Consider the following 72089-nt stretch of genomic DNA (forward strand, 5'->3'; position numbering starts at 1 on the left):
TTTTTTTTAAGATTTAGTTTGTTATTTAGTGGAAATGTAGAATTACAGAGAAGGAAAGACACATACACACACACACATATATATGTATATATATGTACATATATATATATATATATTTGGGGGGGAGGGAGAGAGAGAGAGAGAGAGAGAGAGATATCTTCTATCTGCTGGTTCACTACCTAAATGGCTGCACTTGCCATGGCTGGGCCAGGCTGAAGCCAAGTGTCTAGAGCTTATTCCAGGTCTCCCATGTGGGTGCAGGTGTCCAAGCACTTGGGCCATCTTTCACTGTTTTTCCTAGTGCATTAGCAGGGAGCTGGATCAGAAGTGGATTAGTTGAGTCTTAAACCAGCACATGTATAAGATTCCAATGTCATAGGCGGCAGCTGTACCCTTTATGACTGGCCCCTACTTATCACTGTTGACAGTAGGTCCCAGGTGATCCTTCTGCTGTTGGTCTAAGCATGACACTTTGAGAACCACTGGGGTATAATATTAGTTGACAATGAGCTTGAGAGGCAAGTCCATTTGTATAGTTTGGGAGGAGATATTTTGTTATGTCCAACACTTTAACACAGGGCTAAGGATAAGTTTGGGTGTGGACAGGAAGTGATCTGTTTCTAGCTATCTCTTCCTGGCTTCCATGTTCTCCTTTTCGTGGGAGGCCTGGAAAATTGCAGAAAAGAGTAAATGACAATGTGTATTTGCACAGTAAGATTTTGGTATTGAGAAATATACTGTAGGGACCTTCAGTTTAACTTGCACTCATGGTTAGATTGGTCCTAACCCGTATATATTGCTGAATATGTAACCACATAATGACAATCCACATTTTACTTCTCCTTTGTAAATCTGTAGTAAGAAATTGGCTTACTCAGACTAAATGTGTAGGGGTATGTGGCTTGGAGTTTTAATTTCACTGCAAGCAATTTAGTTCTGTGGGGCCACATTTCACTTCATAACTGAGGAGCTGAATAAATGAGTTGTTTTTTTTTCCATTAAATTAAACAAGCAAACAAAAATACCCCTGAGCTAAAAGAAATTGGATGCCTGCTATCCTTTAGTGCTATGAACCCAATAAAAATCCCACTTGCCATTGCATGTACCCAGCCACCAAGGTACACATCAACCATTAAACATCTCTCTGCTGGGGGCAGTGTGTATATCTGAGTGATCAGAAGGGCATTGCAAGTGAAACCTAGTCAGCTGCTTTTACAGAGCCATAACTCTCCTGGGAAAGTGAGAAATTCGTCTTCAAAAAAATTCACCTTCAAAAACAGAACCAACAAAAAAGAAACAGGTGAACCAGTTGAATAATAAAGATTATTAACTATGGAAGAGAGAGTTGGGGTCATCTGGCTCTTTATTTTGCAGAGAAAAGCATCAGAGAGACTGAGTCACCTGCCAGAGTCATTGAGCTTGAACTTATAGGGGCAAACTCAGAACTGGAATTCAGATCTTCTGGCTCCAAGGCCACTGAAAATTTCATGCTGCCCAATACTTAATTATTAAACTCTTATACCTTTTTAAAAAGATTTATTTTATTTATTTGAAAGGTGAAGTTATAGAGAGAGGTAGACACACACACACACACACACAGATCTTCCATCCAGTGGTTCACTCTCCAAATGGCCACATTGCCTGGGGCTGGACCAGTTGGAAGCCAGAAGTCTGGAACTCCTTTGAGACTTCCACATAGGTGGTAGAGGCTCAAGTACTTGAGTCATCACCAGTTGCCTCCCAGACACACTAGCAGGAAGCTGATTGGAAGTGGAGCAGCTGGGACTCAAATGCTCACACGTGATGCTGGCATTGCAGATGGCAACTTAAGCCACTGTTCCACACACTGGCCCCACTTATACCTAGTTTATGTTCAATGTCCTTGGAAAGACAGAAAATAGATTATATGTCTCTAAAGCCTCATCTCATCTGTAGGCAAAGCATATCCCAGCTGTGTTTATCAGGGAAACCCAGGGTGATATGGTTTTAACTCCTTAGATAGGATTTGGGAATCAATTTTAAGCCTGCCTCAGGAAATCAGGAAATGTTGGTACTGAAATTGTTTTTGCACCACATATTTTAGCCTTTCTTTCAAGGACTTTTAATGTCCAAGTTCAGGATACAGCATCACTTCCATGACTCTATCTAGACTGGATGCAATGATGAGCAACTCAGACTACCGCAAATTAAAGAGGATTATGAAAGGAATATAACAATTGGGGGCCGGAGCTGTGGTGTAGTGGGTAAAGCTGCCGCCTGCTGTGCTGGCATCCATATGGGCCCTTGTTCGAGTCCTGGCTGCTCCACCTCCAATCTAGCTCTCTGCTACAGCCTGGGAAAGATGGCCCAAGTCCTTCGGCCCCTGCACCCATGTGGGAGACCCGAAAAAATCTCCTGGCTCCTGGCTTTGGATCGATGCAGCCCCGATGGTTGCAGCCCACTAAGGAGTGAACCAGTGGATGGAAGACCTCTCTCTTTCTCTGTCTCTCTCTCCTTTTCCTTCTCTCTCTGTGTAACTCTGACTTTCAAGTAAATAAATAAATCTTTAAAAATATATGTTTAAAAGGGGCCATCAAAGAAGGAGGTACCTTTCTCTGAAGGGAGGAGAGAACTTCCACTTTGACTATGACCCTGTTGGAATAAGATCAAAGTCAGCGAACCCTAAAGGCTTCCATAGCCTCGGCAACCCATGACTAGAGCCTAGGGAGATTACTGACGCCATAAACAAGAGTGTCAAATTGTTAAATCAACAACAGGAGTCACTGTGTACTTACATTTCATGTGGGATCTGTCCTTAATGTGTTGTCCAATGTGAAGTAATGCTATAACTAGTACTGAAACAGTATTTTTACACTTTGTGTTTCTGTGTGGGTGCAAACTGATGAAATCTTTACTTAGTATATATTGAATCGATCTTCTGTATATAAAGATAATTGAAAATGAAAAAAAACTTGGTGTTAAATTGGAAATTGCATAGAAAATTAATCAATTCTTAAAAAAAATCATGTAGGATCTCTGTCCTTAACATGCTGTACATTGTGATTTAATGCTATAACTAGTACTCCAACAGTATTTTTCACTTGGTGTTGCTATGTGAGGGCAAACTGTTGAAATCTTTACTTAATATATACTAAACTGATCTTCTGTATATAAAGAGAATTGAAAATGAATCTTGATGTGAATGGAAGGGGAGAGGGAGTGGAAAAGGGGAGGGTTGCGGGTGGGAGGGAAGTTATGGGGGGGGGGAAGCCATTGTAATCCATAAGCTGTACTTTGGAAATTTATATTCATTAAATAAAAGTTTTTAAAAAATGTTTAAAAAAGGAATATAACAATTGATACCACATATACAAGTTCAAGGACTGATGTGCTATGTTTAAGAAGTATTGGAATTAAAGGATTCTAAGAGGGTCCTATAGTTAGTAATCAATGAATATTTGTGGGGTACCTGCTGTTGACCAGGTACTTGGGACACAGGAACAAAAAGCTCAAAGTGGGGGCCGGTGCTGTTGTGTAAGGGGTTAGAGCCCAGGCCTTCAGTGCCAGCATCCCATATGAGCACTGGTTCAAGTCCTGGCTGTTCTACTTCCAATTCAGATCCCTACTAATGTGCCTGGGAAAGCAGTGGGGGATGTCCCAAGTTCTTGGGCTCCTGCACCCATGTGGGAGACCTGGAAGAAGCTTCTGGCTCCTGGCTTCAGACTGGCTCAGCTCTGGCTATTGCAGCCATTTAGGGCATGAACTAGTAGATGGAAGACCTCTCTGTCTACTTCTCTCTGTATCTTTGTCTTTCAAATAAATAAAATAAATCTTAAAACAAACAAGCAAAATATTCAAAGTCATTGTCCCAAGAAATTGACATTGCGATGGTATAATTCATATAATAAACTTGTAAATGGAATAATAGAATAATTTCAATACTAAGGAATTCTATATAGAAGATACAATAGGGACATGTGATGATAGATGGTTCTACTTTGCAGTCATCAGAAAGATATTTCTAAAGAGGTGGCATTTAAATTATGAGAGAAAGGAAGGTATACGAAGATATGGTAAACACATTTTAAGCCTGAAGTAACAGTGCAATGGTCCTGAAACAAACAAAATGAACCTACAATGAAATATGTGAGTGGTCAAAGTGATGCTGGTGTAGTTCTGAGGTAAGGACTGAGGAGAATAAAGGGAGATGATATGAAAGGAGTTAACATAGAAGAGGCCAGGCAGGGTCTTCTGGAGCTTGGGGAGAATTTGTGTTTTAAAGTGGTCTCCGTGGAAATTGCAGCTACATGTACAATGGGGTATGGTTTAAAGGGTGCTGAGGAAATTCAATGAGAGATGTTGATGGGGTGGTGGTGAAGAAGTGGGGAGAGATGATCAGATACAGAATTAATTTTGAAGGTAGAGTTCCTGTGACTTGCTGATGTATCAGATATGGAATGTGAGGAAAGGAGAGGAATTGAGAATTCATAAGATTTTGACCTGAGCACTGAGTGGATAATGGTGCTATTCCTTGAAAAGAAGCAGAAGTGTGCAGTGGAGAATCACAAATCCCCTTTGGCCATGTTAAGGGCGAAATAATTATTAAATAGTCACAGGAAGATTTTGATCAGGTAGTTGAACATTTCAACGTGTAGTTCAGGGACAAATTAAGATTTGTGATGTACAATTGAGTTGTCAGAATGTGTTTACAACGTTTAAAGCCAACAGATTGGAGGAAAATATCTGGGAAGAGGATACAGATAGGCATCAGAAGAGAGCCAAAGCCAAGTCCTGAAGGTATTATAGTGTTGCCATGTCTAGTAGAAAATAAAGGGTCAGAAGAGGAGACAAGAAAGGGACTGCAGAAGGTAGGAAGAAACCTCACGTTGGAAAGCCATGAAAACAATTGTTTCAAGAAGAAATATTAACTCTATGAAATGCTGCTGATAAGTCAAGCAAGCTTAGGGCATTTGTTGTCATTTGTGACTTTAGTAAGAGCTGTTTTGGTGAGGCAATGGGGACAGAAGTTCTTTGATTTACAGAGGAAATTGAAGGCAAGGAAATGAACACAGTGTTGATTGACAGTCTCTCTAAAGAGCTGCAGGAGAGCAGAGGTGATTGGTGGACACTGAAGGAAGAGGAAGACTGACTTGAAGGAACGGCAACACTAAAGCATGTTTGAGTGCCAGTGCAAACGACCCAGAAAGGAGAGAGAAGTAGAGAAATTGTGGGGAAGGCATGGGGAGGTCAAATTCATAACCCAGGTGAATGAGTTTTCTGTAGATGGGGCAGGGACAATTCTTGCTTAGTAATGAGAAGAAAGACAAGGTATAGAAATAAATCCAGTTAGGATAATAGGCTGCTGGAGGAAAAGTGAAATCATTCTTATTTGATTGCATTGATTTCCTCTAGGAAGTCCAAGGTGTGGTATTTGCTTCTTTCTGCTCATCTCTTCATTTTCCCATTTTGCAATTACTGACATAGTGTTTAGCTGTCCTAGAATTTAGTTTGCAAATGACTTGGGCTTGCTAAGGGACCTAGTTTGTCCTCAAATCTATGTGACTTTACAACTCCATGAGCAACATGGTCTGACAATATATATATTTGTCTTAGTTAGATTCCTGAGAGGGAGACTCTTAACTGTTTCAGCTTGGTCTATTGACTGTGGGCCACTGTGTACTCCTAATCACGTTAGCTAGAGTTGAGGGTCTTGGTTACTTATTACAAATATGCAGTTTAGTTCTAGACTATTCTGACTTATTTATTTATTTATAAAAAGATTTATTTATTTGAAAGACAGAGAGGGAGGGAGGGAGGTAGGGAGAGAGAGAGCGAGAGAGAGAGAGATAGAGAGAGAATTTTCCATTTGCTTGTTCACTCCCCAAATGGCCACAATGGCTGGAGCTGGGCCACCCAAAAGCCAAGAGCAAGAGCCTCATCTGGGAATACCATGTCGGTGCAGGGACCTAAACACTTGCACCATCCTCAGCTGCTTTCTCAGGTATGTTAGCAGAGGGCTGGATCAGGCATAGCAAGCAGTGGCTTAATATGCGATGCCATAATGCTGGCCCTGATTCTGTTTTATTTTTCAGATTTATTTATTTATTTGAAGGGCATGGTGACAGGGAGGGAGGGAGAGACAAAGAGGCCTTTCACCCATTGATTCACTCCCCAAATTGTTTCAAAGACTGGGACTGGGCCAAGCAGAAACCAGAAGCCCAGAACTCTATCTGGATTTCCTACACAGGTGATAGGAGCCCACATATTCAGGCCATCCTCTGTTGCCTGCCCAGGCCCATTAGTAGGGAGCTGGATTGGGAGCAGAAAAGCTGGGACTCAAATCTGGCCTTTGGTGGGATGATGGCATTACAGAGGCTTAACCTGCAGCTCTACAATACTAGATGCAATCCTAGGCTATTTTAAAGAAGCCAACATGGATTGGTAATGTATTAATTTCCCATGGCTTTTTGGTTTTTAGTTTTATTTATTTATTTGTTTTTATTTGGAAGGCAGAATAACACACACACACACACACAGAGAGAGAGAGAGAGAGAGAGAGAGAGATATCTGTCAGATCACTCTCCAAATGCTTACAATAGCCTAGGCTAGACCAGGCCAAAGCTTGGACCCAGGAACTCTGTCCAAGTCTTCCATGTAGTGGCAGAGACCTAAGTACTTGAGCCATCACCTGCTGCCTCCTATGGTGAGCATTACCAAAATTCTTGATGGGAAGCAGAGCAAGTACTCTGATATAGGATGCAGGTGTACCAAGTGGCATCTTAACTGCTGTACCACAACCAGCCCCTGTGGCTTCTACAGGAAGTTTAAAACAATAAAAGTTTATTTTGTCATAGTTCTGGAGGCCAGAGGTTCAAAATCAAGATGTCAGAGGGCCATGGTCTCTCATGAAGCTCTTTGGGAATTTTTATTCCTTGCCTCTTCCTGCTTTGAGTGGCTGATAGCATGCCCTGGCATTCCATGGCTTGTGGCTGCACCACTCCAATCTCTGCTTCTATCTTCACATCACCCTTTCTTCCATGTGGGTTTTTCCAAAACCACCTTTGATTCTTTCCTGAGTATATGTGTTTGCATTTAGGTTTCACCTAGGAAACTTGGAGAGGTCCTCAAATTTTTAACTGATGCACACCTCTTACCACACAGTAATAGTCACTCTTTTTCCATATAATAAGGTAGTAATCATAGGCTCTAGGGATTAGGATATAGCTGGGCCATTCAGCTCACTGTTATTTTAAGATTTTATTTACTTATTTAGTTTTTAAAAGATTTATTTTGTTTATTTGAAAGAGTTACACAGAGAGAGAAGGAGAAGAAAACAGAGAGAGAGAGAGAGAAAGAGAGAGAGAGAGAGAGAGAAAGAGGTCTTCCATCTGTTGGTTCACTCCCCAGTTGGACGCAACGGCCGAAGCTGCACTGATCTGAAGCCAGGAGCCAGGAGCTTCTTCTGGGTCTCCCATGTGGGTGCAGGAGCCCAAGCACTTGGGCCATATTCTGCTGCTCTCCCAGGCCACAGCAGAGAGCTGGATTGGAAGTGGAGCAGCCAGGACCCGAACTGGTGCCCATATGGGATGCCGGCATTGCAGGCAGTGGCTTTACCTGCTACGCCACAGTGCTGGTCCCTGATTTTATTTATTTATTTGAGAGGCAGAGCTACAGACAGAGAGATGGATAGACAGACAGAAAGGTCTTCCATCTGCTGGTTCACTCTCCAAATGGCTGCAGTGGCTGTAATTGAGCCAATCTGAATCCAGAAACCAGAAGCTTCCTGCGGGTCCCCCACATGGGTGCAGGGGCCCAAGCACTTGGACCATCTTCCACTGCTTTCTCAGGCCATTAGCAGAGAGCTGGAGTGGAAGAGGAGCAGCCAGGACACAAACCGGTACCCATACAGGATGCTGGCTCCTCATGATGGGGTGGCTTAGCCTACTATGCCACAGCGCCAGCCCCTCAGCCCAATATTGACAGGTGGTTGAAAACATGAAAATATTTTTCAGAACTTTTCCTTTTTAATACATTTTTCTAAAGGATAAGAGTTGGGAAAAAGAGATATAAGTAATGGATTCAAGATTTTGGTTGACTCTGTTTTCTTATAACTATCTCATCCTGAGATGTACTGACTGGGAGTCTCACTGAGAAATAGTATGAATTTGCTCCATTTCTATTGTGTGATGAAAGAATGCATTTGGCCATGCATATTGATCACCTATACATACAGAATGGAAGCAACAGATAATTGTAGGAGATAAATTGACTACGTGTTTTTCCTTCTAATCTAGGCTTTGTGAAGTGCAGTGCAACTATTAAAGAAGCAGTGTGTTTTTACTTTATTGTTCTTTCTTGTCCATCAAAGAAGTTATAAAAATAGAAAGTAGCTTCTGGGCTTAGGAAAGGATGAGAAAAAAAATGTGCGTAGCTTTATGAAGGCTGTTGGAGTTCTTCTCTCTGCTGCATTGTGTGTTCTTTGTGTGCTCCCTAGCTTGTGGAAGCAGTTACACTTCTGTCCTTTACTCAACCTTTCTTGAGTATTTTTGTCAGTGCTTTTTCCTCCAGTTATTGAGCTCCCAAGTCCCATCTACTAAGTTAGCAGAGAGGAATAATTCTCCGGGTTCTGTTAATAGCTTTCTCTTCTGGGAGGACTAAAAACCCCAGAGTTACTTCGTTTGAGAATCACTGTCTTCATGCTTACATCTAGTCAAGTCCGCCTCATTTGACTTTAGGTGAATCAGGGGCCTTGTTTATTCTGTAGTTTGTGGAGTGTTTGACAATACCCACAGTAACTAGGCCTGCTTCACTTTCCTCTCTTCTCATCCAAGGGGACATAAGTGGGCTGCGGAAATTGTCTGAGGGAGGGCCCGAGCTTTCTGGAGGAAGAATACAGGGGGTTCCTGTTGAGCCTGTAAGCTTATAGAGTTCATTGTTCATTTCTGCCTCCGGATTGGCCTCTACACCTGCCTTCCCATGCAGGTGTACATGGGCACACCCAGTGCTGTCCTCCTCTCTGTCTAGAGCCAGACAAAGATCTTGCAGTGAAGCCTCTGGGGATGGATTAAAGAGAGGTATCTACTTTCCAGTTTCAAGTAGAGAGAATCAATTTGAATATAGCTACAGACAATTGCATTCTCAAAAGCACCCTGAGAGAACATATGGTTTCAGCAGTTAGGTAAATTCCTAAATAATATAGGTCTCAATTCCAGACTTGAATGGGTCCCTTGTGAAAACTCAGGCTGGGTGGTGCCCTAGGTATAGCCAAACATTCTTTGCTTTAAGTTGTCTAGCAGAGTATTTTGTAACATGAGTCTCACTGCCTAACAGCTCCGTTTAGGGAACCATTTCTTATTTAAGAGCAATAATCAAATTATTCTTTGGCTTTTTCCTTTCAAACCAAGCTCTTTAATATTTCATCTTTAGGCCCGCTTTCTATTTCTTTAATAATTTCCCATAATTCTTTTCTAACACTCTGCCTTGTCTCTATATTCTTGTAACTGTTTGGTAACTGAAACTACCTGAAGTGTTCCTGTGGAATTCTTGACTGTGTTGCAGTATAGGAATACAGAGCTCTGTTTTAGAGGAGATGTCACTACTCTCATTTTTTTGCTCAAAGTGAATATTGTGAAGAAATTGTTGACTTGTGATGATTAATTTTGTGTCAAATCGATGAGGTTATGGGTGCCCAAATATTTGGTTAAATATTCTGTGTCTGGGAAGGTGTTCCTGGATGAGATTAACATTTGAATTGGTAAATTGAGTAAATTGGCCTCCCCAATGTGGTAGGGCCTCATTCACTCTGTTGAAGGCCTGAGCAGAATAAAATGCTGGGTAAGAAAGTTTGTCTAAGGACTAGGGCTTCAGTCTTGTCCTGCCTTTAGATGTGGACTTGGACGTGGACTGTGCATTTTTCCTGGCTCTCCAGGGTCCCCAGATTTGCCAACTGTAGATCCTTGTCTTCTTAGACTCCATTAATGTGTGAACAGAGAGGTTCAAGATGGCGCAATAGGGAGAGAGCTCACTGATATTCCAGGAAAAGATAGTTTAATAAAAGTGGAGATAGTGTAATATCAGGGAAGAGTTAGGGAAAAAATGGCAGAGGAAACTCTTCTTGAATTAGAGGGACACGGTGGACCTATGTGGAGGGCATGGGCACCCACAGCTCAGGAGCCCAGCTGCCAAAAGTCTCCTCCGTGCCAGCACTGGAAAGAGAGGTGAGGTGAAACCGCAAGTAGCCCGAGACACTGGTAGAAAAGTGGCAGGAAGAGCCTAGAGGGAATGAGGCTTGGAACCCCGTGGGGGAAAGTACACCAGCCTAGAGAGAGAAAAAATAAATAAATAAAAGGGACCGGTATGGACACGATTCTCTCTCTCCACTCACCTTACAAAGGTGAGCAAGACAAAGAGCAGGCGCCATTTTGGGCATACGTAACAGCTGCACCAGCTCGGGGCTCCACCTGCCCTCACCCAAGTGAAAATGTGTGTTTTAATTCCATTTATCTATGAAGCTCCTGAAATGTCCCTTTAAGCATACATACTTGGAAAATCCGAACTAAGATAGTATACTTATCTTAGGAAAATAAGCCTGGGACATCTATTTGTTGCCAAAAACATAAACTATCCAAGACTTCTTGAGTCATACTGATAGGACACAGGAGTGAACTTTAAGAGGCTCTTACTAGCAAAAGATAGGCTTTTTTTTTTTTTGCCAGGCAGAGTTAGACAGTGAGAGAGAGAGGCAGAGAGAGAGTTATAGACCGTGAGAGACAGAGAGAAAGATCTCCCTTCCGTTGGTTCACTCCCCAGACAGCTGCAATGGTCAGAGTTGTGCCAATCCGAAGCCAGGAGTCAGGTGCTTCTTCCTGGTCTCCCATGTGGGTGCAGGGGCCCAAGGACTTGGGCCATATTCTGCTGCTCTCCCAGGCCACAGCAGAGAGCTGGACTGGAAGAGGAACAACCGGGACTAGCACCTGGCACTAGAACCTAGGGTGCTGATGCTGCAGGTAGAGGATTAGCCAAGAGAGCCATAGCACCAGCCAAAAGATAGGCATTTTTGAAACTCATAAAATTGCTGTTATAGATTACATAACAAAAATATAGGAAGTCATAATTATAAATCAAAAAAGACAAGGTAAAGTTGAGAGTTGTGGCACAGTGTGTTAAGCTGCTGGTTACTTTGGAACCCTCTTCCCATTTTGGGGTGCTAGTTTGAGTCCCAGCCACTCTGCTTCTGATCAAGCTCTCTGCTAATGTCCCTTGGAAACAGCAGGCAAAGACTCAAGTAGTTGAGTCCCTGCCTCCCGTGGATTGGGTTATTCGCTCTGGCTTTGGCCTGACCCAAATCTGGCTGTTGTAGCCATTTAGGGAGTGAACCAGTGGATGGAAGATCTCCTTTGTGTCTCCCCTTTTCTTTCTGTCACTCTGCCCTCCAAATAAATAAATTTTGAAACAGGAAAAGCACAACTTGTTGGCATTCTTTGTAGAACACCAGAGCACAAACTCATCTTCAGATCAGCCATAATTAAGGGGAAAGAACCATTAATGTGTCCCATCACTCCTATGTAGACTGCATTTCATGATAACCATAAAGGTGCAAATGAGTTTTCTCACAATCCTACATCTCAAGTCATGAACCATTAGACACACACCTGGAGCTCAGCAAGTCAGGTGTATTACTTGTTACATTGAAGGAAAAATGTATACCACGGAGAACGGTAGGACCAAGAGGATTTAGGCTCTGGCTAGATGACCTTGGAGAAGATTCAAGCAAGAGGGCTTTGCTCTGGGCTAGATGCTGTCAGGAATGGAGGATAATTCTGTAACTGGATATTTTAGTTTTTGTCTCATTATAAGTTTTTTATCATAAGATAATTTTACAAATATCTTGGATTTTAAATAATTCAAGTAATGGACCAAGTTTCTTTTAACCAAGGTAATAGTAAACCAAAAACTAGATGAGCTGGCTGGATTTTCCTTCTTTACCTCTTGTCTGAGGGTGGAGCTTGATCTTCATTAACTCAGAGCTGCAGCGCCAGAGATCCTGCTGGTGGGTGTGGTTGAATATCAAAGTCCGTTTGTCCTCTCAGGCATTCTTGCTAATGTTGTCCATAGCTGCCATCCTAGCATGTTCACTGGTGGTGGACTCTTTAAGACAGCAGCAGATGATGTTGGCTAGATTGCACTCTGTACAATTTTGTAGCACATCAGCATCAATGTCATCATAGACATGTTTTAGGCACTTATAATTTCATTAAGGGAAAAGTTTTTTTTTTTTTTTCCTATCTTAAAGGAGATAACAGACCTGAACTGGTTACAGATGATAAAACTTCATCAAACTCATATCCAGGATTTAATTATTAAAGGGTAGTGACTGACACATCTTCAAAAGAAGGGGACCCTCCGCCCACTTGTTTGAACGTCACCAGACTCTTGTCAGATGAGTCCTATGAAGTATGTCCTGATCTTGTCATCAGTTCCAATGAGCATGACTTCTTTTCCAGCTGCTGTGCACACCACCTCACTCTTCACCTGTTTTGCAACCAAGGAAAGACTAGCACCACAAAGTCCTCAATCTGAGAATACATGAAAAAGAGTTTCTTCTTGTCTTCTTGTACGTCAATATCAGCTTTTTCGTGCACAAGCAAAGATTCTATTGCATTTACTTGAGCTGACTAGAGCTCCCTCTCAGTTCAGTCGTATTTTGTTGTTGCTATCATTTTCATATCTCTGGTAATTTTCTAGATGTTTTCAAATGACTTAGTCATCTGGTAATATCTTTCAAAATTGCTTTATTTTGAAGTTGGAGCCACTGTGGCTGCAAGGCCCAGCTGACAACCCAGCTACCTTTGCCTGGAAGAAAATGTTGGTATTAGTGTTGCTGAAGGTCAAGCTGACCTAAACGAATCTGCTTAAAGCTGATACCGGCAGGCATTGCTTAACAAGTGGGTTAAGTTCTGAGAGATGTCACAAGGCAACTTCATCACTGTGCAAACATGAGAGTATGCTTGTACACACTTAGATGGTGTAGGGTTCTACATACCTATGCTATATGGTACACATACATGGTATATAGCCTCTGGTTCTAAGTCCATGCTGAGTAAAGCCACATGAAAGTAAATCAAGTACACAAGAAAATGATATTAAGGCGCCGGTTAAACAGGAGATACACAAGACTGTTGCCACTATAATATGGCATAGTGTTATTTTTAAAATTTTTATTAAAGAGAACAGATTTCATGAATTTCATAGGTACAATTCTAAAAAGATAACCATATTTCCTTCCCTTCCTCTCCCACTCAGTCTCTCCTGATTTGTTCCTTCTTTTTTTTTCTTTAATTGTTGCAGTAACATACTTTTAATTTACTTTATAATAACAAGCTTAGTGCACCATTAACCAAAATGTTCAAGTAAAAAACAGGCCACTATCTCATAGGAATATGGACAAGGGCTAAAAACAATAATCAAATCATAAGATGCCAGTTTCATTCTTATGCTTTTTTTGGTAATGTGTTTTACAGTAAACTTATTTTTATAAGTAGAAGGAGTCATCTATAATGCTAAAAGAACAGTATAGTAAATACATAAACCAGTACTATTCATTATCATTATCAAGTGTTATGTGCTCTATAGAATTGTGCTATACTTTTCTACAATTGGCAGTGTAGTAGGTCCATTTACTCTACCATCACCACCAATACATGAGCAATGGATGCATTGTACTGTTATGACAGTTATAATTTTATTACAGCTATGAGGTCACTAGATGACAGAAATCTTTCAGTTCCATTATAATCTATGGCACCACCATTGTACCTGTGGTCCATCTTTGACTGAAATGTCCTTGTACCAATCATGCTTATGTATACGAGTGGGTATTTAGTAAATCTTTAGATCAAGGTTACATCTGATTTTATTACAGAGGCAGCAGTCACTCACATTACTTAGGAGAGGAGGTTGTTTGATATTTTTGTGGCATTCCCAGTGATCTTGTTTCTGCTTGTGGTTAAATAACACTATGAAGGGGACTTATTTTTCTCAATTCTTCAGCGTCTCATGATGACTTGATGTTCTATGAGGTTGCTCACGTCCAAGAAGAGAGCACAGAGGCCTCAGAGTCAGCCAGCTCCAGCACTGAGGGGCTAATTTCTGTTTCTCAGAAATGACAAGTGAAAGTTTTTTTCTTTTATCCAGCAAAAGGATAACAGAAAGTAAAAGTGGAAGTAATGAGATTTGGTAAATTCTTTTTCCAATCCCTAGAGAAATAATAGATCTAGGCAATCTAGATGTTAAAATCATTACATGAAATGTTAATGGGATACTTTATTATGGATGGTTAGGATGACATCACTTGAAGTACTGATCTATCTTAACACCACTAAAACTCATGCAAAGGTTATGTGCCTCTTGATGTGACTCATAGTACATGTTTGACATAGTCTTGCTAAAAGATTTGAATCCGAATCCAGTAAATTCTCTAATCACATTACCAGTTTACAGGAACTACGGGGGAAGAGCATCATCCTTAAATAACACCATGGGGGTAGAATCTGAAATATAGTACCTGCAACACTGGCATCCCATATGGGTGCCAGTTCAAGTCCTGGATGCTCCACTTACAATCTAGCTCACTGCTAATGCACCTGGGGAAAGCAGTGGAAGGTGGCCCAAGGGCTTGGGCTCCTGTATCCACATGGGAGACCCGGAACAAGATCCTGGTTCCTTGCTGTGGTCTGGCTCAGTCCTGGCCATTGTGGCCATTGGGGAGTGAACCAGCAGGTGGAAGATATCCCTCTCTCTGTCTCTCTTTGTGTAACTCTGCCTTTCAAATAAATAGAGTAAAAGAAATAATCTAGTATCTTTAGAAAATAAATTACATTAAAAATGGAGTGGTGGTTTAAAAAGGACTCACAAAACATGCAAAATACAATGTGTAAATTTTGATTCACAACATGCCATGCTGGATGATTTTTATGAGAAAATTGAGTAGGGATTGGGGGATAGGTGATATAAAGAAATAATTATAAATTGTGTTGGTTATGAAAATAGTGTGATGATGATTTGAAAATGTGATTATCTGTTAGAGAAAACTTCTAAAACATTGAGAAGGATATGATGTTTGATATTTATTCTGGACAGAAAAATTTGGAAAGGTGAGAGATGAAAGAAAAATGACAAAATGTTGCAAATTCTTCACGTTGGTTGATAAACTAGTGGAAACCTATCATTCTTTCTTCTGAGAAGCTCTGCAACAAACAGCTTTTTTTTTTTTTAAAGTAAAGATTACTTTCTCCCACATCACACAGCTGTATGTTCTGTCTCCTCAGAAGAGCATGGTAGCACACTCTATAGAACGAGTGGGGAAGACAGTACCTGTCTCACTGTCCAAAGTCTCAGGTAGAAATAGGTCTGTTTCCTGAAGATCTATTTGGTAATTCTCATATGCTGTTTATGCTCAAGCCCTTCTATTTTATAAGTATGTGGTCTCTCTGGAATGAGCCTCCCTGAAATGACAAAAGTCTTCTCCAGTTAAAATTTAAAACTTTACCTATTTTCTGCCTCATTCGTTTCCTCAAGGTTATGTTTCCATCAAAACTAAAAAGGCACTTTATTGAAGGAATGGAATACTTAATAATATGGACTATAATTCATTCCTATATGGTGGCTGCCATATTCAGCATTTCAAGGATGAGTTGACAGGCAATTGGATGACCACAGTATTACTTTGGAAATTTCTATGGAATGAAACATTTCAAGGCATTTTCCACCCAGGAGCAAATCTTCAATAGATGTTCAAATATTTAGAATCTCCTTTGAGCTGGGATAATAGTCACTGCCTAAAGTGGATGAAAACTAAGGGCCAATTCATGCAAGTATTATAAAGCCCTCTTGTGCTGCCTATTTTTAGCCTCAGTTTTGCTCCCAGAGATGGAGGTGAACTACTTTATTGTCTAGCTCTCTCTACTAAATGTGCCTCTGACATTCTCTTTATACTTACTCAGCAGATTGGCATTTTTGGTTTCTAATCTCTTTCAAGATTAAAGATTCTTAATAATTGAAGGATACTTTCTCAATGAAATTCCATGCATGTGTGCATATTCAGAGGATGTGGGAGCAAAATCCTGGGTTACACGGCGTAGGTTGAATAGAATCATTGACAGTTCTTAGTGGCTCTTTGATAGATTGTCTCTTTTGCAAATTTGTCAGAGTTTTTGTAAAATGGGCTGAGTTTTTCTGTGAACCTCAAATTTTATGACAGTTTTATATGGTTGTCAATCAAAATTTTGTCTAAGAAATGTCATGTTACCATTTGAAGGTAACCCATGGCACCTCTTTAGATTGGCTTCATTCAAAAAGTGTCAGGGGTGACAGGAAATGAGAATCATTTATCCTGCATGAAGACAGGGTCAACAGCACTGCCGCTGAAAGCTTAAAGCTCACAAATCTTTTCTGTTACTTTGGGGAGGCTCACTTTGCCTCCCAGCTTTTCCATGTGTGAGACAAGCCCGTGTTTAAGGGACACTGAGAGAAATAATCCACAAGGCTATTTGCTCTTCCAAACAACTCAGGTAGGGGTAGGGAGAGGAGATGGAGAGGTTCCTGGAGGCTGTAGGAAGAGAATGGCCAGTCTGTCTGGAGGAAAGGAGTGAGGAAGGGTTTCTCAGAAGAGTGATGTTCAAGTTGAGTCTTTCAAGAGGGGATGCACATGCTTGAGACAGGGGGATATGAACAGCACTGGGGCTACTGAGCACAGTTGTACCTTTTGGGAACTCATTCAGTCCACTGGGGAGTAGGGTATGTGTGGACTCTGGAGGGAAAGAGGAGGTGATGGTGATGGTGGGAGAGGCAGAACCAGAACTGATGGAGGTGTAAGCAAGGGTAAGACTGTGGAGGGCTAGGTGTGTCTCATTAAGAAAAAATGTTTTGTAGATGATGGGGGAACCTTTTGGATGTTGACCCCATGTCTGCCATAGACTTTCACCAAAAACCCAAGCACCTGTGTGCAGTAAAAAGGCTGAGGTTTTCGGCCAGCGCCGTGGCTTAACAGGCTAATCCTCCGCCTTGCAGCGCCGACACACCGGGTTCTAGTCCCGGTTGGGGCACCGGATTCTATCCCAGTTGACCCTCTTCCAGGTCAGCTCTCTGCTATGACCCGGGAAGGCAGTGGAGGATGGCCCAAGTGCTTGGGCCCTGCACCTGCAAGGGCGACCAGGAGAAGCACCTGGCTCCTGGCTTCGGATCAACAAGATTCGCTATCTGCAGTGGCCATTGGAGGGTGAACCAATGGCAAAAAGGAAGACTTTTCTCTCTGTCTCTCTCACTATCCACTCTGCCTGTCAAAAAAAAAAAAAAAAAAAAAAAGGTTGAGGTTTTCTTTGGAGTGTCCCTAGTTTGCAAAATAGAATGTGAACTCTATGTATATTTGTATCAGTGTCCCTTAGGAGAGTTATATGTAGCTCAAATGTTTATCAATGTATTCCCAAAAGTTTAAGCTTTTGAGAATTTTGCATATTTTATTTTATAGGGCTAAGGGCATGAGCAGGGCAACAATGTCACAGAAGTTTATCAAAAGATGGATTTACAGCAGATATGTAGGCTTCCTTTCTCTCCTTGTAAAAGTTTATTATTTATTTGAAATACAGAGTGGGGGAGATAGAGAGAGAGAGAGAGAGAGATCTTCCAGTTACTGTTTCTTTTCCCAAATGCCTGTAACAATCAAGGCTGAGTCACGAACTCCTTCTGGGCCTCCTGGGTGGGTGGCAGGGTCCCAAGCACTTGAGCTACCACCTGGTGCCTCCAGGGTGCACCTTAGCAGGAGGCTGGAACCAGGAGCAGAAGCAGGACTTCGTCCCAGGCACTGTGATGTGGGACGTGGGATGTGGGATGTGGGCATCCTCAGCTGCTGCTTTAATCTTTGCACCACACTGCCTGCCCCACATATGGAAGCTGTCCAGATGCTTCTGTATGCGTGCCCCCAGAATAACTGTGCTTGGATATGTGTGAGAACCCTTATAGCAATCTCCTGACCACCTTCTGTCTTCACGTTTCAATGAAACTTCACTAGATTTTTAACCATCTACGTTTGCTCTCTATTGCTTACTCCTGTTCATGATTTAAAAGGGGACCTACATTGATTACTATTTACATTAATTTTTATTGAACTCTTTCCTTAGTAGAGCCTACCCTTTGATTATAGTATATATCAAAAATATGTTATCTCTAAAAATAAAAAAAAATAATTTAAGCTCCTGATCTCTTTTATTTGTTTAGAAAAGTGCCTAGAGTTCAGGCATTACGTATCTGTGAATTTAACAGTTCCAATTTATTCTTTGATGAACTCCAAAGCAAACAATTAACTCATTGGCCTTGAGAGAAGACCATGTTGATTCCAGTTTATATTGTCACAGGAAGTTTTGCTTGGAGGTTAAAAGAGGAGCCTGTCATTGTAATCCACAGCTCCCTCAGTCAATCAAGCAAATTGTCATCTTCTTGAAGGGCGTAGGTGCAATAAAGATCCAACTGGAGAAAAATCAGGCAGGTAAATTTCTGATTAAGAGCTACTGGGAAGCCGTTGCATTTTGCTTTGGTTAAAGGGATCTGTTTTGCTCCATGTAACCAGGCTCTTACACGTAGGTACCTTGAGATACTCTGTCCTTGAAGCCAGTGAGCTCTGGACCTGTGCCTGCTTGGTGAAATCCTTCCACACAGAGTCCTTGTAGCTGAGTATCCAGCTGTCTGTGGTTGCTTTTGGTTTGGTTTTGAGGTCCAGGAATTTGGATGTGGTCCAGGGGGGAAGACTCATCTCTGTTCTCAGGGCTCTGATTTGGGGCTGTGGCTTGGGTGACGCAATGGCTGGAGATGGGAACAGTCAGAGACTGATAAGGTGTCTTCCTCTTTGTGGGATCTCTGGCTGCTCCATGTGGCTGCTCCATGTGATCTCTCTGGATTCGTGGTCTTGGAGTAGCAGGACTTCTTCTACAGCTGCTCAAGAGTTCTAAGAGAGAGTGTTCCAGAGCACCAAGGTAGACATTGCAAGGTCTTTTATAATCTCGTCTGGGGAGTCATACAGTATCACCCTATGGTATCCATTTAGTCCTTCAGGGATAGCTGCCATTGAGCCTGGGAGGAGGACTGCACAAGGTGAATACTGGGTGGGTGCATCACGGGGTGAGGAGGGGTGGGGGCATCTGGGAAGCTGACTACCACACTGAGCCATTGCTACAACTGGTCAGTCTCTCACTATGTCCATTCTCAGTACCAAGACTTCTAAGTCTTCTCGCAAATGAACATAAGCTTGTTTTCCTTCAGGCATCTGTTCCTACCCATGGCAGCCCCCAACCTCACAACACACATTGTTTTCATGGGCAGTTAGAGAGAGCCTAAAGCATTTCTGATTCTGACTCTTCATGTTTATAGCTTTCAGTAGCTGATTACTGTTCTTGGGATGAAGATTTTTGTTCAGCGGATATTTATTGAGTGCTTACTATGTCTCAACAATGTTCCAGATCCCAGGGATACCAAAGAGATAGAATGGAAAGAAATTTCAGTCCTCATGGAGCTTGCATTTCAGTGTATGAGTGTGTCTGAGAGTAAATAAGTGTTGTGTTAGGGATCAAAATAAACCTGGTGAAGGAAAGGGAAAAGGGGTTTGCAATTTTAAATCAGATGCTTAGGGAATGTCTCATACAGAAGACAACTTCTGAGAAAAGACTTGCAGTGGGTGAGTGTGTGAGCCATGTAGGAATCTGGAGGAAGGGAGTATGTAGAGGGAACAGCAGGGGGGCTGGCGCTGTGGCTCACTTGGTTAATCCTCTGCCTGCAGTGCAGGCATCCTATGTGAGTGCCGGGTGCTAGTCCCGGTTGCTCCTCTTCCACTCCAGCTCTCTGCTGTGGCCTGGGAAAGCAGTAGAAGATGGCCCAAGTGCTTGGGCCCCTGTACCCGCATGGGAGACCAGGAGGAAGCACCTGGCTCCTGGCTTCGGATCAGCACAGCACCGGTCATGGCAGCCATTCGGGGAGTGAACCAATGGAAGGAAGACCTGCCTCTCTCTCACTGTCTATAACTCTATCAAAAAAAAAAAAAAAAAAAAAAAGAGGGAACAGCAAGCACAGACACTCTGAGAGGGAAGCAGGATACTGGATGTGGGGTGTGTGGAGTGAGGGCAACAGTAATAGGAGTAAAGTCCTTGACCACCTGATGGTCTGGGCTTCCCCACACTACCTGAGATAGGCAGCTTTTGAAGACTTTGGGGAGAGTGGTGATTTGGTTCAACTCACATCTCAGCAAGGGTAGAAAGAGGAAGACTATGTATGCCAGGCAATGATTTACATATGATTTGGACCCCAACTTGTGCAAGTTAGTCATGAAAGTCTTAGGCTAATGGTACTAAAAGGGAGGACACAATCTGATTATGGTGCTTACGGTAGGGCCTTTGGGAAGTGATTAGATTGAATTCAGCTGTTAATGTGCAGCCCCCACGATGCAATTCTGGCAGGTTTATCAGGGGACATTGACACACACAAGGCCCGTTCCACTTCAGGACTTTGCCAGCAAGGAGGCCATCCTGAGATGCCAAACCAGCTGCACTTGGCCCATCGTGGATTGTGGACCTTCATAACTGTGAGCCAAAGTAAAGCTCTTTGTCTTTTACCATGAGTCTGCCTCAGGTCTGAGAGTCTTGTTACAATTAAAACTGACACTATGCCAATAATCTAGAAGAGAGGAAGCAGTTGCTTGGAGAACAGGTTGATACAATGTGAGAGATGAAAAGTGATCCAGTAAAAGATTCTGCATTGTTCAGGGACCCTGACCACTAATGCTCCCTTCCTTTTGATTTTGTGCTTCTTCCCCACCTCTTATCTGAGATTGCCAGAGATATTAACATCTTTGCAATTTTGAAATGAAAGCCTTGACATTAAAGGGGATTTGGAACATCACAGATGATGAACGCAGGATCCTCTGTGTGGTGGTAGGGCGTGTAGAGGAGAGGGTAACGTCCCTTCTTAACACTCTAGAAATCCTGGCATGTAGGCAGTTTCTGCACAAATTAAGATAGATCCAGGGGATGGCTGTTCATCTCTCACCTTTCTGAGTCTCTCTTGCACAAATCACCCAACTTCTAATCTCTCTGTACTTTGCTTATTCCACCATGGGCACTCCCATTAGCCTTTCTCTTCCAGTTAAAGTCAATGCCAGTCAGACTTGTGAAGAAAGTGAAATTTGTCCCTTTTGTATGCATTTGTTGAAATTTGGTTGTAGGTGGTTGAAACTAGTAACTGAAGCTCAAACTAATGTAAAAAGGAAATGTAGTTTTGTTCACCAAAAAAGTTCAAAGGCAGGTAAAAGAGCAGTCACAGCTGAGGGAAGCCAGTCTTGCAAATAACGGGGTCTGGTTCCCATCACCCTGAGTTCAGACTCCAGCTCTACGTTCCATCTTTTCCACCCACGGCTTCCAGCCTCGGAGTGGGAGAGGTCCATTCTTTCCCTCCAGCATCTGTAGCTACACTTGACCTTAGCCAATCTTGCACACCAGGGGAGAGAGCATTTAGATTAGGCAGCTTGAGCCACATGTCTACTTCTGTGCTGATGGTGGGGGTGATTCTGATGACATTCCTACCCAACTCACAAGGGGCAGGGCAGTCCCCAAGCGGAAGAAATTCAGAGGCATCCGTGTAATGATGAGGTCGGCTCCACTGCCTTCACCACATGCTAAGTAAGGCCCACCTGCCAGGGAGGGATTTGTTTCCAGCCATCAGTACTGGGTGGTTCTCTTCCACCCAGCAGCCTGACTCTGCTGTAGCCAAGGACAGAGCAAGGACGCATAGCTGGATGCTTCCGGCATGTGAGGCATGACATAATGTACAGGAAAGAGCTGCTGCTGAAAAATTAGTTTTTGTACCAAAATAGTCTCATTAGATTAAAATTCCGTTCATTTGGTTCTCCACCACCTTAAACTAATAGGACTTAATTAGATCCAAAGGGCTAAGGGATTCCTTTCAGAACCGTCCCAACAGACTTTCCAATGTAGATGAAACTGGACAATTATGGAGAAAAATACAAAAAGTAACATATCGCCAAGGAAGAGAAGGCTAGGGCTGACTTTAGTGTTTCAAAGGACGAATTTGTACTCTAATTTTTAGGAAATACTTCTGGGACATGCAAACTTAAGTTCTCCTTTGTTTGAAGTTATAAACTTTCAGAGTTAATTAAAGCAGCATTTCAGAATCTAACTTGTCTTGAAGAAGAGAAGCGTCTGTGTGATTCAAACTGTCCTGTTTAGGCAATATTCTTTGGAATTATTTCTATGTAATTGGAAATGACATGGAAAATATAATTTTTGAAATTAACTTGAAAGTTAAATTAACTTGAAACACTATAAAGTTCAAACTTTCTTGCTTGGTCATAGAAGGTGAAAAGAAAAATTTCACACTCTAATTAATTTCCATAGCCCTTTGCCACAAAATAGCAAGTACAATACAACATATTTTGTACCATTTTAATTTTTCCATTTGTAAAAATTATTTTTTGTGTTATGAAATAAATGAAACTGCTTTTTATAAAGCTTTAAGAACTTCCTTGACAAGTCTACTATGTGTCAAGTATATTACCAATTAACATCTTTGTTTTAATTGATTCATAATCTATTCATGAGTAAGGGATTGAAACGTGAATAATTCAACAAGATGGAGAAAGATAAATGGGTCATTGTAAAAATCTCAATTTTCCTTTTCCAGGAACAATAGCTTAAAACATTTAAAAAATAGATCATTTGATAATGCAGAAATAAAACCAAGTCAAAACAAGTAGACAAAGGGTAATGCCATCTTTACATGTCATGATGAAAACTCAGCACATTAATCACTAATCTGAAAGTTCAAGTCATCATTAAGATAACTAACAAAATGATTTAAACCCAAATTCCTCCAAAAAGGTTATGACATACGGAAGTAGTACAGTCATTGAGTGTAAATACAGGACTTGAATTTTCCTGAGTTGTAATATCTTCTCTTGCTAATGTCAGGCTCTTTGACCCTACTCCTTTTCTACCTCCTTCCCCACATACGCCCTTCCCTGGGAGTTTCTGGGGTGGCTCAGTGAGCTCAGACAAGCTCCTGCCACCCCTTCCTTTCTTTTCTTACATTAATTAATTAGTTAATTTGAAAAGCAGAAAGGGAGAGGGAGAAGAGAGAGGGAAAAGGCAGAAAGAGGGAGAAGGAGAGGGGGAGGGAGAGATTTATTCTTTCTGCTAGTTCACTCCCTAAATTCTTGTAACAGCTGGAGCCGGGTCAGGCCAAAGCTAGGAGCCTGGAAATCTTCCTCGGTCTTCCCTGTATGTAGCAGTTTCCCAGGTTCCCAAGTACTGTACTTGAATCATTACCTGCTGCCTCCCGGTGTTACTGACCCCAAGTTCTTTGGGTCACGTGCAAGTAGAAATGGACAAGAGGCCAGTGTGCAGCTCAGCAAGACTTATTGGGGATTTTTCTTTTTTGACAGGCAGAGTGGACAGTGAGAGAGAGAGAGAGAGAGAGAGAGAAAGGTCTTCCTTTACCATTGGTTCAACCTCCAATGGCCGCCGCGGCCAGCGCACCGCGCTGATCCGAAGCCAGGAGCCAGGTGCTTCTCCTGGTCTTCCATGTGGGTGCAGGGTCCAGGGACTTGGGCCATCCTCCAGTGCACTCTCGGGCCATAGCAGAGAGCTGGCCTGGAAGAGGGGCAACCGGGACAGAATCCGGTGCTCCGACGGGGACTAGAATCTGGTGTGCCGGCGCTGGTGGGGATTTTTCTTGAATACAAGGTAGACAGCCCTGCCAACTGCCTAGATGGGAAGAGCTGGGCAGCAGCTTTTATTGGATGATGAGGAATGGCAGCTGCCCTTGGGTGCATGGCACTTTGCACCTGGCCTGGGATTCTGGCTCATACCCCTAGCACATGACACTTCAGCTTGCCGCCAGCTCAGTATTCCTCACAGGTGCGGTTCCTTCTTTCGGACAGAAGACACTCAACAAGGTATGTTGCTTATTACAGCTACTCTAGAAGATCATAGATGGGACACATTGGGCTATTCTGGGCAGGTGTGCAGGTCAGGGAAGTACATAACAGGACAGCAGGGGGTCTTTTGTGGTTAGGGTCTGGATGCTCCTTGCTCCTGATTGGTTTGGAGCTGGAGATAGAACTGTGTCAGGTTGGCACATGTGTGTGTGTGTGTGTGTTGGGGGTTGGGGCCCCATTGGTGCCATACTGCTGCGTTGTGTTCCTGGAGCCCCGAACTTCGTCCCATGCAGAAGTGAGGGGCATGTTTCCTATCAGTGCAGATGTCATCAGGGACTCAATTTACATCGAAGTCCTGGAGAGCTGTGGCTGGATCAGCTGTCAGCTTTTATGCCAACAGCTCCCAAGCCCAGCCCACCTCCAGCAGGTCTTTAACACCCAGGAAGCTGAGTCTTCAGGTGGTTTCTCTGAATCTTTTCCCCAGAAATCATTTCAACTATGACTTTTCTTGAATAAGTATGTTTGATTCAGGGTGAATAGTAGATAATGCAAGGTTCATTTATTTATTTTTTTAGGTCCTGTGTTTTCAAAATGTAATTTTGAAATGTAATTGATTTTTAGGTCACTTTTCCTCATTTGTAAGTAGAAGTCTGAAACTCATCAATAAAATGTTATTTCACAGTCATTAGATATAATATAACCAAATTATTCTGAATCAACAAAGTTTGTGAGATTTACCTTGTTTAAATATTGGGGGAATTGAGTCCTTATTACCTTCCTCAAACATACGTCTTGAGGGTTGCATTAGCCTACGTGAGTGTCCATTACTGTTGGAGTACCTAGTGCCTTGTGTGCAAACCTTTCCGAAAATCTGGGGTGGTGCTAGCGCATCCCAGGGGTCAGTGTGCTGGGGGTGGTGCAGAATAGTCAGCCTCAAGCTGGACTTGCTCTCAGGGAAGCTTCATTTGGTTGTGACAAGTAAAGGAGACGGTGGGAAAGCGTAAAGGAAGCGCCTCCCTGAGCAGTCATCTGCCAGGGCTTTGATAGCAAGGGCTTGGGTTGTATCCAGCCTGCAGGAGATGGGGAGGGAGCAGGAGAGTCCTTCCTGTTCAAGAATCGTCCATCTTCAAACGCTGTCTGCTTAGAACTCAGCTCAGTCTGGTTTCTTGCAGCTTTGGTGGACTCGTAGCCTGGCCTCCCTTTGAGTATAGTATTTTAGGACGAGCCTTTCTGGAACATACTCTGAAATAGAACATTGGCGGAGTAGACTGTTTCAGATCCTCTGCTTCTATTCCTGTGTCCCCACTCTTGCCCAAATGCCACACTCCTGGTCACAATAAAGCAGAGTGGAGGCGCACACGGGCTCCGGAGCAGGTGTTTGCACTTGAATCCTGCTGCTCTACTTTGCGTCTGCATCTCTTTGAACAACATCAGCTCTTCAGTGTTCAAAGAGGAAATGAGAATGAGGACAGTACCTGCCTCACACAGTTCTTGCAGGGGCTGCATGAGTCTAAAATGTGCGAAGAGCTTAACAGTTACCTGGTCTGTGGCAGCCTCTCAAGAAGTGGCAGCTGCTCTTGCTTGTAGCTCTGTTTTATTTCACAGAGAGTTTCCCATTTGATAGACCAGCTCTGCGAAGCACTCAAGTGATTTAGATGAGTGGTTTTCGCCTAGGAGCCCACATCAGAATCACCTGGAAGGCTTGTGAAAACCAGCCCGTAGGCCTTCACTCTCAGGGCTTCTGAGTCCGTGGATCTCTGGGAGGGCTGAGGGGGTTTAGTGAGAATTTGTAATTCTAAGAGTTCCTGGGTGGTGTTGCTGTCTCTGGCCAGGACCACATTTCTAAGGTTCTTGCCAGGAGTGGAAAACTCAGAGTGGAGGCTAGATGCATTGTTGGTGGGTCTTGGTCGACTGTGCTGGAATTCAGAGCAGGCGTCTCCATCGCAGGGCAGACGTGGAAGGCGAATTCAGAGAAAACAGGAGTGGGAGCTGGGGGGAGGGATGCTGAGCTTGGTGGGCACCCCAGACTTTCAGGTCTGGACATCAGTTCTTATGGCGCCTGAAGGGCATCGGTGCCGAAATAGAGTGTGGTCAGGGAAGACGAAATCCGACAAGTAGTGTATTTCTTCTTACTTGTGGTAGTGGTATTTTTTTTTGCCTCACATCCCCCCATCCCCAACAGTTAAATATGGTGATTCCTATCCTCCCCATAAACGCTTATTGTACTGACAATGGCTTCCTCAAATTGCTGAGATCTTAGAACAAATGAAAAAGCAAAATTTTCAGGACAAACTTCATTCTTTAGACCCGATTTTTGCTACCATATGTATCTCTTTTGAAGGCTTTCTCTTTTCCCTCTGTCTCTGATTCCCATTTCTTTGTGCCTTAGAGAATCCTATGACTTTCCGTAACAGTGAATTTTCTTTAGTTTGGGACAGGAAAAGCATCCTAAGAGCTTCCAGGTTGCATTGTACTGGGCAGTCCTTATTTGATGCCACCTAAAGTGACAGCCGTAACAAGATGAGGGGACTTTGTACAACCATGGGACGATTTTTTAGGACTGAAGCATTTAGAAGAAATATCCTCATGTCTTTTTATATCAATATTAATGTTGCTAGGATGAAAAGAATAAAGGTTGTTGGGATTTCTACATTGAATAAACACGGGAGGCAGAGAGGAAGTAAGTTTACGCCACTCCAAGTGTCATTTATACAAATGATCCTGTCCCCATGAGAAATGCTCTCAGATCAACAGATAGTATATTTATACAGGTGTGCTTCTTGGCCTACTGGCAATAGATTGGAGAAATCTCTTTTAATATTAGGAGCTTCCAGTACCTGTCCTGGGAGGCAAAAGGCTCCTCTGCTCATTTTTCCTTTTTCCTTTTAATATCAGATCCCGCTAAAGGAACAGAAACACAAACTCTAATACACCAAGGAAAGCATCGACCTATGTTTTGGAGCCATTTGATGACAATAATCCAATGAAAGCAATTATTTGAGCAAATGTTACAGAAATGATAGAATTTGTTCTGTGGTACATCATTAATGCAAAATGCTATCTATAATCTATCATGTGTAATTTTATGTAACTTCGGGTCTTATTGCAATGCTTTTTTTGTGCTGATACTGTGGTAGAAAATATGATTGCCCCTGTGTATTAGAAAACAGTGAACTGTTTACATTATGAGTGCGTTATTAAAAATTGTATAGCTTTGCTTTTCAAGTAGCTTTTAAATTGATTTGAGAGAGAGAGAAAGCGATTGAGCTTCTGTATGCTAGTTTATTTCCCAAACGCCTACATTGACTGGGGTAGGCAGGCTGAAGTGAGAGCCTGGAACTCAATCCAGGTCTCCACATGGGTGCGGGGACAAAACTACTCAAGTCTTCATTGCTGCCTCCTTGGGTCTGCATTTTGGGAGACAGGAAGCAGAACTGAATTCAGGTTCTCTAATGTGTGACAAAGGCGTCTTCGCCACCAGGCTAAATGCCTACTCCCAGCTTTGATTTTTGTCGTGAGATTTCTCTTTGGTATAATTAGGGGAATTTTAGAACTTGGTTAGGTAAAGGTTTTTCAGTGGTGTTGAAATGACATTTGTGGTGTTGGCATTATCAAGCAATGCAGAGGCCACCAAATACGGTCCCTTAGTGCCTCATTAACTCTCCTAGAAGTGACTTTGAAAACACAAAAGGTTCCCGTAAGTAAATGTGAAAAGGCAATATAAAGTTGGCATGGAAGTTTCATAATTAAAATCTGGAAGGCTTTACTGATGTTTCTGAGGTTTACTGGTAGGTTTGCTGCTGTTTCTAACCAGTGCCCTGAGATTTTGTGGCGTACTTCTCTAGTTGTATGGTAAGTTGGGATACCCCGCTGCCCCGCTTCCTTGTGGTGTCAAAAATGAGCAAATCACCAAGATTCTAGATCCTTTTCCAGTGATGAACTGTGTTTAGCTGCCACTAATAGAGACCAGACTTGTGCAGCTTGAAAGTGGTTGGTTGTTCTCTGTGATAAGAAGCCTGAAGTAAGCAGTTAGTTACTGGCGTCATTTAGTGGCTCCAGAGTGCGCTGGCCAAATTCTCTGCAATCCTTTTGGTGTTCCCCTCCTAGCTGCTGGAGCTTTAGCTATCACGTTGGCTTTCCAGTCAATGGTAAATAGGAGGGGCCGAGAGGCAAAGAGGACCTTCTCCGAAGACCCATTGAGAGCTGTTGCTTTTGTTTCAGATGTCATATCTGTCTTCAAGGGACCCCCAGACATAAAACCCAGGGTTCTACTCACAAGGAAGAAGTTGGCAGACATCCTCTGCCACCATGACTGGCTCCCACAATGATCTCTAAGCCCTTAAGACAGACAGACAGACACACACACATACACACACATCCACGTCTCTGATCCAATCCCTTCCCCAGCACATAAACTTAAGCTTTCTCAACTCCAACTGCTCTGCCTGTGTTCCCATTATCCGCTATTTGAGTTTGGGTTGTTTCAGTAGTAGATTCCAAGAGAAGGTTTTAAAAGCAAGTGGTTTATTTGGGAGGTACAGTAGGGAAGACCTTTTTTTCTTTCTCTCCCTCTCTCTGAAACTCTGCCTCTCAGATAAATAAATCTAAAAGAAAAAAACCATCACCACCAGATTCCACTTAAGATGTTTACCTGGGGTGGGGGAGGCCTATCTCAGAGTCCATCCTCAGGGCATAGAATGTTCTTTCTCAGGGGGAAGGGGTGGGGTAGCAATTAGCCCTAAACCTTATGTCTCAAGATCATACTTGAACCTTCACTGCAAATTCCAAATCCTACCTTTCTGAATAATAATTAGTGCAATAGTGAGTTCTATATGCTCTGATAAAAGAACAGTGTACAATGAGAACTTCAAGGCAGGAGTGTTGACTATATTTGAATTGTGGTGGCCAGCTGAGCAGAGGAAGGTGGAAAGAGGTTTTGCAGGAAAAGAACATGTATCAGTGTGGTAGACAGCATTCTAAAAACAGTCTCTGACCAAAATTCTCTATTCTAATCCCTATAACATGTACATACAATGAGGTAGCGCTCTCATGATTAGGTAATGTTATATGGCAGAGCTGCTCCTGAGAGAGAGATTACCCAGACAGGCCAGATCTAATCATATTAGTTCTGAAGAGCAGAGAACGCTCAGGGTAGAGGCAGGAGAGGAAGCCAGAGATATTCCAGGCATAGATATATGCAATGAGAAGGAGTGCGGGCAGCTTGGAGGGATGAAGGGCAGCTCTCTGGTTAGAGAGCAAGAAAAGGAATTTCATCCTCTAACACAAGGAACTGAATTCTGGTCAACAGTGCAAATGGATTTCAGCAGATTCTTTCCCAGAGCTTCCAGCAAAAACATCCAGACATCTGGGTTTCAGCCTTTCAGTACCCTGAGCAGAGAACTCAGCTAAGACCACCCAGTCTTCTAACTGGCTTCCACATTTGTGAGATACGTGCATGAGAATTTGTTATGTCGTGCAGCAGTAGAAAACACATCAAGGACGTTTTGCATAGGGTTACAAAAATCCGTGGGTGTTTCTCAGACCAACTGAAATAAGAAAAGGGCATTTTCCAGCACAGTAGGTAGAGCAGACGCTCTCGGCACCCACCCACACCTGTTGTGCCTGTCGCTGCCAAAACCTGACTCTGCTTAAATGCTTTCTCAAAAATGGCACAGCCAAAGAGCTAAGGAGGTAACCATACCAGAGAACAGCCTTCCACCAGTGGCTGACAGTGGGCAGTGTGTAAATGCCTCAGCCCTTCACTTTGCTCAGACAACCCCAGGATGTACCCCTCATGCAAGGGGGCGCCAGTTGCTGTGGTGGCAGCTGGCTTGTTAATGCTGTCTTTACTAGCTGCCTTCTCATCCCTCTGATTTCCCAAGCCCTGGCGATGGACTCTGGGCTAGGTCTCCCCCACCCCAGGGTAAACATCTTAATTGGAATCTGGTGGTGAGTATTTTCCTTTTTTCTTTTTTTTTTAGACTTAATTATCTGAGAGGGAGAGACAGAGAAAATGGTTTTCCATCTGTTGGTTCACTTCCCAAATGGCCACAATGGCCAGAGCTACACCAATCTGAAGCTAGGAGCTTCCACGCAGGTGCAGGGGTCCAAGCCCTTGGGCCCTCTTCCACTGCTTTTCTAGGCCTTGAGCAGAGAGGTGGGCCAGAAGAGGAGCAGCCAGGACAGGAATAGGCCCCCATATAGAGCCACAGGTAGAGGCTTAGCGTACTGTGCTGCAGAGCTGGCCCCTAGCGAGGGCCTTTGTATGCCTATTATAGCTGTGACTTAGAGCGCACCAGGGAACATGCCCAAGCGAGGGCCTTTGTACGCCTATTATAGCTGTGACTTAGAGCGCACCAGGGAACATGCCCAGTTGTTTTGACCATGAACCAATTAGGTTTGTTTATGGCTGTACTATTTTTAAAAGGATTTATTTATTTATTTGAAAGAGTTACACAGAAGGAGAGGCAGAGAGAGAGAGAGAGGTCTTCCATCCATTGGTTCACTCTCCAATTGGCCACAACAGCTGGAGCTGTGCTGATCCAAAGCTAGGAGCCTCTTCCGGGTCTCCCATGTGGGTGCAGGGGCCCAAGGACTTGAGCTATCTTCTGCTTTCCCAGGCCATAGCAGAGAGCTGGATGAGAAGTGGAGCAGCTGGGACTTGAACCGACGCCCATATGGGATGCTGGCACTGCAGGCTGTGGCTTTACCTACTACACCACAGCGCAGCCACCAGCTGTACTATTTAACGCTGTGCGCTCTGGTCAGGTGGATGGGGATAACTGATGTATCCACTGGCTGCCATTAGTCCCTCACATAAGTAAGTAAATGCTTCTCCTAGTAAAACTTTTGGGGGTGATCTCCTTTGGATTTAACATTGTGTCTGAGTCCTCTTGGACTTTAGGTTCTATAGTATGACACCCCCGAATTTCATTTTCTTAACTACAAAGTTACCTTGTTGGGTTGTTAAGTTTAAAGTAGGTAGTGTATGTAAATTACCTGGCACAGTGTTTGACACATCATGCAGAAGAAACATTTTCTAAATGGTAGCTTTTCATTTTCAAATGCTTATCTCTGTCCTCTTCACCATAAACCCACAGGCAGTATGGATTATGTTTTATGCATATTTGAATTTTTAGAGTTAGCATAGATCCCGTGTTCCTTTGTGGATTTCAGTATTTGTTGAATGAATAAATACATGATCTGTGTTATCTAACAATGAGCATTTCAATATATTTGTTCCATTTTCAGAGTTGTTGAGACCTTGTAGAGTAATTGGTGTGAATGTAGTGCTAAGGATAAAAAAAAATGCCCAAGGTATGGGATATGTTTGGTACCCAGTTGATAAAGGCAGAGGCAGGGCATGGTACCCAGAGAAGGCAACTTTGTGTCATTAGTGATTCTTGATGATCTGTTAGTTTTAGTTATTTCTTGTTGAGGGCAATTGGCTAAAACTCATCAACTTGCTATAATTGATTTTGCCAATAAGAATACTTTTTTAAAGTCTAGGATTATGAAGATCAAACCCCATGATACCAAAAACATAAGTGTTTTCAATTGATCAGAAGTTCTTGAATGGGAAAAATGTGAAAGAAGACATAACACAGGATGGAACCTATATATTCACGAAGGAATACAGATTTTTTTTTAATAGAGGGTGAGGGATTAATATTAAAATGCACTCTAATTTACTGTTAGGGGATGCAGGTTGCATGTGAGAATTTGACCTAGAATAACTTGTAGACAAGTTGCAGAGCCTTCTGTTTGGAAGAGATTTAAATGAAGATGCTAATAAAGGTAGACATAGTTAAGTTAGAATCTATAGGTCTGACTGGTTCAGTGCTTTGGCTAGACTGTCAGCTTAATTTATTTGAACAACCTGTCAACCAGATTCATTTTAATGAATTACTCCCACCATTAAAAAAAACATTATGGGTTGTTTTTGTTACCAATATTAGGATGGTATTAAATCAACTATTTAATTAAGACTACATGATGGAAGCAATTATGTGTGCTGGTTCAGCCTTGGACTTTATTGCTCTAAATGTCAGTAGATCATTTCCTGTCAAAATATTTTGCCAGCTTTCAGTGGATGAACTTCACAGTCTGTCTGGAAAATTCAGCACTTTCCTGCTTTTCAAGGGCAACAGTGTCGACGCATACTCACCAAGGTGCTTCAGTGGGTTGTGAGATTATTTCTAAACAAATCCTGAAAGGCAGTGCGAGGCACCTGTCCGATGTTAACATCATAATGAGTTTCTCATGAGGGATTTAGCTCTTCACATTGTAGGTTACTGGAGAGATGTGCAATGAATTCAGTTCTGCAGAGCATATCACTTTAAGCATAATATTCATGAAAGATGCTCTGGAATGAAAAGCTCTCAGCCACTCAGGATTCACATTTCATGTTTTTAAGTGAACAAACCTTTGTTGAAACCCACAAGAGGAATATCAATTTTTGTAGCAAAAAGCTATTGGAAGGTAATTGTGGGACATTCAGTCGCATAGAGGTTAAGAAAAGAGCTTTTTTAAAAAGGTGACAGATTGGGGTTTTTTATTGTGGCATAGTCGGTTAAGCCATTGCCTGTGGCTTTGGCAACCCGTATGAATGCCAATTTGAGTCCCAGCTGCTCCACTTCTGATCGAGTTTCTGCCGGGAAGGTAGCAGAAGGTGGTCCAAGTTCTTGGGCCCCCATGCCAGAAACCTGGATGGAGTTCCAGGCTCCTGGCTTTGGCCTGGCCCTGCCTTGGCTTGCATGGCCATTTGAGGTGTGAACCAGTGGATGAAAAATCTCTCTCTAATTCTACATTTTAAATAAATAAATGTTAAAAATATACCATTTGTGAAAGCAATTTTCCCATTTTTGTTACACTGAAACTTTAGTTTTCCATTTCAAGCCATTTGGAGATCACATCTAAAACCCCTGCTGGGTGGTGCAGTCTCACTCACTGATAAATGATGTGGAAAGAACTCCTCTCACACATTGAAAAGAATTTTTTTCTTCTTGTATTCCATGTGTAATAGTTGAATCAGCATTTTTTTCTTGAGGTTAAGTGTTTTCGAAAGTGTGTGTCTAGTCTATTCTCAGTTGAAATTTTACAGAAGGGGAAGATATTTCCAACAATAAACTGATTGACTAATTCATCAGATCTTTTTCGAGTGCCTCAAGTAGATGAAATGAGTTGATTGGTCACAGAATATCATTATTACCAATGCATGCAAACTCTACAGTATCATTGTTTTTTAAAAAAATTAAACTTTTCCTTCAGTCCTTATGCTCAAATGCATGCATTTACCTAGATATTTGTTTATCCTTTTGAAAGTTTCCTGTTGGTTTGTGTGCATGTTTTAAGGTGGATGATTGTATGTTATCTACTACTGTGTTGCTGTGTGAGACTCCTTAGGTTTAACTCAGTGTTACCATAGAGCTCCCTCCATGTTGCTATGGGTTGCATCTGACTGCCACATAGTTTATTAGCGTATGCTTGGCTTCCTTCTAACTCTTTTCTACTGTACATAATGCTGCAATACCATTCTCACACAGGGTCTTGTGTATTCGTTCCGTAGAATAACTAAAATCAAACGCTCTATTCCTACTCTATCGAGTTCAGATTGCCCCATGATTTCATTCTCATTGCTGGGTGTCTTTGAGCCTTCTTTTCAGTGCTTTGGAATTTGGTTTGCAGCCTCACCTGGGGTTGTGTTTTAGCCCCTCTCTCTGCATCGGCAGCTTCCCACTTAGCAGTTTTCGGGGTACCTCAGGTTTTGTACTGAACATTGTCTCACTGTAATAATCAACAACACTGAGCCTGTGGCACAGGACTCGGGTCCTGGCCCGGAAGCTGTTTTTGGTTGTTTATGTGTCTCGGGTGTGCAGCTACCCTCAGGCAATAGTCTCAGCTAGTATTTCAGCTTGTTTTCAGGGGGAGGATTGCCAACTCCAGCCCTTCCTGGTTTTAAGTGGTGGAATGCACATGTTATTTTCTCATTTAAGTCATTTAGGTCCATATTAGGAATCACACAGGTCTTTCCTGGTGTAAATTATCCTTGTTACACAGTGTCTCTACCAGAAGCACATAGTTAGGAATTTTTAAACTTTTTTTTTTTTCATCTAATTTGTTTTCACTTGAATCCTTGACATGCCTTAAAATCTGCATATATTGCTGATCTTGAAGCTCCAGTTCAAGTTTTTTTCTGTAAATTTTATTTAAGGTATTCAAGTTTCATGTATTTCATATATACAGATTTAGGAACGTAGTGATAATTCCCACCTATGCTCCAACTCTTCTTCCTCCTCCCTCTCCTATTCCCACTCTTACTATTTTTATAAAGATCTATTTTCAGTTTACTTTATACTCATAATGTTAACCCTACATAAGCTTTTTTTTTAATAAACAGTTGAAATTCTTTTTAGACCCTTGGTTCACATGACAAGGAGTTCATAACTGGGTTGAAAGGTCCTAAAAATATATCTGTTTTATTCCAATGTTTTTCTACTGCAAAAACACCATCATGGCACAAGTCTTCAGAGTAATTGACTGTCTCTGGTATTGGATCTGTCCAGTCCTTTGGCCTGAGAAGAAGTATCATGAAATTCTAATTAAATGACTTTTGAATTTGAAAAATAAATCTCTGTGTGTGTGTCTTAATTTCTAAATTGCATAGTCAATGCTTCTCTTCATAAAATTATCAGGCATGCTATTTTGGATGTGATTTCTGTAAACACCTTGATTAGCAAACTTTCTGAAACTCCCTCTCTGTTCTTCAAGAAGCCAGCAACTTCCTCCTCTGGTAGGGAGGACCAAGGGTCCTACAGGCTCTTTCTGCATCTTCCCAGGAAAATCTGCCATTGGTGGTCACCAATATCCACTTTGTTTTCTTCTTTTTCTCCTAGGTGTTGAACTATTTATATCTCAATCTTTGGAAGCATTTTTGGAGAGGAGGACAGGAACTCTTTGAAAGTAGTCCTGTGGATGTAAAAACCTTTGCTTTTAAAAACTAGAAGTCCAGGGTTGGTATTTATTCCAGCACACATTTTGTATATGTATCTTTTAAATCCTCCCATAGACAACTCTGCATTTTAAGTATATAGTTTGAGATTTTGCAAATTTTTGGAATTGTATAATGACTACCATGATCATAGTATGTTTCTATGACCTAAAACAGATTTCTAGTGCCCCTTTGCATTCAGAACCCTGTTCTGACTCATTGGTTTTTATTGATCACTGATCTGCCTATCACCACAACTTTAACTTTTCTAGAAGTTCATGTAAGTGGAATTATAAAATGATTTTTGATAATGAATTATCTCCATTGTCATGATGTAATAGTTTGATCTCTGGAAATGTTTCTTTTTACACATCTGCTTTGTTTAGTATTCATATAGCCATAGCAGCTTTTTATATTAGTTATAGCATAGTATATAGTTTTCTACCTATTTCTAGCTCCATTGAGGCATATTTGATGAGTAAAAATTGTTAACTTAAGATGTACAACTTAATATTTTGATGTATGGATACAATGTGAAATGATCACTACAAGCAAGCTAATTAAGATATACTTCATAGATACTTTTTCTTTTCTTTCTTCTTTTGTGAGAACACTTAAGATCTACCCTGTTAGCATATTACAAGTAAATAGCACAGCAGTGTTAACTATAGTCACCTTGCTGTTTGTAAATATTAGATTTCCAGAGTTTATACCTCAGGCATAACTGAAACCTTGTACCTTTTGACCAACATCTTTGCTTTCTCCCTCCACCCAGCACCTGACAATCACAATTCTCTCTGCTTCTGTGAGTTGGACTATTTTAGATTCCACAAAAAAGTAAACACATACAGTGTTTTTCCATCTGCTAATGTCACTTAGCACTGTCTTCTCCAGATTCACCCAATTTGTCGCACAGTAGGGCTTCCTTCTTTTTAAGGCCCTCATTTTCATTATCCACTGATCTGTTGCACACATAGATTGTTTCCATGTCTTACCTGCTGGGAATAAAGCTGCAACGAACATGGGGTTTCTGATATTTTAGAGATCCCGATCTAATTTCCTTTAGATGTATAACTGGTAGTAAGATTTCTGGATCATATTTGAAAGGCAGAGTTACAGAGAGGCAGAGAGAGAGAGAGAGAGAGAGAGAGAGAGAGAGAGGTCGGTCTTCCATCTGCTGGTTCACTTCCCAGATGGCCACAATGGCCGAAGCTATGCTGATCTGGAGCCAGGAGTTTCCTCCAGGTCTCCCACAGGGGTGCAGGGGCCCAAAGACTTGGGCCATCTTCTAATGCTTTCCCAGGCCATAGCAGGTAGCCGGATGGGAAGTGGAGCTGCCTGGTCTTGAACCGGCACCCATATGGGTCAGCACTTCAGGCCAGCGTGTTAACCCTGGCCATAGTGCCAGCCCCATGTGGTTTCTATGTATACATTTTGAATAACTTCTAAAACTATTTCCTGCTTTAAAAAAGTGTTACATATGTGTGTTTGATGTAATATGAAGACATACTGGTTCTTTTGCTGAAGAATTAATGTTAATTTTTGCTACTCTTGCATCCTATTCATTTAATGTCAGTTATTTTGGGGCTTTATGTTCTTATAAATCACCACATACAAAAAAAAATAAGATCACAGGGAACTTAAATATGACCTTAGAAATAAATGCAGCTTCTGTTTTGATACATTTCAAGGCAACATTGAACAGACCACATATTAGCAGTCTGAGTCTGTCTGTACCCATGAACAAAATGCTCTTCATTTTTGCTTTATCATCCATTAATGTAGAAGTTTTTGAAATGACACATGATTTTACCAGAATTATCTCCATAATGGAGAACTGCCTACATGAAAATCCAAGATGCTGACCATCCACAGACTAGACAGTCGTAAGCAGTAGGGTTATTCTGGAAATGATTATAGCCTTATGCTGAGCATGTCTGCTATACAGAGACTGTCTCCTGACCCTTAAGCCCAGACAGCCAAATATCCAGGCCATCTGTAAACAGTGAATGAAATGCAGGCAGATTTTTTTTTTTTAAATGAGAAATTTCACTCAATTTTTTCTTATACACTTACTTTGCTTGTTACATGTAAATAGGAAATTTTAAGGCAAAGATTCTCAACATCACTTTCTCTGCTAGCAACAGCATTGTCTGGGAACATGCAAGAAATGGAAATTCTTGGGCCTAACTCTTAGTCTTATTGAATAAGAGACTCTGGAGCTGGGCTAACCAGCAATCTGCATTTTAACAAGCACTCTCTGATTGAAATACTTTTTTAAGTTTGGAAGCCACTGGTCAATGGAATTTGGTAGCACAGAAAATTTATCAGGAAGAAAATTAGAAAGGTCAATCCTATAAAAAAAAACTTCTCTAGATAATTATGCTTGACTTTTTGTTTGTAGACACTTGATACTATTTTATAGTAAAACTCACCTTAAGATCCATGTCCTTAAGAAAATGTAGGAATTCTTCAGTTCCTTTGTCTTATGAGAAATGCCTCTTTTACAAGAGACAAGCAATAAAGACAGTCCATTCTAAAATTCAAATATTTACTTTGGTTTCATTTAAATAACCAAAAGTTAACAGAGTCAGCACTTCACACTCCAAAATTATTAAGTATAAAACCAAACAGGCTCAGTGAATTTCCAAGGGTTTAGCTACAGGATTCATTAGTGACCTGAGCCTTCCCTATTCTCAGTGCTCCACACTCCATGTCTCTAGTATTTAAATGCAGCACTCTACTTGTGCTGATCATCTATCAAAGTATCCAGTGAGCCAACTGGCCATCATTTCTTCCTCAATAATATCTCGTGGTTTATCTCCATTAGTTGAAGGAAATATACTGTAGGACTAAATTAATTCATGCTAATTGGAAGTAGCTGCTTATTAGCCCATACTAGTTTCTAACAAAGCATTTGAAGTGTTAAATCCAAAAACAAAGGACAGACTTTTAGTACCATATGGGAGATATTTTGAGTTATCCAGATGTTTCTGACTTTATTTAAATAATATGCAGGTGACCAGTGAATATTTTTAAATTTTTTCTGATAGATAGAGCTATAGACAGTGAGAGACAGAGAGAAAGGTTTTCCTTCTGTTGGTTCACCCTCCAATGGCCACTGCGGCCGGTGCATCTGGCTGATCCGAAGCCAGGAGCCAGGTGCTTCTCCTGGTCTCCCATGCAGGGCCCAAGGACTCGGGCCATCCTCCACTGCCTTCCTGGGCCATAGCAGAGAGCTGGCCTGGAAGAGGGGCAACCGGGATAGAATCCAGTGCCCCAACCGGGACTAGAACCCGGTGTGCCGGCGCCACAAGGCAGAGGATTAGCCTGTTGAGCCGCGGCACTGGCCAATAAATGATTTTTTAAAAAAAGTTTACCATGCATTGAAAAAAATCTTCAGGAATGAACTTGTAGTATTGTGTTTCAAGCATGGAAGACAAACCTTATTTTTTATTGAAATATAAAGCATCTCCTATTTATCAAATGGCTGACTTTGAGACTTTTTCATCTTGGCTAAGTTACAATTGCTAAAATTCATATTTGGAGTGTGGTGCAATTGCAAAGATACAATCAATGAGCTCAGAACTAGCAATTTCCTGGGGAAAGCACTGGCTGTTTGGCAATGCAGAGATGACATCTCAGAGTTTTATATTTATCTGTAATTCTGGAAAAGAATAACAAACCACCAATTGAAGAGCTTCAGATCTGACAAATATGGCTTTATAGTCATTCTCTCTAAAGGCAAAATGTAAGTTCCACAGTCCAAGGAATTGCCTTATGACAATTTTATTTTCAGGATAAAATGAAACATAAGTAACTTAATTCTGAAGATAGAGGATGAGAGTGCAGTGCTTTTCTAATATGGGCTCTGTTGAATTCTATGATATCTGGCTAGAATAAAGGCTAAGCATTTCTGACCCTCAAACCAGAAATTGAGGAAGAGACTCATATTGATCTGGAATGGTTTCTCCTAGTAAATTTACGAGTGTTGCGAAAAGAAAGTTTGGGAGAATTATTTATGCCTTAAGCCTCATTGAAATTGAATAATAGGTTGAATAACAGTTGAGGCAATATTTAGTAATTTTAATAGCACAAAAGTGGGTTAGCAAATTACATCCCTGTAAACTCCCAGTTCAATAGGACTCCTAGTGGGTTTAACAGATTCTTAAGCTACTTCTCTTTGCTTATGAAAGAAGAAAGAAGTTGAGTTTTTTTTTTTAATAAGATTTATTTATTTGAAAGGCAGAGCTACAGAGAGGTTGACAGAGGTGGAGAGAGAGCGAGATCTTTCATCTGCTGGTTCATTCTCCTAATGGTCACACCTGCTAGAGCTAGGCCAATCAGAAGCAAGCCAGGAGCCGGATCTTCTTGAGACTCCCACAAGGGTGCAGGTATCCAAGGACTTGCGTCGTCTTCGACTGCTTTCCAAGGCACATTGGAAGGGAGCTGGACTGGAAGTAGAGCAGCTGGGAGCAGTGCTTATACGGGATGCTGGCACTGCAGGCGGCGGCTTTACCTGCTATGACACAGGACTGGCCCAAGATTTTTTCTTTTTAAATCTCACCAATAGAAAGAGAAGGACTGGGGCTGGTGCCATGGAGCAGTAGGTAAATCCTCCACCTATGGGTCTGGCATCCCATATGGGCACCAGTTCGAGTCCTGGCTGCTCCACTTCCAGTCCAGCTCTTCTGTGGCCTGGGGAAGCAGTAGAAGATGGCCCAAATCCTTGGGCTCCTGCACCCACGTGGGAGACCCAGAAGAAGCTCCTGGCTCCTGGCTTCGGGTCAGCACAGCTCCAGCTGTTGCAGCCATTTCGGGAGTGAACCTGTGGATGGAAGATCTTTCTCTCCATCTATCCATCTCACTGCCTGTAATTCTACTTCTCAAATAAAATAAAATCTTTTTTTTTATTAAAAAAAGAGAAGAGCTGAGAAGATTTTGATCACCTGATTCACAAGGGAGAAAAGCTCAAATAAAGGGTAGACAAGGAAAAGGGAGTTGGTGATATTTCCCTGTGATTTTCTGAATGACATAATGAAAATAACCATTTACAATGATTCTGCAATAATTTGAATGACTTATGTACAAGTCAATATTATATGTGCTGGGGATACATCAGTTTTTAAAGGTTTATTTATTTGAAAGAGTTAGAGGAGAAGTAGGGGGTGGGGTATCTTCCGTCCGCTGGTTCACTCCCCAATTGACCAAAACAGCTGGAGCTGTGCCCATCCAAAGCCAGGAGCCAGGGGATCAAGGTACAGGGGATCAAGCACTTGGGCCATCCTCCACTGCTTTCCCAGGCCACAGCAGAGAGCTGGATTGGCACTGCAGGCGGTGGCTTTACCAGCTATGCCCCAGTGCTGGTCCCATGGGATACATCATTAAAAAAAAGAAAAAAAAAACAAGCCATGAAGGGAAGGGAGTGAAGGAGGAAGAGGAAGAAAAGAGGAAGGTAGGGGGAAGAGAGTGGGAGAGGGAGAGTGAGAGTGAGAGGGAGAGAGAGAGATCTCCTGTCTACTGGTTCACTGCTCAGATGCCCACAACAGCTGGTGCCAAAGCTAGGAGCCCATGAACCCAATCCAGGTCTCTGATGTGGGAGACAGAACTCTACTAGAGCCTCATTGCTTCACAGGATCTGCCTTAGCTGGAAGCAAGCCTCAGGTGAGAAGCTGGGACTAGAACCCAGGTATTCCAATATGGGGTGCAGGCACCCCAAGCAGTGAGTTGACTTAATCACTATGCTAACCACCCTCCCCCAAACTTGTATTTTAAAAGGATCACTCTGATGCCTTGTATATAAAATATTATACAAGGATAAGAGTAGATATTTTCAAGGTTCATTTCTGCTTTTATTTAAATAAATGCAAATGTTACATCTAAAGTATTATAAAGCAGTGTACTAAATTTTTGGAAGAGGAATAGAATTCCATGTGTGCTGTGTAACTGTCACCACCACTAGGACAGAAAATCTGGATAAATTCTCCCCTTGAACGCTTATATACAGGTTTTTAAGTATATAAAAGTCTTCATTTCTCTAGGGTAAATACCAGGGCTTGGGGTTGCAGGGTCGTATGATATGTGTATGTTCAAGTTTGTAGAAATTGCTGAGTTGTTTTCCAGAGACTCGGAACGAGTTTGCATCCTTCTAGCCATGAATGAAAATTCTAGGTGTGCCATTTCTTTGCTAGCACCATCTACTGCATTTTTTTTTAAAAAGAGTTTGACATTCTCAAAAATGTGTAGCTGTATATTATTATAGCTTTAATTTGCAGTTCCCTAATGTCTAACGATGTTGAACAACTTGCAGTGTGCTTATCTGACGTCTATATCCTCTTTGGTGAATTGTGTGTTCAAGTCTTTTGCCTGTTTACTCGTTGCATAATTTTCTGCTGAGTTTTGAGGATTCTTTATATAGTGGGGAAAGAGATGCTTTCTATTGTGTCACAACTATAAGGGAAGAATGACACTGTGGAAGGACCTGTCCCATTTCCCTAAACCTATTTCTAGTTTCCGTTGCTCTACGTCTATGGGAGTGGAGTAGAGGAAAGTGTTCCAGAAAGGAACTGGTGGCAATGTCCTTGGAGGTGGGGGATGTGGTGTTGGATCCTCCTTCTTATTCATGCCCCTACTGGGAGGTTATTTGTAGGGTCAAAGCAGCTCACGAGAAGCTTCCTTAAAAGAAGCTTCCTTTAAAAATCTTGGATCAACAGCAGAGGAAACAATAGAGTGAAGAGACGTCCAACAGAATGGGAGAAAATACTTGTGTAAGCTCTTATCTGACAAAAGATTAATATCTTGAATATATCAGCAACTCAAAGAACTCAACAACAAAAAACACTAATCCAGTTAAGAAATGGGTAAGGGACCTGAACAGATAGTTCTTGAAAGAAGAAATATAAATCACCGACAAATACGTGGATTTATGCCCAGTATCACTGGCCATCTGGGATGTGGTGAGTAAAACCACAATTAGGTATCATGCCACCCCTGTCAGAATGCTTATTATCAAAAAGTCAGGCAGTAACAAATGCTGGGGAGGGGAGGATGTGGAGAGAGGGGGACTCATATACACTGTTGGTGGGAATATACATTACTTCAGACACTAGGAAAGTCAGTATGGAGATTTCTTGAAAAACTAAAAATAGAACTGTCATGGGATCCAGCAACCCCACTTCTGAGTATATATCCAAAAGACATGAATTCATTGTACCAAAGAGATTTGATCCACAATGTTTATTGCAGTGCTGTTCACAATAGTGGAGATTTGTAATCAACAATGGTGTCCATCAGATGAATGGCTAAAGAAAATGTGGTGTATATATATATGTATGTATATATATATATGTATGTATGTATATATATTTGTATATATATATATGTATATATATTTATTCAACCATGAAGAAGAATGGGAACTTACTGTTTGCATAAAAGTGGCTGGAACTGGAGAACATCATGTTAAGTGAAATAAGCCAGACACAGAAAGATACCTCCATCATATGTGGAAGTTTTTTTTTTTAAAAGCAAAAAAACAAAAAAACCTCTGTCTGAACACAATGTTCATTACTATGGGTTGGGAAGAGTAGGGGGATAGAGGGATTTTGTATAATAAATAGGAGAGACTGGGTGTGGTTCATGAACTGTGACAAATATGTCATTTGAATATAAGGTGTTATTAAAAGGGGAAGCTGTGTGCGGGGTATATGGGCACTCTTTTTTACTACTTCATAATTTTAGTCTTGTAAATCTAAAACCATTCTGAAATTAAAGTTTGGGAAAAAAGAAATAGAACAGAAAATATAACAACAACAACAACAAACCTAGCATGCCACAGAGTGAAAGCTGTGTCAGCTTGTTTTCTTGCTGAACAGTCATGTGGATAGAGAACCTGCTCATTTGCCCTCTGTGTCTCTGGCTCTTAGAACTGGAGAATTGGAGAATGTGTTTGGGAGGGCAGGCAACAGCAGAGATCCTCACGCATCCTGCTGGAGTGGTAATGATGTGGGGGCTCCCAAGTCAGGTGGAAGCAGAGGAGGAAGCAGAGCTTGGGACATTCTGGATTTTCCCAGCAGGGATGGGCAGCAGGTAGAGAAAGAGAAGAGGTGGGTGTTCTATCAGACCAGGAAGCAACAGAGCGGTTCCACAGAGTTCCACTGTGCACTAGAAGAGGGCCAGCCTATGGTGCCACAACCACTGTGGCCAGTCTACCTCGGCTAGAAAGCCTTGACAGCAAAGGAAGAGGGCAGCAGTGACCAGAAGGAGTTGTGCATTCCTTCACTCTTAGTTCTTCACTCCCTCCACCCCCACTCGCCTCCACCACCATAGAGCCTATGAAGAGTGATGGTGGAGGAGTGCTCCTATAGGCAGCCATCACTTCTTCCACTCCCAGGGAAGAAACAGACAGGGGAAGAAAAGACAAGCTCTGTATTCCTTGCTTGAGATCCTCCAGCTTTGGCCAAGACACAGGGCTTTCCTGAGATGGGGCTCTCAGGGTGGCAACTGAGCAGTGCCAGGCAAACTGGGACCATTGATCACCCCCTTCCAGGTGACAAGAATGACTTGTGATGGGGAATAGTGACATTGTCCAGAAGTTTGGAACTGGAGTTTTGAAACAGATAGACAATTTGAAAAACTGTGAAACACAACATACATGAAAAAATCATGTCATGCAGTTTAAGGATAAAATGAACACCCTTGTACCCAGCATCCACTTAAGAAATGGAACATAACAGGTATCTGAGAAGCTCCCTGCACCAGTGTTGCCTTCTTCTCTCCATGCCATATTTCTTATTGTCAGTTTTATTCATATAAAAGAGAGTGACATGGAGGGAAAGACCCAGCCCCTGCACACAACAGGAGATGGAGAGGGGGAGAGCGAGAGAGAAAGTGAGTGTGTGTGCTGGTGAATGAGCTCCCACTCATTGGTTTACTTTCCAAATCCCTGCAACACTGTAAAAGCAGAAACTGGAAATACCTTTCTTCCATGTTTTAGCTCCCCAAATGGCTGGAGCAGCCGGGACTGGGCAGGATTAAAGCCAGGAACTCCTTCCTGGACTATCACATGGGTGGCAGAGGCCCAAGCCCTTGGGCCAATTGTCTGCTGCCTTCCTGGCTGCATTAGCAGGGAGCTGTATGAGAAGCAGAGCAGCTGTGACTCCAACTGGCACTAATAACGATGTTTGTGTAGAAAGCCTAACCAGCTGCTCTATAATACCAGCCTCTCTTTAATTCTTTGACCATATTTATAATCTTCTAAATCCAACATTAGTGTTGGTTTGTATTTATTACTTGTTTTTTTAAATATATTTTTTAAGATTTTATTTACTTATTTGAGAGGTAGACTTACAGAGAGGGAGAGATGGGGAGAAAAGTCCTCCATCTGCTGGTTCACTCTCCAAATGGCTGCAACATCTGGAGCTGGGCCGATGTGAAGCCAGGAGCTTCTTCTGGGTCTCCCATTCAGGTGCAGGGGCCCAAGCCCTAGGGCCATCTTCCACTGATTTCTCAGGCCATTAGAGTTCAGAAGAGGAGCAACTGGGACTATAACCAGTGCTCATACGGGTACCGGTGCCCCAGCCTCTATTCTTGTTTTCATTGACTGCCCTTTTCCTTTGGCTAGGATCACAAGGCTGTGTTTCTTCGCATGTCTTGTGATTTTTTTTTTTTTGATAGGGTAGGCTTTATTAAAACCTGAGCACTTTTGCAACTCTGAATTCTAAATGTTTGTTACTGATGGGTTTTATTATTGATATTAGTTACCTGCTTGGACTTAAACGTGTAATGGTTCCCCTGTAGTGTGTGGCTGCTGGTGTCTCTACTTGGCTTGTATGGATTTTTTGTGGTGGTGAGTTTATTGCACTACTTTGATCTTTCACACAGTTGCTTAGTTGAGATGTGCTTCCCCTATTTTAAGAGCACAATTAAATCATATTTTGCATGTCCAGAGTTGTGAAGCCATCAGTACAAAGGAATTGAGAACATTCATCATCACCAAAAGAAGCCTTGTACACATGAACAGTCATTCCTAATTTGCCCCCAGTTTTCCTTGATGCTAGCCACAGACAACCACTAATTTATTTTCTGTCTCTGTAGATTTGTCTATTCCAAAAAGTTCATGTAAATATAATCATATGTTGTCTTTGTGGCTGGGTTCTTTCACTGAGCAAGTTTTCAAAGTTTGTTCATGTTGTAACTTGTACTGATAATTCCTTTTTATTGCCCAATAATATTCCATTGTTTGGATATACCACACTCACCTATTTATCACAATTGATAGATGCTTAAGTTTCTATTTTTCTGGCTATTATGAATAATATTACCAGGAACACTTGTGTGCAAGTTTTTGCATGTATATGCGTTCTCACATTTCTTGAGTATATACCTGGGACTGGCCTATATGGATTGTATAGTAACTAACATTTTGGGAAATTGTATTTCCCAAAGCAGCTGTACCATTTTACAATCCTACCAGCAGTGTATGACAATTGCAGTTTTATCACACTCCTAACAACACTTGTTTGTCATTGTAGTTGGAAGCATCCTAGTGGGTAGTTTGCATTATTCCTGTAGCTGACTACCTGTGCGTCACCACTGTGTATAACCTATAGTTAGGTAGAGGTTTGGGTAGAGGTTGTGCCTACCTGCAAGTCTTCTGGATTTTCCTGATGGATTTGGTTGGATATGGTTTGGGGTTCTCATTTGAGGTTAAACCGCTTCTCCAGTCTGCCTTGGCTTCTGCTTTTTGTCTGGCTCTTTTAGAGTTCACCTGCACCTATGTTCTGAGTGGGCCAAATATGTCCAGAGTTTACCTAGGACTTCCCCGTTGCATTTCTGGTAGTTTGTCACGCATCCAGACTAAAACCTCATAGTCAGGCTAGCAAAACTATGGGTTTTCTGTTTGTTTCCTACCACACCTGGTACTTTGCTGTCAGTGAATCTTGCAGGGGGCAAGCCTGCTAATTTTTATTCCTTGCTCTACCCTGGTAAATCTTTTCTTCTAATTAAATGAGCTCTACTGGGGATGGGAGCAGTTACAGCAAAGGAGGCCTCAGGCTGCTGCTGTTCTTACTTATATTTGGAGCAGTTTTTCTTTTTCTTTCTTTTTTTTTTTTTGATTTATTTATTTACTTTGAAAGAGTTACACAGAGAGAAGGAGAGGCAGAGAGAAGGAGGGAGGGAGGGATGGGGAGATCTTCCATTTGCTGGTTCACTCCACAACTGGCCACAATGGCCAGAGCTACGCCGATCTGAAGCCAGGATCCAGGAGCTTCCTCCGGGTCTCCCATGTGGGTGCAGGGGCCCAAGGTCCTGGGCCATCTTCTACTGCTTTTCCAGGCCATAGCAGAGAGCTGGATCAGAAGTGGAGCAACCGAGTCTCAAACTGGTGCCCATATGGGATACCAGCACTGCAGGCAGTGGCTTTACATGCTATGCCACAGCGCCGGCCCCTGGAGCAGTTTTTCATGAACTGTTCCTCTATTTGTTACACAACTTCTTATGATATCTTTGTCTTATTAATAAGCCACACCCAGCTCGATATGACATTTATATAATCATTCAATTTAAATGTATTATAATATCCATAGATTTTTTTTTAAGTTTTCCTTATTTGTTTTCTAATTTGTTATCTGTTTTTATTGTGGTAAAGTATGTATAAAACTTTTTGAAAATGTTCCATACATATTTGAAAAGTAGAGTGTCTATTCCAATGTGTTGTAATATTCCATACATGTTCTTCATGTCTAACATTCCATATGTTCATCATTAATTTTGTTCTATTTAAATCAGCTATATCTTTTTTGGATTATGCTTTGGTTATTTTTTAAAAATATTTATTTGAAATTCAGAGAAAAAGAGAGAAAGAAAAATAAGCATCTTTTACTTATTCGTTCCCCAAATGCCCACAACAGCTTGGCCTGGGCTAGGCTGAAGCCAGAGGCCCAGAACTCAATCCAGGTTTCCCAAGAGGGTGGCAGGGATCCAACTACTTGAGCTATCACCTGCTGCCTCCAAGGGTGCACATGAGCAGGAAGCTAGAATCCAAAACACAGGGCTGGGCCTTGAACTCAGGCTCTCTGGTATGGGACAGGAGCATCCCAAGTAGCATCCTAATGGCTGAGTCAAATGCCTGCCTCTATGTTTTGCTTTTTTTTTTTTTTTTTGACAGGCAGAGTGGACAGTGAGAGAGAGACAGAGAGAAAGGTCTTCCTTTTGCCGTTGGTTCACCCTCCAATGGCCGCCGCGGCTGGCGCGCTGCGGCCGGTGCACCGCGCTGATCCGATGGCAGGAGCCAGGTATTTATCTTGGTCTCCCATGGGGTGCAGGGCCCAAGGACTTGGGCCATCCTCCACTGTACTCCCTGGCCACAGCAGAGAGCTGGCCTGGAAGAGGGGCAACCGGGACAGGATCGGTGCCCCGACTGGGACTAGAACCTGGTGTGCCGGCGCCGCAAGGCGGAGGATTAGCTTAGTGAGCCGCAGCGCCGGCCTGTTTTGCTTTTTGATGACAAAGAAAAGTATGTGCAAAATTTCCTACTGAGATTCTTCCTATTTCTTTCTTTTCTTTTTTTTTTTTTTGACAGGCAGAGTGGACAGTGAGAGAGAGACAGAGAGAAAGGTCTTCCTTTTGCCATTGGTTCACCCTCCAATGGCCGCCGCGGTAGCGCGCTGCGGCCGGCGCACCGCGCTGTTCCGATGGCAGGAGCCAGGTGCTTCTCCTGGTCTCCCATGGGGTGCAGGACCCAAGGACTTGGGCCATCCTCCACTGCACTCCCTAGCCACAGCAGAGAGCTGGCCTGGAAGAGGGGCAACCGGGACAGGATCGGTGCCCCGACCGGGACTAGAACCCGGTGTGCCGGCGCCGCAAGGCGGAGGATTAGCCTAGTGAGCCGCGGCGCCGGCCAGATTCTTCCTGTTTCTATCAGCTTTATTGCATTTACTATAAAACCATGTTAGGTATCCATAAATAAACTGAATATTATGTAGCAAATATTTTTATCCATGGTATCATATTTGGCATTGAAGTCTTCTTTTTGTTTTATTGGTGTAATTACTTTGTTTTTTAAAACACATTTTCTTGGCCTATTTAAATTGTTTCTAAATGCTTTTTTTCTTATCTATATTCTTTTGGGTTGTCTTTTCCCGTTCTGTATATTGTTTCCTTTTATGAGTATATGTACTCCATATATTTATCCTGTGTAGCATCCATATGTATCATAATTAACTCAGTCTAATGTTAATATACATTGTTATCCTTTTGAATGAAAACTATACTTTAGATCTTTCTCATTCTTCTAATTTTCTCAAGATTTGTTTATTTGCAAGGCACGATTACACAGAGGAACACACACACAAAAGCACAAAGATGGGGGAGGTGAGAAGGGGAGGGAAAATCTTCCATCTGCTATTTTCACTCCCAAATGTCCGCAAAGCTTGGAGCTGGGTCAGGCCGAAGCCAGGAGTCAGGAGCAGCCAGGACATGAACCAGTGCCCAAATGGGATGCCAGTGTCGCAGGCAGTGGCTTTACCAGCTATGCCAAAACACTGACCCCAATCTTTCTCTTATTTTTTATGCTATCATACTTGCCCATAGCCACACACATGCCTAGAATCCATCAGCTCAGGGTTTAAATCCTTCGTTCTGTCTTATGCCTGAGGATTTTTACGAGCATGTTGTAGCATCTCTAGTACTCTCACTTCTTCTCACCTAATTTCAATAATTGAAACAGCAACACTGAGCTTTGAAAGGGGAGGAGAAATGCATTCTGGCCTCCATATGGAAAACACTCAGCTGCTGTGGAAAACAGCTACTCTGCAGTTTCTGATGTGTCTATTAACTTGTCTCTCCCACTTGCTTTTCCTCGTCCCCCAAACTGTCTCTTTACTCTTCTGTCTGATGAACGCTCTTTACTCCTTTGATTTTTTTTTATGATAGCACTTTGTATAAGAGGCTTTTAAAACAGTGTTCTGTAAAATATAATAGCTTTCTCAGTGCCTGAAACTTGTTTTTAAGAACTTGTTACACACGAGACAGATCTGCTTCTCTTGCAACAAAGATGATAACAATTCTGTTGCTTTTGCTTTTTCTCTGAAGTGTTCCACAAACTAATTAGTTCACGTTAGTTGGCATATCTGTCTCCTTCACAGAACAACGCAGAAATATGTTAAAATGCATCAAAAGTCAACAAAGCCTTGATTTCCAACTCGCCCTCCCCACGTCCCCCATGTAAGTGGTTCTGGATTTCCCCTGGACGGGTCCTGTCTCTCTCCTTGGCTGTCCCTTCTCATGAATTTCCCCTCCGAGTGCTCCCATTAAATCACACTTTGACACATGGTGCTCCATATGCAAGATCTTCCCCACTCCAACAAACAAAGCATTTGTCCAGATGTCACCAACGTTACTTCTAAATGTCAGTGAAGCATGTGACAGAAAAGGATGTGGCACTCTTCTGGATCTCATGGTGATGCACTAAAGCGTTTTACTGACAGTTGGCAAGGATGAAAAGTGAGAGTTGGAAATCAGAAAAGAGCTTAGAGAAACACGCTGTACTTCAAATCCAGTGTTTGAAGTTAATACACAAAATAGGAAGAAGGGAGAAATACCTTTTGGAAATTATTTTAAAATATGTGAGATTTTAACAGAACAACATGGACAAGGAAAAATCAAGGAATCATGATTTGGTGTGGTTTGAAATTAGGATCTGAAATTGGAGAAAACCTGGCCAGTTTCACTTTTTTTCCCTTTCTTTTCTACCTCTTACACTTTTTAACACTCTCTGTACCAAAATAACCTTGTGTTGATTGTATCTGGTTACTAAAAAAAAGAAGAGCAATGTTTTTTGAGCATCAGTGCCAGGTCCACATCCTTGTGGCCTGTTCTGTTGCTGGACAGTTACACATGTGCTTTACTGTCATCAGAAATTACTGTGTGAATAATAAACATTATGCAGAGCTTATGCTGTGTGAGATGCAGCACTGAGATTTCTCATATGCTAACCTATACTGAGCAGGACTCTATGAATGGAATGAAGCGAAGTTACAGAGAAGTTATGTAACCTGCCTGTAGGAGTCGAGCAACAAATCTGAACCCAGTGATCTGGCTCCCAGAATTTAGACTCCTGCTCTGTGTTTAATGCTGCCTGGGAATTTTTAAGCTCTTTAGGGGAGGGCCAAAGTCTATGTCTCTTTAAGAATCTGGCAGTGTGGGAAGGTCCCCACTCAAAATTAGGCTCTTATTGTTCCATTGCTAGGAACAGTGCTGTGAGTCTTCTCTTGTTCACATGTATTTTTTAAGTTTCTGAATTCTAGAGATACTGTCTGCATTCAGGAAATATTAATGGAACAGAATCTTTTGTAAAATTATTTGTGTTTCTGTTGAACATGGACCTGTTTTCCTCCACAATGCACAGTCATCCCTCCTTATGGTAGTTCCTCTTTCTTTGGTTCCAGTTACCCACGGTCCACCATTGTCTGAGATGAGTAAATGGAAAATTCCAGAAGTAAATAAAACAAATTTGTTACAATATATTGTTATAATTATTTTAATGTTGTTAATCTTTTATCATGCCTCATTTTAAAATTAAACTTTTTTTTTTTTTTGGACAGGCAGAGTTAGAGAGAGAGAGAGACAGAGAGAAAGGTCTTCCTTCTGTTGGTTCACCCCCGCAAATGGCCGCTATGGCCATGCGCTGTGCCGATCCGAAGCCAGGAGCCAGGTACTTCTCCCTGGTCTCCCATGCAGGTGCAGGGCCCAAGCACTTGGGCCATCCTCCACTGCCTTCCTGGGCCACAGAGAGAGCTGGACTGGAAGAGGAGCAACTGGAACAGAACTGGCGCCCTAACCGGGACTAGAACCTGGGTTACCGATGCCGCAGGCGGAGGATTAGCCAAGTGAGTCACGGCGCCGGCCAAAATTAAACTTTATCATAGGTATATATGTAAAGAAACAGCACAGTGGACATAGGGTTCAGAAATACCAGTATTTTCAGGCATCCATGGAATGTCTTGGACATATCCTATGTGGATAAATAGGGGCTACTATCTATATGCTTCTGCAAAGTAGAGACTCAATGATACATTTTTATATGCTCACTATTCCCTAGCACAACTTTTTAGTCTAGGAACTATTTATATTGTGTGTTTAACATAAGTAGATGAATAGAAATTGAAGATCAAAGATAGAAATGTTGTTTGGACACTTAGGAGAGTTCAGCTTGTAAAGGGGGGTAAGAATGAATACAGAAAAATGCTACTGACTTTCAAATGGGGTCATTCTAGACAGAGAAAATGGTGGGTGAGATTCTTTGAGATTGAGGGAAGGACGGAGCTGCGACTGAATCTTTCTCTAGGATTGTATTTCTCTTTATGTGTTACACTCATGTATGAGGGCTTCAAACAGATCATAGAAAGTGGAATAGGATGGAAAGTTTAACTTTGGTGGGAAAAATTTAGAAATCCATGCATACAGTAGATCTTCAAAAAGTTCATGGGAATGTGTATCAAGTGAAATAAGTAAGACACAGAAAAACAAATATTGCATGTTCTCCCTCATATGTGGGAGCTAAAAAACAAATAACTAAAGAAACAATTCAATCAGAATACAGAACAGTGATTACTAGATGTTTAGAGTAGTGTGGTGGTGGGGGGAGAGAGGGAGTTTGGATAGTAGGCACCAAATCATAGTTCAAGTGAATAAGTCCCTGGTGTTACACAGCATTGTGGGGACACTATAGTTCACAATAACCTGGAATATATTATGTGAACAAATAGAAAAAAGCTACAAGCCTCCAATCATGGGGAAGTAATGTCAAAGAAGAGGAAATGCTGATTACTCTGTTTTGATCATTACAAACGTGTAGATGTGTTGAAATATACTGTGGCCAATAAATAAGTACAATTATTCTTAATAATGCTCTATCCCCAAATTCAGAAAAAAGAATCATGATGAAGACATAGAGAAGGATCTTTAAAGAGATGGGTAAAAGACACAAGGAAAATGCAAAGTCCTTGGAAACAGTAGCTAACTTAGGGAATTTGTTGCCTGAATAATCAATACCTTTGTTCCCAGAGAAGCCCACCAATGAACTTGGAGTTATCTGGGAAGGAGTTCAAGACTTGCAGTCTCAAAATGGTGCAAAGTTGATAACTGGTATTTTCAGGCTGAAATGTTTGGAGGAACTGTAACTTCTAAATGGGCTATTTGGCTTGGGTTTTCACCGACAGAGCAAGTCAGAATGATTCTTCTGGGTGTAGTGTCCTTTACAACCCAAGGCTGGAAAATAGCCTTGATCACCAGAGACCGGCAATGGGGGTGCAATAGAGCTGAAGAAATGAGCCTTGTGAAGTACCCTTACCTTCTACTACCTTCTTTATTATTTTATCTCATTAATTAGGATTTTTCATCCCTAGAAACCTTTTATTTAAGGAATATAAACTTCATACGTTTCCTAATTACAATTTTAGGGACATACTGATTATTCCCACCATACCCTCCTTCCCACCCACTCTTCCCCCACTCTTCCTCCTCCCTCTCCTATTCCCATTCTTATTTTTTACTAAGATCTATTTTCAATTAACTTTATGCACATACGATTAACTGTTTTTTTTTAAAGATTTATTTATTTGAAAGTTACACAGAGAGAGGAGAGGCAGAGAGAGAGAGGGAGAGAGAGAGAGAGAGAGAGAGAGAGAGAGAGAGAGAGAGAGGCCTTCCATCTGCTGGTTCACTCCCCAATTAGCTGCAATGGCCAGAGCTATGCTGATCCAAAGCCAGGAGCCAGGAGCTTCTTCCAGATCTCCCACATGGATGCAGGGGCCCAAGGACTTGGGCCATCTTCTACTGCTTTCCCAGGCCACAGCAGAGAGCTGGATAGGAAGAGGAACAGCCAAGACTAGAACCGGTACCCACATGGGATGCCGGCGCTTCAGGCCAGGACGTTAACCCACTGTGCCACAGTGCCGGCCCCGACTAACTCTATGTTAAGTAAAGAGTTTAACAAATAGTATGGGGTAAAAAAAAAAAAAAACAAACTTCTTCAACAGTCAAAATGAGGGTTATTCAAAGTCATTGCTTCTCAAAGTGTCAATTTTACTTCTATAGATTACCTTTTTGGTGCTCTGTTATGACAGGTCAGGGAGAACATGTGGTATTTGTCCTTTTGGGACTGGCTTATTTCACTAAGCATGATGGTTTCCAGTTTCATCCATTTTCTGGCAAATGACCAGATTCCTCATTTCTGTTTTTTTTTTTTTTTCTGTGTAGTAGTCCATGGTATTCATATCACATAATTTCTAGTCTTCAGTTGTTGAGCATTTGGGTTGATTCCATATCTTAGTTATAGTGAATGGAACTGCAAAAACATGGGGGTACAGATAACTCTTTGGTATACTGATTTCATTTCCCTGGGATAAATTCCCGGGAGTGGGATGGCTGGGTCATATGGTAGGTCTGTATTCAGATTTCTAAGGTATCTCTATACTGTCTTTCATAATGGCTTTAACTGGTTTACTTTCCCACCAAGAGTGGATTATGGTACATTTTTCCCCACATCCTCATCAATTTTTGTTGTTTATTGATTTCTGTATAAGCTGTGCTAACTGGCATGAGGTAAAACCTCATTGTGGTTTTGATTTGTGTATCCCTGATGGCTAGTGATCCTGAGCATTTTTTCATGTGTCTGTCATCACTTGGATTTCCTCTTTTGAAAAATACCTGTTTAAGTTCTTTGCCCATTTCTTAACTAAGTTTTTTTTTTGTTGTTGTTCATTTTTTTTTTTAAGGGAAAGAGTTTATTGGGGGAAACCCGACAGACTGGAGGGAAGGGGCAAAGAAAGAAAAGAGAGAAAAAGAGAGACAGACAGAAACTAAAGGTCAGGACACAGAGAGGGAGAGGGAGGAGAGAGGGAGGAGAGAGAGAGAGAGAGAGAGAGAGAGAGAGAGACAGACAGACATGTTCAGGAGCAGGTCCTTTTAAAACTTTGCCAGGGGGCAGGCAGGGAAGTAGGAGCAGCGAATCCCATTAGGATGGGGGTGGGGCTGACACTGGTGGTTGGGGTATGTAGCCACCAGGCTTCCAGCAATGGCGGCTGGGGCTAGAGCCTAGGAGTGGAATGGGGGGAGGGTGTCTCTGGACCCTTGTGAAGACTGTTTGATATCCGTGATTTAAAGCTGATCCCAAACAAGACTGGGAGAAAAGCTACTCAACTTTTGCAGGTAGAGGGGTTTGTCTGTGGAGAAAATCCAAAACAATCATACAATATTGAAAGGGGGAAAGGACCATCAATATGCACAGGTCAGGAATAGACCCATTGAAGTTAGAGTAGAGGCTATGATTACAAAGGAATGAGGCCCAAGTGGGCTAAACAGGGTCTAGAACAAAGGATATAGGACTTCAGGTGCTGTCTAAGCCACAACTAAGTTTTCTGATTGAGAGACAAATAGAAACTTGATAATAGTAATCTGGTGGGTGGGGTACATCATAAGGGAGATGTGAACCTCCTTGGGAAGGCACCCTGTTGACTTCCATTACCTACCTGGCTTAGGAGGAGAGCTGGCCAGGTAAAGGCAGGTGGCATCTCTTACAGGAAATTTATAGTTCTGCCTGAAATGTTACTGACTCTACTTGGCTGTGCATTCAGCAGCAGTGGTTACTTGGAAGCTGGGCCAAGTAAAGAACTTTTCAGCTTAGAGTCAGCAAGGTCTGTGGCTCTGACTTGGGTGTCCTTTGACTCCAGGGCAGTTCCATTTCCAGGGATCCAACTCTTGGCTGGCAGAGCTGCCAGGATTCTTCATGAAATGACTTCTACTGAAGCCCCAGGCTTTCCATATTGAAAGCCACTGCAGTGGACTGGCCTGTTGAGTCTTTTTGAGGGCGGATCACTGTACAGAGCAGCCTTTAATAGGTCTGACACCTGTATTTACTGTTGTTCAGTTTTTTTTAACTATTAATATATTCTGAATATTTAACCTTTATCAGTTGTATAGTTTGTAAATAATTTCTCCCATTCTGTCAGTTGCTTCTTTACTTTGCTGAGTGTTTCTTTTGCAGTACAGAAACTTCTTAATTTGATGTAATCCCATTTGTCAATTTTGACTTTGATTGTGCCTCTGAGGTCTTTTCCAAAAAGTCTTTGCCTATGCCAATGTCTTGCAGGGTTTCCTCAATGTTCTTTAACAATTTGATGGTATTGGTTTGTACATTTAGGTCATTAATCCATTTTGAATGAATTTTTGTATAAGGTATAATGCAGGTTTCTTGCTTCATACTTCTGCATGTGGAAGTCTAGTTTTCCCAGCACCATTTGTTGAAGAGTCTGTGCTTGCTCCAAAGATTGGTTTTAGCGACTTGGTCAAATATAAGTTGGTTGTAGATGCATGGACTGATTTCTGGCATTTTAATTCTGTTCCATTGGTCTATCCATCTGTTTTGGTACTAGTACCAGGTTGCTTTGATTATAACTGCTCTGTAGTATGTCTTGCAATCTGATATTGTAATTCCTCCAGCTTTGTTTTTGTTGTATAAGACTGCTATAGCTATTTGGGGTCTTCTGTGTTCCTGTATGAATTTCAGCATAATTTTTTCTATATCTGAGAAAAAATTCCTTGGTATTTTTATTGGTTGGTATCACGTTGAATCTGTAAATTGCTTTTGGTAGCGTGGATGTTTTGATGATATTGATTCTTCCAATCCATGAACTTGGAATATTTTTCCATTTTTTTGGTAACATCTTTTATTTCATCTTTAATGTTTTTTAATTCTCATCCTAGAGATCTTTGACATTCTTGGTTAAATTTCCAATGTATTTGATATTTTTTGTAGCTATTGTGAGTGAGATTGATCTTAATTTCTTTCTCAGCCATGTCATTATCTGTGTATACAAAGGCTATTGAATTTTGTGTGTTGATTTTATATCCTGCCACTTTACCAAACTCTTCTATGAGTTCTAGTAGTCTCTAAATGGATTTGGGCCATTCTCTGCTACTTTCACAGGCAGGTTAGCAGGGAGCTGGTTAAAAAGTAGAGCAGTGGGGCCTTGAACTGGTGCTCAACTAGGTTGCCTATGCTGTAGGTCAGGGCTTTAACCTGTTGTGCCACAGCACTGGCCCCTACCAAACTCTTTTATGAGTTCCAATAGTCTTTTAGTGGAGTTTCTTGGGTCCCCTATGTATATAGTCTTGTCATTTGGAAATAGGCTTAATTTGACTTCCTTCTTTCCAGTTTGTATCTTTATGATTTCTTTGTCTTGCATAATGGCTGTGGCTTAAACTTCCATGGCTGTATAAAAGAACAATGGTGAAAGTGTACATTGTTGTCTGGTTCTGGATCTCAGTAGAGATACTTCAAATTTTTCCCCATTTAATAGGATGCTGACCATGGGTTTGTCATAAATTGCCTTGATTATATTGAGGAATGTCCCTTCTATACCCAATTTGCTTATAGTTTTGATCATGAAAGGGTGTTGTATTTTATCAAATGCTTTCTCTGCATTTATTGAGATAATCATATGGTTTTTGTTCTCCAGTTTGTTATTGTGGTGTATCCCATTGATTTGCAAATGTTGAACCATTCCTGAATACCAGGGATAAATTCCACTTGGTCCAGGTGATGATCTTTCTGATGTATTGTTGGATTTGATCAGCTAGTATTTTGTTGAGGATTTTTGCTTCTATGTTCATTAGGGAACTTGGTCTGTAGTTCTGGTTCTCTATTGTGTCTTTTTCAGATTTAGGAATTAAGGTGATGCTGGCTTCATAGAGCAAATTTGGAATGATTCCCTCCCTTTTAATTGTTTTGAGTAGCTTGAGAAGAATTGGAGTTAGTTCTTCTGTAAACGTCTGGTAGAATTCAGCAGTGAAGCCATCTGGTCCTGATTTTCTTTGTGTAATAATCTTTATTTCTGATTCAATTTCTGTCTTGGTTATTGGTCTGGTTAGGTTTTCTTTGTCTTCCTGGCTGAATTTAGTTAGGTTGTATTTCTCCAGGTCAATGATGTGTATTTTAATTATTTTTTTTTAAAAACAGCTGTTTCTTTTGCTGGTCTTCTGTTTTTTTTTTTGTTTTTTGTTTCAATTTTGTTTATTCTCCAATTTTAATTGTTTCTTTTCTCCTATATCTGGGTTTGGTTTGTTGTTTTTCTAGGTCCTAAATGCACTGATAGCTCATTTATTTGATGCCTTTCCAGTTTCTTGATGTATGCACCAATCGCTATAAACATCCCTCCTAACATTGCTTTTGCTGCATCCCATAAGTTTTGATATGTTGTATTGTTGTCTTCATTTGTTTCCAGGTATTTTTTCATTTCTCTTTGATTTCTTCAATGACCCACTGTTCATTCAGGAACATGTTGTTCAGTCTCCATGTGTTTGCATATGCTCTAGGGATTCCTGAGTTGCTAATTTCCAGCTTCATTCCATAGTGGTCTGAGAAGATGCATGGTATTATTTCGATTCTTTTGAATTTGCTGAGACTTGCTTTATGGCTTAGTATGTGGTCAATCGTAGAGAAAGTTCCCTGTACTGCTGAGAAGAATGTGTATTCTCCAACTATAGGATGAAAAGTTCTGTAGATATCTGTTAGGTCCATTTGATTTATAATGTTGATCAAATCTGCTGTTTCGTTGCTGATTTTCTGACTGGTTCATCTGTCCAATGCTGAAAGTGGGGTATTGAAGTCCCCCATTACTATTGTATTGGAGTCTATGTCTTTAGATCCATTAACACTTCTTTTAAGTAGCCAGGTGTCCTGTAATTAGGTGCTTATACATTTATAATAGTTACATCTTCCCATTGAATTGATCCCATAATCACTACATAGTGACCTTCTTTGTTTCTTTTAACAGTTTTTGTGTTAAAGTCCATTTTGTTTGATAATAGGATGGCTACTTTAGCTCTTTTTTAGTTTCTGCTCCCTGCAATATATTTTTCCATATTTACAGTCTGTGTGCATCTTTGTTGGTGAGATGTTTTTCTTGTAGGCTGCAAATGTATAGATTTTGTTTTTTAATCCATTGAGCCAATCTGTGTCTTTCAACTGGAGAGTTGAGCAAATTTACATTCTTGCTACTTGCCCCTGCCATTTTTCCATAAATATTCTTATTGTTTACTTTGGCTTTCCTTTGTACTTTTACTGGGAGATTTTATTTCTTCTGCTTCCTTTGTTGTGATGACTGTGTTTCTGTGTATAGCATGTCCTTAAGCATCTTTTGTAAGGCTGTATGGGTTGTGAAATTTTTTCAGTTTCTGTTTGTCATGCAAGGTCTGTATTTCACCTTCATTCATAAATGAGAGCTTTGCAGAATACACTATTCTGGGTTGACAGTTTTTTTTTTCTCTTAAGATTTGGAATATATCTTGCCATTCTCTCTTAGCCTGTAGGGCTTCTGATGAGAATTCAGGTGTGCGTCTCATTGGAGGTCCTCTGAAAGCAATCTGGCATTTCTCTCATGTACTTTTTAGAATCTTCTCTATGTTTTACTATGGAGAGTTTGACCACAATATGTCATAGTAAAGACCTATTCTGGTCATTTTAATTGGGAATTCTGTGTGCTTCCTGTACTTGGATGTCCCTTTCTCCAAATTAAGAAAGTTTTCTGTAATTATTTCACTATAAAGGCCTTCTAATCCATTTTCTCTTTCCGTGCCTTCAGGAACTCCCCAGACTTGTATGTTTAGTCATTTGATAGTATCCTGTAGATCTCCAACAGTGTTTTGTAGTTTTCTAATTTCATCTTTGTGTTTTTTTGTCTGACTATAAAATTTCCAGATATTTGTCTTCTAACTCAGATATTCTTTCTTTTGCTTCACCTATTCTTTTGTTTTGGCTTTCCATCAAATTCTTTATTTGCTCTATTGAATTACTCATTTCCAAAGTTTCATTTTGATTTTAAGATCTCAATTTCATGAGAGAAATTTTCTTTTGTGTCATGTATGGATTTAATTAGTTCATAGGTTTGTTTTGATTACTTCTAAGTAATCCTATGATCAGTTTTTTGAATTCCATTTCTGGAATTTCTTCAATCTCTTCATCTTCACATTTTAGTTTTGAAGTGTTAAGTTATTTTGGGGGCTAATGTTGTTTTCCTTATTCTTGTTTTTTGAATTAGTGCATTTATTATTCAGCATATGTAGAGATACTTGTTGGTTTCTATTTTGTTTTTATTTTCCCTGTGGTGTCTTTTATCTTTGGACTATTCCTCTGTGGCTTAGTGAGTGACCTCTTTTTCAGTGAATACCCAGAATTGTGTGATAGGTGTGGCCAGGGAGCTCTGTTCAGTGTTCCAGGGTGAATGGTATATCCAAGGTGACACCAGGCTGGACATGGTAAATTTTTTTCTTTTATTTATTTACTTATTTTTTTATCAGGTGATGTTTTTTCTGCTTTGTTTGCGTAGTCTCCTGCTTACCTCTTTTCCTCAAAGGAGATTAGTGCCTTAGTGCTAACTCCAGTGGGTCCAATATTCATCTGTGCTGCCTCAAGAACCACACAAAGGATCTCTGCAGTCCTTTGTGTGAGCACAGATCCCACAACAATGACCCTCACCAGGAAATCAGGAGGCCCTGCACATGTGGAGGCACCCACAGTGACTTCCCAAAGTCCCAGCCACACCCTGCACCCTCCCATGTAGCTCCAGTATTTCACAGTCCTGGCATACAAGCCTCTAAGAGTTATGAGCACCCAGCCCCCTATCAGTTCTCCCAGCTAGACTTGGGTGTCTCAGCTCAGCTGGTTGTTGGGCACACAGAACACGAGCTGGTGCAGCTGTTATGTATGTCCAAAATGGTGTCCACCCTTCCTCAGCTTGTTAGAAGTTGCTGGTGCAGGCTGGTTGGGGAGAGAGAAACATGCCCCCCTCTTTTTTCCCTCTAGTTTGGCAGGTACACTTCCCCCCACAGGGCTCCAAGCTGGGTCCATGCCAGGCTCTTCCTGCAGCTTTATCACCAGTGGCTTGGCCTACTGTAGACTGGTCTCATCTTACTCTCCAAAGTTGCTGCTGGGGATCTTGGCTACTGGGGTCCAGAGCTGTGCATGTCCATGCTGTCCATGTAAGTCCACAGTGTCCCTCTACTCTTATTTGCATGAAGTTTCCCTTCCGTTTTCTCTTTAACTGTTCCCTGAGACTGTGCTCTTTTTTTAAACTATCTTCTCTTAGACTAGAGAAGGAAGCTCCCTTCCTACCCAACTATCTTGGACCTCCTCCTTCACTAGCTTGTAGGGGCAGTCTTCAGAAAGTTCATGGAAAATGGAATTGAAAGATAATGAATATTTGAGGACCTTGCTCCTACATTGCTTTGTAGCATCTCCAAAATTTTCTACCCTAATCCAGAGACCCATTGGTCATGTAATTCTCTCATAAATGTATTGTACTTTGTCTAAAAGCATACAAAATTAGTCATTTCTTCTGATTTGGCTATCTTGTGTAGATCACCATGTACATGTAAATGTAATGAAAACTTTGATTTTTTCTTATTAATCAGCTCTTGTATTAAGTGTGTTCCTAGATCCAGCCAGAATCCATGTAAGAACCAAGAGGCAGAGGGCATCTCTCTTTAAGCACTATCATTACGGGTAACCTGGCAAGGATAGCAGATAGCAGAACTCACCTTTTTTTTAATATTCAGTTTTTATTGATTTGAAATTCAGTTAGAGAGAGAGTGAGAGAGTGAGTGAGAGAGAGAGAGAGAGAGAGAGACTCCCATCCACTGGTTGATACTCTAGATGGCCTCCATGGCCAGGGCTGGGCCAGGCTTAAGCCAGGAGCCAAGAACAACTTCCAGGCATTCCTTGCAGTTAGCAGGGGCCCAGGAACATTAGCAGGCAGTGGATTGGAAGTGGGGCAGTGGGGAAACAAATTGGTGCTCATATAGGGTTCTGACTTTGCAGGTAGCAGATTTATCCTCTATGCCACAATGCTGGCCCAAACTCATTATCTGATGTTGACTTTTTTTTTTAAAGCTTTATTTATTTATTTGAAAGACAGAATTATAGAGAGGCAAAGGCAGGAGAGAGGTTTTCCATTCGCTGGTTCACTCCCCAGATGGCTGCAATGGCCGGAACTGCGCCAAAGCCAGGAGCCAGAAGCTTCTTTAGGTCTCCCATGTGGGTGCAGCAGCCCAAGCACTTCACCTATCTTCTACTGCTTTCCCAGGCCATAGCAGAGAGCTGGATTGGAAGTGGAGTAGCTGAGGCACAAACCAGCGCTCATATGGGATGCCGGCATTTCAGGTGGCAGTTTTACCTGCTACACCACAGCACCAACCCCTGATATTGACCTTTCTATCCCTATAAAAGATTAGGTAAAGAGGAGCCACCTGTTAAAAAAAATGAAAAACTTAAAAACATTTAATAGATTCAAGAAATACTTACAGGGAAGATTTGGCCAAACATAAAATTAGATTTTTCAGAAACCATGTAAAATTTTAGTCTTCACATTTTTGTGTCATTAACTTTAATAGTGCACTTTAAATCCAATTGGATGTGAAACATTGTGATCTAATGTTCTTTTATAAGTCACATTTATAGACAATGCTAAATTTGTTTTTGCTTGATAATATTGCTTGTTTCTTCACATTTAATTTTACTCTCTAAACAGTTTCTAAAGTAAGCAATTTTAAGGCTTTAAGGCCATTCCTCTGATTTTCCTCCCTTTGATTCCATGTTACTCTGCATGATTTTCTGATTATGATTTGTCTCCTAAATGGATTTTAAAAAGGAATTCATGCATTATGAAGTGATCCTAGGTATTATGGCCTGATTTTTTGCATTGGTATTTAGGTGAATAGAGCAATCTTTGGCAGTGTGGTTAACACAAGAGAATGATATCAATCTCCTAGGAATTGATGAACACTGGGAACACTGACAAAATAATTTTAGACTTTATTTTTTATTAAGATTTATTTATTTGAGAGTCAGAGTTACAGACAGAGAGACACAAAGATGTCTTCTATCTACTGGTTTACTCCCCAAATGGCTGCAGTGGCTGGAGCTGGGCTGGTTAGAGGCCAGGAGCCAAGAGCTTCTTTTGGTTCTTCCATGTGGGTGCAAGGGCTCAAGCACTTGGGCCATCTTCTACTGCTTTCCCCGACACAACAGCAGGGATTGGAAGTGGAGTGGTGGGGCCTAACTGGTGCCTACATGGGGTGCTAGTACTGGCTTAACCTACTATTGTATAGTGCCAGCCCCTAATTTTAGACTTCATAAGTGATAATGTGGGGCCAAACTGTGGCATAGAGGGTTAAGCCATTACCTATGACGCTGGCACCCCATATGGGTGCTGATTTGTGTCTTAGCTATTCCACTTCCAATCCAGTTCCCTGCTACTAAGCCTGGGAAAAGCAGCAGAAGATGGCCCAATTGTTTGGGCCCCTGCCATTCACCTGGGAGACCTGGAAGAAGCTCTTGACTTTGGTCTGTCCCAGCACTGGCTGTTGGAGCCATCTGGGGAGTGAACCAGTGGATGGAAGACCTCTTTCTACTCTCCCTCTCTCTCTATAACTCTGAATTTCAAGATAAATTAATAAATGCTCTTTGAAACAGTGGTAATGAACCCAAGGAAGTACTATCTGAGTCTGTGTTGGGGTGCACAAGCGAAAGGAAGATAGGACAAGAGAACTCTTCTGAACAGTGCCGCCAGGCTAATCCAGCATGCCTTCTTTATTGATAAGGATTGCAACAGCAATCCAATATTGTACAGCACATGTGCATGTTCACATAACTGTAAGGTTTCTCTAAGACATGTTTTGCAAGACATACTAGATACACGTGTCTGGGAAGGCAGCTGTATGTCCTTGTGAGGCTCCCACAAGGGCTCAATGCTCTTGTTAGTAGGTCCTAAACTATCATCAATCTGTCCCTGCAGTCACACTCTGTGTTCTAGGAAGAAAATATCTTCACTAGGAGTGCATTGGCAGAAATCTTATTCTCCACAATCTGCTCTAGGGCTAGTTCATTGTCCCCAGGACCTCTTCAACTCATGCTATGTGAACCCTGCTGGGTGTGATCTGCTGGCTATATGGCAGTTAAGGATTGACTTCCTGAACACACCTGGGGTGTGTGTCTTTCTAGCCAGCCAGATCATGGAGCAGGGTGGGCCTGCTTGTTTGGCAGCTTCCAGGAAGGACAGAGTAGAACTGTCTTTGATCAGCTTTGTGGAATGATTGCTCTATATATGACTTAACTTTCCTCTTGCCTATTTCCTGTCTTATTTTCAGAAATGAGCCAGATACCTATATGCAATGTAATTCTGCAAGTATCTGTTATCAAGTATTAGTTTGTATAATGTCATAAGAGATATAAAATTGCTCCCAATACTTTGTTTTATATGCAGAATGACATATACAAAATACTGCTTGAGGAAATATCACTTATTCATTTGCCATTCCTAGATACAAATCCTATCATTATGAAGTCTCAAATTTAAATATATATTTTCTTTTCTTTTCTTTTCTTTGTTTTTTGCCAGGCAGAGTTAACAGTGAGAGAGAGAGAGAGAGAGAGTTATAGACAGTGAGAGACAGAGGGAAAGGTCTTCCTTCCGTTGGTTCACTCCCCTAATGGCCACTACGGCTGGCGCTGCGCCGATCCGAAGCCAGGAGCCAGGTGCTTCTCCTGGTCTCCCATGCAGGTGCAGGGGCCCAAGCACTTGGGCCATCCTCCTCTGCCTTCCTGGGCCACAGCAGAGAGCTGAACTGGAAGAGGAGCAACTGGGACTAGAACCTAGGGTGCCGGCGCCACAGGCAGAGGATTAGCCTAGTGAGCCACGGTGCCAGCCTATATATCTATATTTATATCTATATCTATATCTATATCTATATCTATATCTATCTATCTATATTCTATATCTAATATTGCCTGCATAGATACGGTATTGGCTCATGGAATAGTGACTCTTGAAGTAGTAATAATGTTTTTCAGAATGTCTTTTATGTTATATGGTGTAGTCCTAAGAGGTTGATCCTGGGAACGAGGATCAGGGCTCTAAGGAATGTGAACAAGTCAGTCACCCACCTGGACCACAGTCTGATAGACATAAAAGAATGAGGGTGGACTGGAATTTCTCTAGTAGCCCTGGCTGCTCTAAATGGGAGTTGTGTTTCATTCCCCTGGCTTCTACCTCTACCCCAAAGTTTCCAATGACTCTTCACTCTTCACAGAATAAATTTTAACCTGATAGGCCTGTGTATTTTAGACAACCCTGATTTAAAATGCTTTTCTCCTTTTCTCATTTTACTGATAGTTCTAATCATATGGTTGACATTGGTTTGTTTCCCTCCAAGCTCTTTCTACTCTTCCCATCCTTTCCATTGTAACATTGTGCACAAAATCTACAATACCTTAGGGGTAAAATGGGTTTGTGGAAAATCACTCAAATCCTATGAAATGCTGTGACCAGGGCACTAACAAAAGCAATAATAATTCCAATGTAAATTTAGCATCATTTCAAAAGACTTAGTAAATTCTAAACACAGCAGAAAATGCTACAGTAAATGCAGGATTTATTTAATCATTAAAATGTACTTTAATGATGGAGGTGAAAGGGAGTTACTAGGCAGGATTGCAGCTGCTGAGTTAGGGAGATGAGTAAGATGTAGGAACATCTGAGAGAAACTGCAATGAGTTTGTCTAATACAGAGTACCTGACCACACTGGAGAGACGGAAGGGAAGCAATGCGCAGAGGCTGCTGTGCTAGCGATATCGGTATTCTCTGAGTTCAGCTGCTACTACTTGGAGGCACACACTAATAGTTTGCTGAAATTTATATTTAAATCAACTTCATTGTTATCCTGGTGTCATTCCTTCCTTTACCAATCCTATATCATGTAATTTGCATTTGGACCAAAACAAATTATTCTCATTTTATTTTAGGTGTCAACAACAATTTATTTATTTATTTTAATTTGTTTTTGCTTGAGAAAATGTTCTCAGCTGCTGATTCATTCCCCAAATGCCCACATGATAGGGACTGGGTTAGGTTATATCCAGAAGCCAGGAATGAAATCTAGATCTCTCATGTGGGTGGTGGGGTCCCAACCCCTTAAGTTGTCACCTGCTGCCTCCCACAGAGCATATCAGTAGGGGGCTGGGATTGGGAAGGGAGCTTGGAGTAGAACCTATGCATTGATGAGGATGTGGGCATACTAACTACTAGGCCAACCCCAACCTTAACAGATACTTAGATAATCATGAAAAAAGACTTTGACATATGAAGGATTTCACTGGGCACTCAGTTTGCTAATTTGTCTCCTTTACAAAATATTTCTGATAATTACTTTCAGCATGGAAGTCTCTTCTCTCTTATGAGGTCCTAGAAGGGGACCATGGCTGAAATCTGTTTGGATTCTCTCACATGCTGTATGTTAACCTAGTAGATGGCCAGGAAGTCCTTGATTAATGAGTCACTGCCCAGTATACACGCTCACACACAGAAGTAAGTGTTTAAATCTTATTTCTCTAACTCAGTTTTCAAATCACCATTCTAAGTATTTCTCTGACCAATCATGGGTAACATTACGTAAGTAATAAGGTTTACATTTATTAAATCATGAAGGGAAAGCCTATGTAATTTTCCTTAGACTGTGTTTCATTGAGCTCACTGCTGTTAGAAATGAAATGTGGCTGCTGAGGGAGGCTGCCCATAGGGCACCGTTGCTACTTCTACCCTGTGGGCTTGTAGGGAAAAAAAAGCCCAAACACTTGGGAGCATTGCTGCATAAATAGCCTAGAAAATTAAAAGCGCTGATGACAGAGGGAAGAAGTCTCAGCTATTGGGAACAGAGAGTGTCTGTGTGCAGGATCGAGCACGCTGCTAGTGCTCCACAGGCGTATGGTGCTTGGGTGGGCTCCTTGTCAATGGGCGTGTGAGTGCCATGGTGACTTCACACATGGGGAGAATCTGCAAGACTCTCTGTGTTGCCTGTGAGCATGTTGCTAAGACTATAGGCTGTGAAGATAAACAGTAAGAAAATATTTGCTCTTTCCATTTTTCTAACGGAATGCTGGCAGAGTGGTCTCTAAGAGATTTCACAAGCTATGTAGGGCTCAACACCCACACTGAGAGAGAGGAAAAAAAGGGACACAACCCCTTTAGAAGCTGGGGAATTTCTTTGTTCCTCAGATGCCATTTCAACCAAAAGGGACTTCATGTCAGGGTGGGTGAAGTTCTTAGCTTTTCTACCAGGGAAAGGGATATTGCTGTGGGGGAACTGATGAAAGTAACCCTGTGAGGTATATGCCATGAACAGGTGTTACTGGAGAGCAGAAACACTGATAATAGGTGACTCATAGATGCACAGTAGGTAAAAGGGACCATAGGTAAAAGGGAGTGCTTAGATAGAGTTTCAGTCCATTACTTATTTGCCTTTGGGCTAAGATCAAGTGTGGAGATTCAATGCATCCCCCAAAGTGGCATGTGTTGGGAGGTTGGAGGGACCTTTAAGAGGTGGAGCCTGGTGGGTGGTGCTTAGGTCAATTGAGGGTATGCTCTTAGAAGGCATGGTGGGAGGGACCTCGTTCTCTGCCTGGCTTCCTGTTTTGTGATGGGCCCTCTTCCTCACACAGGGTCTCCTGTCATGTGACATAGCCAAAAGGGTACTCACACTAGGGCTGAGGTAGCACCAGTACCATGCCCTTGAATCTCCAGCACTGTGAAGGAAAGCTGTTCTTTTCTTTGTAGAGTCAGCCTGCCTTAGATGTTTTGTTGTTGTAACACAGAATGGACTGATACTCAGGGCAGCTGGAGAGAGGTGATTGCAGAAACACCTGGAGGTAGGGAACATGGTGCCTTAGTGTTATTAGTAGTCACTTTGTGTCATTGCAGTGATTAGCCACCTTCACCAGTATCTTTATTGGCTCAGTGGGACTAAAAATGGACACTAAGTATAATGAGTGACAGATACACTGAAAACTCGAGTCCAAGGTTGAGAGCTTCAAGTCTCCATAGTTACTAATGTTATTTAGATGGTTCTTAGATGAAGTAATTTTAAGTCTATGCATTCAATGTCCATTTCTCCTCTTAAAAATTATTAGGCAAATGACCCCTTTTATTGTCATTATGTTTTCCCTGTGCTTTATAATTTCCCCTGTGCTTTATAAACCTTATATCTTTTGTGTAGCTTCTCTTGGAAATAGTTGCTTCTGGTTAGCAGTAGTGCAGAAAAATTTTTACAAAAAAAAAAAAAAAAAAAAAAGTCCGACCACCCCCACCCCTCCCCTGCCTCTAAAACAGTATTTAAGATCAAGTAGATTTGAATTTGAGTGGTGGCTGGGGAAAATAACAAGCTCTGCTTCAAAAAATTGTGTAAGGATTGATTTTTCAGTGAATTTTAGTGTTCACTGTTGATCAGAATACCTTGGGGAGATTTAAAAAATACAAATGTGCAGACCCTACTCTTTAAAGATTTTGAAACCATTTGTAGCAGACCCGGGCAGGTTTTTTTCTCTCACAGAATGTATTTATTTATTTACCTAAACATATTTTATTTAAGATATACAAACTTCATGCATTTCATATATACAAATTCAGGAACATAGTGATTCTGCCCACCCTGTTTTCCCTCTTGCCCACACTCCCACCCTTCTCCCTCCTCCTTCTACTACTCCCATTCCTTTTTTTTTTTTAGAAATATCTATTTTTAATTAACTTTATACACATAAGATTAACCCTACACTAAGTAAAGAATTCAACAAATAGTATATATAAGAAAAAAAAAAAAAACCTCTTCCTCAACAGTTGAGACAAGGGTTGTTCAAAATCATTATATCTCAAAGTATCAATTTCACTTCTAAAGATATTCTTTTAGGTGCTCTATTAATTACCAAAAAACAGGGAGAACATATGGTATTTGTCCTCTTGGGACTGGCTTATTTCACTAAGTACAATGTTTTCTAGTTTCATCCTTTTCTTTTTTTTTTTTTTTCAAACTACAGAATTTCATTTTTGTTTTTACCTCTGTGTGGTATTCCATGGTATACATATGCCATAACTTCTTTATCCAGCTAACAGTTGATGGAAATTTTGGTTGATTCCATATCTTAGCTATTGTGAATTGAGCTGCATTAAACATGGGGATACAGATAGCTATTTCGTTTCATTTGGGAAAATTCCCAGGAATGGGATGGCTGAGTCATATGGTTGGTCTATATTCAGATTTCTGAGGTATTTACATACTGTCTTTCACAGTGGCTTTACCAGATTACATTCCTATTGATAATGGATTAGGGTATCTTTTCCCCCAGATCTTCATCAGCATTTATTGTGCACAAACATCCAATTTGATGTAATCCAATTTGTCAATTTTGGCTTTGATTGCCTGTGCCTCTGGGTTATTTTCCAAGAAGTCTTCCTATATCAATGTCTTTCAGGGTTTCCCCAATGTTCTTTAATAATTTGATGGTATTGGGTCATACATTTACGTCTTTGATCCATTTTGAATGGATTTTTGTGTAAGGTGTAAGGTAAGGTCCTGCTTCATACTACTGCATGTTGAGATCCAGTTTTCCCAGCATCATTTGTTAAAGAAACTGTGCTTGCTCCAGGGATTGATTTTTAGCTCCTTGTCAAAGATAAGTTGGTTGTAGCAGTGTGGATTAATTTCTGGAGTTTCTATTCTGTTCCATTGGTCTACCCATCTTTTTTTGTACCAGTACTAGGCTGTTTTGATTATAACCACCCTGTCACATGTCTTGAAATCACGTATTGTGATGCTTCCTGCTTTGTTTTTGTTGTGTTGGCATTTTGATCGTTATCTCATTGTAAATGCTTTTGGTAGTATGGATATTTTGATGATATTGATTCTTCCAATTAATGGATATGGAAGATTTTTCCATTTTTCCTGTCTTCTATTTCTTTCTTTAGTGTTTTTTAATTTTCATCATAGAGGTGTCTGATGTCTTATTTAAATTTATTCCAAGGCATTTAATTTTTTGTAGCTATTGTGAATGGGATTGATTATAGAAGTTTTTTTTTTTTCTGCTGCATTGTCTGTGTATAGAAAGGCTATTGATTTTTGTGTGTTAATTTTATATACTACCATTTTACCTAACTTTTTAAAAATATTTATTTATTTGAAAGTTACAAGAGAAGTAGAGACAGAGAAAAAGAGTGGTCTTCCATCTGCTGGTCAACTCCACAAATGGCCACAATGGCAAGAGCTAAACTGATCCAAAGCCAAAAGTCAGCAGACTCCTCTGAGTCTCCCATGCAGGCACAGGGGCCTAAAGTCTTGTGCCATACTCCACTGTTTTCCCAGGCTCATTAGCAGGGACCTGGATCAGAAGTGGAGCAAGTGGTCTTTGAACCAACACCTATATGGGATGCTCACGCTGCAAGTCAGGGCTTTAACCTGCTGCAACATAGCACAGGCATTCCAAACTCTTTTATGAGTTCCAATAGTCTCTCAGTTGGGTCTTTTTGGTCCCCTATATATAGAATCTTGTCATCTGCAAATAACGATAATTCGACTTCCTTCTTTCTAATTTGTATCTCTTTGATATGTTTTTCTTGCCTATTTCTATGGTTAAAACTTAAAGTAATATATAGAATAATAATGGTGAGAATGGGCATCCTTGCCTGGTTCTGGGTCTTAGTGGGAATGCTTCCAACTTTTCTTTATTCAGTATGATGCTGGCCATGGGTTTGTTGTAAATTGCCTTGATTGTGTTGAGGAATGTTCCTTCTATACCCAATTTGCTTATAGTTCTCATTATGAAAGGGTGTTGTATTTTATCAAATGCTTTCTCTGCATTGAGATAATCATATGGTTTTTCTTCTGCAGTTTTTTATTTATTTATTTATTTTTGACAGGCAGATTTTTAGACAGTGAGAGAGAGAGAGACAGAGAGAAAGGTCTTCCTTCCATTGGTTAACTCCCCTAATAGCTGCTACGGCCGGCATGCTGCACCAATCCAAAGCCAGGAGCCAGCTGCTTCCTCCTGGTCTCCCATGCGGGTGCAGGGCCCAAGCACTTGGACCATCCTCCGCTGCACTCCTGGGAAAAAGCAGAGAGCTGGACTGGAAGAGGAGCAACTGGGACTAGAACCCAGCGCCCCAGCCAGCACTAGAACACAGGGTACTGGTGCCGCAGGCAGAGGATTAGCCTAGTGAGCATGGCACCGGCCTCTTCTGCTGTTTTTTAATGTGATGTTTCACAGATTTGTGAACACTGAACTATCCCTGCATACCAGGGATAAATCCCACTTGGTCTGGATCTTTCTGATGTGTTGTTAGACTCCATTGGCTAGGATTTTGTTGAGGTTTTTTGCATTTATGTTCATCAGGGAAACTGGTCTGTAGTTTTAATTCTCTGTTGTATTTTTTTCTGGTTTAGGAATTCAGGTGATGCTGCATTTATAGAAGGAGTTTGGGAGGATTCCCTCTATTTCAACTGTTTTGAATACTTTTAGAAAAATTGAAGTTCTTTAAATGTTTAGTAGAATTCAACAGTGAAGCTGTCTGGTCTCAAGCTTTACTTTGTTGGGAAGGTCTTTATTATTTACTGAATCTTCATCTTGGTTACTGGTCTGTTTGTGTTTTCTATGTCTTTATGGCTAAATTTGGTAGGTTGTACGTGTCCAGGAATCTATTCATATCTTCTAGGTTTCCCAATTTTTTTGACATAGTGCTCTTTGTATTAATTCCTGATTATTCTTTTCATTTATGTGGTACCTGTTGTTACATTTCCTTTTTCATTTTTTAATTTTTTTTTAACTTTTATTTAATGAATATAAATTTCCAGTGTACAGCTTATGGATTACAGTGGCTTCCCCCTCCCATAACTTCCCTCCCACCCGCAACACTCCCTCTCCAGCTCCCTCTCCCCTTCCATTTGCATCAAGATTCATTTTCAATTCTCTTTATATACAGAAGATCAATTTAGTATAAAGATTTCAACAGTTTGCACCCACATAGCAACACAAAGTGAAACATACTGTTTGAGTACTAGTTATAGCATTAAATCACAATGGACAGCACATTAAGGACAGAGATCCCACATGAGGAGCAAGTGCACAGTGACTCCTGTTGTTGACACAACAAATTGACACTCTAGTTTATGGCGCCAGTAACCACCCTAGGCTCTCGTCATGAGTTGCCAAGGCTATGGAAGCCTTCCAAGTTTGCCGACTCTGATCATATTTAGACAAGGTCATAAAAGACAGAGTGAGGATAGTAACCAAGGATCCTAAGAGTGGCATTTACCAGGTTTGAACAATTATACAGCATTAAGTGGGGAAGAGGACCATCAGTACACACAGGTTGGGAGTAGAGCCATTGGTGGTAGAGTAGAGGTTATGATTACAAAGGAATGAGGCCCAAGTACGCTAGACAGGGTCTAGAACAATGGACAGAGTCATTATTAGATGTGCTAAGAAAAGTGCTGTCTAAGCTACAATTAAGTTTTCTGATTGAGAGGCAAATAGAACCTGACAGAAGGGGCTTGATAATAATCTGGTGGGCTTTAGGCCTTGTAAGTTAAGAGACTCAGACCTATCTATCTCTTCACATGGGGTATATCCTAAGGGAGGTGTGAACCTCCTAGGGGAAGGCACCCTGTTGACTTTTATTACTTAGCTGGCCTGGGAGGAGAGCTGGCCAGGTAAAGGCAGGGGGCATCTCTAACAAGAAATTTACAGTTCTGCCTGCAATGTTGCTGACCCTACTTGACCATCCCCTCAGCTGCAGTGGTCACTTTGGAAGTTGGGCTGAGTGAAGGGCTTTTCAGCTTAGAGCCAATAAGATCTGTGGCTCTGACCTGGGCATCCTTCGACTCCAGGGCAGGTCCATTTCCAGTGATCCAACTCTTGGCAGAGCTGCCAGGGCTCTTCACAAGCTGACTTCTGCTGAAGCCCAGGCTTACCACTTTGAAAGCCACTGCAGTGGACTGGCCTGTTGGATTTCCTTGAGGGCAGATCACTGTACATATCAGCCATTAATAGGCCTGCCACCCATTGCTTCTGATGCCTAGCTTTCTTTTCCTCCTGGTTTGTGTTAAAGCAGACCAGAGGATGCAAGTCAAGGGGAGTGCCCGTGTCCCATCTCTAATCTTCGGTGGCCTGAACTACAAGTCTCTAGTCACAGGCATGTTCTGTAGTAGTTTTTCTAAGGTAGACAATGCCCATGAGGAAAATTATATTCTCACTT

At 41.5% G+C, this 72089-nt stretch overlaps 1 pseudogene; it reads right to left on the minus strand.

The window, feature by feature from the left end:
* Positions 1 to 12064: 12064 nt before the first annotated feature.
* On the minus strand, positions 12065 to 24274 carry LOC133774289 (ATP synthase subunit gamma, mitochondrial-like; annotated as a pseudogene).
* Positions 24275 to 72089: the final 47815 nt, after the last annotated feature.

The sequence above is a fragment of the Lepus europaeus genome, chromosome 15 (assembly GCF_033115175.1).
Source record: "Lepus europaeus isolate LE1 chromosome 15, mLepTim1.pri, whole genome shotgun sequence".
Lineage (NCBI taxonomy): Eukaryota > Metazoa > Chordata > Mammalia > Lagomorpha > Leporidae > Lepus > Lepus europaeus.